The sequence below is a fragment of the Hyperoodon ampullatus genome (genome assembly GCF_949752795.1).
Source record: "Hyperoodon ampullatus genome assembly, chromosome: 3".
NCBI lineage: Eukaryota > Metazoa > Chordata > Mammalia > Artiodactyla > Ziphiidae > Hyperoodon > Hyperoodon ampullatus.
In genome coordinates this window covers 140,437,775-140,509,863 of record NC_136916.1, presented here as the reverse complement: position 1 = coordinate 140,509,863, position 72,089 = coordinate 140,437,775, and the positions used below count along the sequence as shown (strand labels likewise).

General features: G+C 39.8%; 1 protein-coding gene and 1 pseudogene across 2 annotated transcripts; both read right to left on the bottom strand.

The window, feature by feature from the left end:
- Window positions 1-41,669: 41,669 nt before the first annotated feature.
- LOC307049649 (von Hippel-Lindau disease tumor suppressor-like) lies at window positions 41,670-43,217 on the bottom strand (annotated as a pseudogene). Its single transcript has 2 exons — window positions 43,135-43,217; window positions 41,670-42,341 (listed from the first exon to the last, which is right to left on the bottom strand). The product of its transcript is annotated as a von Hippel-Lindau disease tumor suppressor-like (transcript).
- A 4,459-nt stretch (window positions 43,218-47,676) lies between these two features.
- Window positions 47,677-71,855, bottom strand: SNAPC1 (small nuclear RNA activating complex polypeptide 1; the record flags this gene model as incomplete). Its single annotated transcript, XM_079699944.1, has 10 exons — window positions 47,677-47,729; window positions 50,813-50,911; window positions 58,389-58,539; window positions 61,183-61,245; window positions 61,952-62,020; window positions 63,559-63,717; window positions 68,311-68,415; window positions 68,837-68,977; window positions 69,141-69,300; window positions 71,728-71,855. The coding sequence occupies 10 exons, from the start codon at window positions 71,853-71,855 to the stop codon at window positions 47,677-47,679; spliced, it is 1,128 nt and encodes a 375-aa protein (XP_079556070.1).
- Between the last annotated feature and the right edge of the window lie 234 nt (window positions 71,856-72,089).

The window sequence follows — 72,089 nt, the reverse complement described above, 5'->3', positions numbered from 1 at the left end:
CAAAATGAAACTGTCCCAGGCCCCCAAAAAATTCAATGTGTTCTCTCTTCATTTTCTAGAGCTCATCTCCTTTACCTCTCTTTTTAATTTTATATTTAGAATAATTAGACTTAAAGCAGCAATACACTCCATCATTTGGCACACAACTCACACCAAATGAAAACTTCCCATGTGCAAAGTGTTGTAATATATGAAACACATTAGATCTTCCCTCACTGGTTCTCAAATGTTAAATTCTATAAAACTAACCTATTTAATACAAAAGCCACTTAGGTTTTCTGTTTGGATCCTCCAGATTAAATGGTATTAGGGACCTCTACTGTTTTATAGTTTCGAAGATTCTCACTCGGGTGGGATTTTTTTTAATTTAATTTTTTTCAAATGTAAATTAAAAGTATAAACACTTATCTTTAAAGCATAGTAACCCTGTAGTAACAGAGGTGTAGGGACACAAAGAAGAAATATTCTCTGTACCTCACCCTGATGTAAAAATATATTTTGTATGTATTGTCTCACTTTCCCTCATGCACTTGATGGAGTTTTAAACAGCAATGTCTTTAAAAGGGGAAGGCCTGTTTCTTTTCAATATCAACAAAATTGTCTTGTAAAGTGTTCTGCATTTAGACTTCATATCCACGATCCTCTATAGAGCTCAGATACCACTTCAGCAGCTTTTACCCTGAAAATTGGTCATCATATTTTTCTCATCATAAATCAATATCATTTCTGAAGGCAGGCCGTATTCTACTTACTTGTAACACTGATAACTCCCCATTAAACATGTCCAAAATTTCACAATACTTAAGAAAATTAAGAGGGGGCCACAACCTTTTTTCACACATTGAGAAACAATGTAGTCAGCCAATAATTTCCTAGAAAACCACAGGGTAGCTAGGAACATCAACTTTTAACTCTCCTAATAAGAAATTCTATCTTTTTTATATTATGATGGACAGCTGGGATTAAGGCTCAAAAATAGGGGGAAAAAAGGAAAAATTAGGGACATTTTATCACTTCTATTATGAATAGTAATCCTTCCTGTGTTACAAGGGGATTCTCTGCTCCCTTTGCCCTCTTTGTAGAAGGCAGGTGTGGCAACCTTGGACCTGGCTGCAGACCTAGAAGCAGCCTCACCTCCCTGTGGACTCAGCTCCAGCCCAGCTCATCCATAATCCTACCACTAGCCCCACGTGCCCACAATTCGAGTAACGGGTCTACTGACTGGACCCACTGCAGATGTGGAAGCGGCCCCATGACCCAGCTCTAACCTCACTCAACCATGGTCTCAGAAGCAGTCCTGGACACCTGGGCACCCAGCAGGAGCCATGCTTGCCTGTGCCCCAGGGTGCTGGCCCACCAAGCCCAGGCCTGATGGTGGACCCCAAGCCAGCCTCTTAACTGAGATTCAGCCCCACTCAACTGTGGTCCCAGAGGCAGCTCCCTCAGCCTGGGGACCCAGCAGGATATAGCTACCTGCTGAAACCAATCTGTAAAAACTGGAAGAGGTGACTGCTCCTTCAAATGCACAGACACCAATGCAGCGCTACAAGGATCATGAAAAATCAAGCAAACATGATACCACTAATGGAAACTAATAAAGCTCTAGTAACTGACCCTAAAGAAATGGAGATCCATAAACTACTTGATAAAGAATTCAAAATAATCATCTTAAAGCTCAATGAACTACAACAGAACACAGATAACTAAATGAAATCAGGAAAACAATATATGAATAAGTGAGAAGTTCAACAAAGTAAAAGAAACTATAGAAGTTTAGAAGACAAACTAAAGGACATTCTGTGTTCATGGGTTGGAAGAATTAATATTGTTTAAATGTCCATCTTTCCCAAAGCAATCTACAGATTCAATGCAATCTCTATAAAAATACCAATGGCATTTTTTACAGAAATAGAAAAAACAATCCTAAAACTCATTTGGACCATGAAGAGCCAAAACAGTCTTGAGTAAGAAGAACAAAGCTGGAGATACCACACTCTCTGATTTCAAAATATATTATAAAGCTACAGTAATCAAAACAGTATGGTACTGGCATAAAAACAAACACATAGACCAATGGAACAGAATAGAGAGTCAGAAATGAACCCATGCGTATACTGTCAACTGATCTTCAACAAGGGTGCCAAGAATACACAATGGGGAAAAGATAGTCTCTTCAATAAATGGTACTGGGAAAACTGGGTATCCACAAGCAAAAGAATGAAATTGGACCCTTATTTCACACCATATACAAAAAATCAAATCAAAATGATTAAAGATTTAAACACAAAGCTTGAAACAATAAAACTCTTAGAGAAAATATAGGGAAGAAGCTTCTAGACATTGGACTGGGCAAAGATTTCTTGGATATGGCACCAAAAGCACAAGCAACAAACTAAAATACTTTTGCACAGCAAAGGAAGCAATTAACAAAATGAGAAGGCAACCTAAGGAAAAGGAGAAACTACTGTAAACCACATATCAGATTAATATCCAAATATATAAGGAACTCATGCAGCTCAATAGCAAAAAGCAAATAACCTGATTAAACATAGGCTAAGGTCCTAAATAGATACTATTCCAAAGAAGACATACAAATGGCCCAAAGGTATATGAAAAGGTGCTCAACACCACTAATCATAAGGAGAATACAAATTACCTCACACCTGCTAGGATGGCTAGTATCATTAAAAATGGACAAGTATTGGTGAGGATGTGGAGAAAAGGGAACCCTTGTACACTGTTGGTGGAATGTAAACTGGTGCAGCCACTATTGAACACAATATGGAGGTTCCTCAAAAAATTAAAATTACAATTATCATTTTATCTACCAATCCCACTTCTGGGTATATATCCAAAGGAATTGAACTCTAGATCTCAAAGAGATATCTGCATTCCCATGTTCACTGCAGCATTATTCACAATAAACAAGATATGGCAATAGATGAGATATGATGGAACAATGTCCATCAATGGATGAACGGATAAAGAAAACGTGGCATGTACATATATACAATTGATTATTATTCAGACTTAAAAAAGAAAGAAATCCTGCCATTTGCAACAACATAGATGGACCTGGAGAACATTGAGCTAAGTAAAATAAGCCAGTCACAAAAAGACAGATACTACACGATCTCGCTTACATGTGGAATCTAAAATAGTCAAACACAGAGAATGGATGGTGGTTGCCAAGGGCTGGGGGAGAGGGAAATGGGGAGATGTTGGTCGCAGGGTACAAAGTTTTAGTAATGCAAAATAAATAAGTTCTGGAGATTCACTGCGCAACATAGGGCATATGATTAATAATACTGTACTGTATACTTACAATTTTGCTAAGAGGGTAAAACTTATGTTGTGTTCTTACCACATAAGGAAAAATATCTACAGCTTTTTGTATGCAAAAAAAGAAAGAAGAGAAACAACCCAAAATGCCCTCATATCTATTAAAGAAATTGAATTTGTAATTTAAAAAAAAAAAAAAAAAAACCTCCAGGACTGGATGGCTTCACTAGGAAATTGTACTAAACATTAAAAGAAGAAAGAATATCAGTTTTGAACAAACACTTCAAGAAAATGGAAGATAAAGAAACATCTCCCAACCTATTTTATGAGGCCAGAAGTATCTTGATAAAAAGACTGGGCAAAGGGCTTCCCTGGTGGCGCAGTGGTTGAGAATCTGCCTGCCAATGCAGAGGACACGGGTTCGAGCCCTGGTCTTGGAAGATCCCACATGCCATGGAGCAACTAAGCCTGTGTGCCACAGCTACTGAGCCTGCGCGTCTGGAGCCTGTGCTCCGCAACAAGAGAGGCCACGACAGTGAGAGGCCCGCGCACCGCGATGAAGAGTGGCCCCCGCTCGCCACAACTGGAGAAAGCCCTCGCATAGAAACGAAGACCCAATACAGCCAAAAATAAATAAATAAATTTATAAAAAAAAAAAAGACTGGGCAAAAACATTAAGAAAACTTAGACCAGTATTTTTCATGAAGAACACAGACATAAAATTTCTCAAATTTTTACCCAAAGAAATCCAACAATACATTAAAAAAGGATAATACATAAGTCCAAGTGGTCTTTATCCCAGGAATGCAAGAATGGGTCAACATTCAAAATCAATGCAATTCAACATACTAACAGACTAAGGAAGAAAAATCATATGATCTTCTCAATAGATGCAGAAAAAGCAGTTGACAAACTTCCACATCCATTCTTTTTTTTTTTTAACATCTTTATTGGAGTATAATTGCTTTACAAATGGTGTGTTAGTTTCTGCTGTATAACAAAGTGAATCAGCTATACATATACATACCTCCCCATATCTCCTCCCTCTTGCGTCTCCCTCCCACCCTCCCTATCCCACCCCTCTAGGTGGACACAAAGCATGGAGCTGATCTCCCTTCCACATCCATTCTTTTTTTTTTTCAAAATAAAAATTTCCTTTATTTTAAAAAAAAAGGAACATCAAGTGATTTTGTCATGTGTGTGTGTATATCCTAAAACTATCTTCTGACATAAGAAACACCAGGTTCCATTTTAATGGGAAGAATTTTAGGCTTAGAAACATTAAACAAGTTCTGTTATCACACAGTTAGGAAATGATGAAGGCAGGATTGAGCACAATTCTCTCTGAATATCTAAGTTGTCCCTGATGTTAAAGGATCCTCCATGCAGGAAGCATGATGGAGAGAGTAGAGAGAAAGGTTAACAGGTCCCAAGTCACCTGGAAAGTGAGCACTCCCCTGTCCCTTGGACTGTCTATAATCCTGGGTCCCATCCAAGCATCCAGCACAAGGCAGAAAGGGATGAGGGTCACAGTCATTTATTTTCACATTTTTTTCCCTCATTACATTGGGCTAGGAAAAAAGAAGTCATGAGTGTATAGAATTGTGTTAGTCCATTGTCTGTCCTTCTAATCAAACTGGGATTCAGGTTCCAGCTGTAAGTTCTCAATCTGACTCAGTGTCAGAGAGAGTTGACCACTGTTGCTGGGGGCCAGGGTGTAGGGAGAGAAATGCAGGAAACAGGCATGGACTTGACTGTGGAAGGTTCATGTTCCAGGGCTCCCATCTGGGTACCTGAGGATCCTCTATGTAGATTATATGTGGGGGAGCCCACAGCAGCTCCTCAAAGCAATCAGGGATGGCACATGCAGGGGGCTGGTACTTAGGTGGTGGGACATCAGCCACTTCTGAGAAGTCCTTGTTCTCCCCTCTGTGTTCTAGGATCCTGTGAAGGGCCTCTCCATAAGGACATGACAAGGGTTCACTCCTTGGTCTCTGGTTGGCTTCATGAATGGTCCAATTTAAGTCCTGCATGTTTATTAGCATCTGGAGACATTTTCTCCTGATCTTATTTATGCCCCTTTGCTTGAGATGCCTGGCAATTATTCTTGATGCTATGTGATAATTCTTCTTTAACTCTTCACCTTCAAGGAGTTCCCATTCTTGTAGGAAACTCCTAATCTCATGGTTGCTCCAAGGTTTAACACACTGGTCTGAGGGCAGTTCTTCTCCCTGGGTTTCTTTTACCTTCTCTACTTCCTGGAGGTGTCTAGTAACTTCAGCCTGAAATGTCACTTTCTCCATTTTTATTCGGAGTTTTCTCTGCAGCCTCAGGGCCTAATCCAGGAGCTGAAGAGAGCTGGCGCTTACTCTGCTTTGCTGGAATTCAGGAGATTAGGTGGTCTCCTGAAATGTGTCTGCTCCTCTCTGCTTCAGGCAGTCTCTTCCACATCCATTCTTGATCAAAGTGCTCAGCAAACTAAGAACAGAAGGCAATTGCCTCAACCTGACAAAGGGCAACTACAAAAAAATCTACAGGTAACACCAGACTTAATGATAAAAGACTAGATGTGGCCCCTAAGACTGAGAGCAATGCCTTTCTCTTCAACAGTATCATCTTTAGTTACATTGTTGCCTAAGTATTTCACATTTTTTATGCCAGTGTACATAGTATTGTTTCTTAATTGTAAATAGCACTGTGTTTTAAGTTAATTGCTAGAATAGAGAAAAAGATTGTGGAGTGGGGTTTTTTTTTTGTATATTTTACCTTGCAACCTGTGAAACTGCTAGCCTCACTTAATAGTTCTAGTAACTTTAATGTAGATTACAATTGACAGCTCAGGGCATATAGATCTTTTAGGTATTGAGTACAGGGGTAACCCTCAAATGAAGATGAACTAGCAAAACTCTCACCAACCACATGAGGAAATGAATCACCATGAGAATAAAAACTGCAAATAAAGAGAGTTTTACTTCTTCCTTTTCAATCTGTATGTCTTGTCTTTTTCTCCCCATACTGCAATATACAATATAACAAGAAAATCCAGGAGAACTTATTCATAGAAATTGACATACTGATTCTAAAATTTATATGGAAATACAAATGACTTCAATTACCCCAAACCCAAAGCGTTAAAAAAAAAAAAAAGGAGAACAAAGTGGAAGGACTTACACTACCTGACACAACACTTATTTTTCTTTTTTGTATAACACATAATATACAGCATACTGTATATAATATACAGTAACTATCTGGTGTAAAGACAGACATATAGACCAATGAAAGAGAACAGACACTCCAGAAATAATCCCACACATATATGGTCAATTAATTTCCAATAAAAGTGTCAAAGCAATTCAATGGGGAAAGGATAATCTTTTTCAACAAGCGGTGCTAAAACAATTAGATGTCCATGTGCAAAAAACAAAATGAACCTTGATCTTTTGTTAAAAACATGAACAAAAATATAAAATGGATCATAGACCTAAATGTAATATCTAAAACTATAAAACTTCTAGAAAAAAAAACATTGGAAAAATTACTTGCGGCTTTGGTGTAGGCAAAGATTTAAGTAGAATACAGTAAGCACAAAGCATAAAATTTGTTCAAAGGAAAATTAGATTTTATCAAAATTTAAAACTTTCTCTTCAAAATACACTGTTAGGAAAATGAAAAGGCAAGCGACAGACTACAAGAAAATATTTGTAAAACATATCTGACAACTAACTTGTGTTGATTCCATCTACCTGAAATTTTAGAAAAGGCAAAATTACAGAGATGGAAAACAAATCACAGTTGCCAGGGTCTCCAGAGGGGCACAAGCAAAATCTGGGGGTGAGGAAAATGTTCTATATTACGAATGTGATGGCGGTTACAAAATTGTGTACAGTTTTCAAAACTTACAGAGTGGTGCACCTAAAACTGGTGAGTTTTATTTCATGTAAATTGTATGTCAATAAAGCTATAAGAATATAGCAATAACATATAATCGAATATCATTAAACAGAAAGTAAAAAGCACCTGTGATTCAGCCATCCAGACACCTCCATGGTTAAGACTTCTGTGCACTAAAATGTTTATTTTTTACCATAAAAATGATCGTTGTAAATTTTGCAACTTCACTTTACCAATTGTTTTGTAACCCACCTTTTTTTTTTTTTCACTCAACATATCCTGTGTCCACAAAGCAACAGGACAACCACATGACTTCCAGTGGTTTCAAAATGATCCATTGTATTCATGCAAAATAACTCATTTGGTTTCTTTCCCAGTGTTTATTATTGTGAACAGTGTTGTCAAGAATCCTGCTCTCTGATCACCATCTCCCTATTTCTAGTTCACTCCTCTTAGAACTCCCAATCTCACCATCTGGTTCTTCCACGACTGGGATTCCCTCAATCCCAGTACCTTCTCAGAATCTCTCACCCTCCTCAAGATCTGCTGCCTTCTTTCCCCAGCTCCCAACACCATGGTCGGTCACCACACATCTCACTGGACACTCCCTACACTCACTGCACCTTCCCACTGCATCAGACCCACTTAGCAAAACCACCCTCCATAAAATCCAACTCTGCCCCACAGATGAATGAGGCAGGAGGAAACCAGTGGGCGAGCTGAGTGGCCTCACACTGTACTCTGGGCCCCTCAGTGCTGTGCAGCCATCAGGCTGTATCCCTGGTCCCTTCTCTCCCAGCCCAGTGCCTCTCAAACTCTCTGTTGTGAAGGACCAGATGTTGTTATTTCCAACCCATTATAGACCAACATTCTTGTAAAATACGATAAAAGCGTTACAGCAATGCCAACTGCTATAGATGTTTCTAAATGCTGACTCTCACTTTCTGTGCTGGTGTCTTCACAGGTGCACCCGCCCCCTGCAATCCCAGATGACCCTCCCACACCTTCCGCTCTCCTCAAACCACCAGCACGCCCACCCCCTCTTCTCTCTCAGTGATGACCTTGTTTCATCCTTCTCAGGGAGGGAATGAAGACGATCAGAAGGGGCCAGGCTTCCCACTCTCTCTCTCCCTTTACTACAGACGAACTGTTTACAGATGAGCGATCCACGTTCCCATCTGAGGCCAAATTCTCCATTTATGCACTGGGCCGCACCCTTCTCATCCACTCAAGAACACTCTTCTTTCTCTCCATCCAAGATTCTTCCCTTTCCACTGGATCACTCCCATCCGTCTAAACGCTGTTGTTTCTCCCATCTTAAAACAAAATTAGCCTCCCTTTATCCCACGTCCCTGCTGCCTCTGGATTCCACTTTCCTTGGGTGCTGTTATACTTCCTCCAGTCTCTCTTCCCCTCTCCTCAACCTACGCCGATCAGGCTTGCCCCACCGCTCCATTCAACTGCTTTCTCAAGGTCAAAGACATCCACTAGGTAAAATCCAACAGTCAACTGTCAGTCTTTGAAGCAAACACGTGTGATGGTCCACATCTCGTTCCCTGGGCCCACCTGTGATCTCAGCCACAGCTGTAGTAGAAAGTCCCATGCTCACTCGCAGCCCTCCTCATCAAGCACCCACCTCACCTCTCTGCTTTTCTGCCTCAAGGCCTTCTCCCACAGCAGCCTGCAAAGCACAGAAGCAGAGGGGAGTCAACACTCCCAGGAAAACCCTCAACCGATGGGGGACTGGATAAATGTCCCAGCTTCCCATCACTTGTACAGACAAGTCTGGGGGCACTCTGGCTCCTTCTCAGATGTCTCAGTGGAGCTGACCCTATAATCTAGAGCAGCAACCTCAATCACACGCCCTTTAATGGCTTTCTTCCACAGTCTCACCTCTCATTCCTATTCCTTGGATCACGACCAAATAAATACCGGTACCAAAGACCTTGTTTACAGACCCTGCTTTTAAAGGAACTGACACTTAGGCAAACCTTATCTAACTTACCAACCACATTTGACATGGTTGATCATTCTCTCTCCCTTGAACAGATTCTCACTTGGCTTCTAGGACATGAGCTCTCCTGTTTTTCCTCCCACCTCACCACTTGCTCCCTGGAGGACTCTGGAGTCCTCCTCCCTGACCCCTGAGTCCTTCGCCACTTCTCTTCCATGCCTATGCTTACTCCTTGGGGGATGTGAGCCAGTATCATGGCTTTAAATATCACCCAAATGCTGAAGACTCTCAAATTTATATATTGAGACCAGACCCTTCCCTTGAACTCCACACTCAGGCATCCAACTACCTACTCAGTATCTTTCCTAGGATGTTTAAAAGACATCTCAGACTTGATGTTCCCAACACTAGACTCCTGATGCCCACTCCAGTGCCAACCCTCACCTGCCCAAACCTATTCCTTCCACTGCCTTCTCTCAAAGTTCATGGCAAACTCCTTCCTTCCGGTGCTCAGGCCAAAATCCTTCCAATGACCCTTGATATCTCTCTCTCATACTCCGTGCAGTTAGTGAATTCTGTCAGTTCTATCCTCAGAGGAGCACATACGTCATACTGGAGATGAATGAGTGTGTGTGTGTGTCTCTCCAAATTGCCTAGTTCTCACCGCTTCCACTACTACTCTCCTGAATCAAGCTACCATCATTTGTGGCCAACATTCTACCTAACTGGGGTCACCCTTTACCCACCTTCCATCAATTCTCAAAAAAGCAGCCAGAGTAATACTGTTAAAACGTAGGTTAGGGCTCCCCTGGTGGCGCAGTGGTTGGGAGTCCGCCTGCCGATGCAGGGGACGCGAGTTCGTGCCCCGGTCCGGGAGGATCCTGAGTGCCACGGAGCGGCTGGGCCCGTGAGCCATGGCCGCTGGGCCTGCGCGTCCGGAGCCTGTTCTCCGCAGCGGGAGAGGACACAACAGTGAGAGGCCCGCGTATCGCAAAAAAAAAAAATATATATATATATATGGGAAAAAATGTAGGTTAGATCACATTGCATGTGTCATCAAAATCCTTCGCAGCTTCAAATCCCACACACAGTAAAATGCAGTCTTCACACCAGGTCTCGGGACTACCCCACCTGACCCTGCAGCACCTCCCTCACCTCACGTCCTCCCGCTCCCCTTCTCTCACCCTGTTCCAGGTACACTGGCCTCCTGGCCATTCTCGCCTACACCAGGCACATTCCTGGCTCTTCCTTTTCAAATCCTTTGAGGACTTTAGGAATAACATTTGAGTGGGAAGATATAAAATTCATGTGTTGATTTGATGTGTCAGTTATGAGCGTTTTTTTTTTTTTTTTTTACCAGCTGTGTCCTTTTTAGACTTATTCAAACCACTCACATTTATTGCAAAAGGACTGGATCCCCTTTCATGGGATCTGCTGGATTCTGTTCCAAACACACTAAGAAGTATAAAAACCTTGCCTGGATATTATAATTGATAAATAAATAAATAACAACATAATCACCACTCTACTCTCATGGTAAACTATTTTGCAGAATAGTTTTGAATTTCTTAATAATCATCCTACTATATACATCTGTAGTTCCATCCAAAATTATAGTTTAGTTAATCTACCAATGGGCATAAGATAGGCTTGTTCCTTTAACTATACTTAGGAAACGAACTTGGATTCAGATAGCGCTGAACAGAGTCTGGCAGTGCACACATTCCCTCTACCTGCGTCACCTCTGAGCTTCAAGGACTTCGTTTGTGATCTGTAATTAATGAAGTATGAAAAGAGAAAAGGTTTCTGTGACACCAAGCTATCAATAAATTTAACCAGGTCCTTTCAGAAGGAGAATATTTATTCAGTCAAGCACTCACAGTTCATCTAACCTAACCTCCTGTTTCCTACAAAAGCAAGTGTGATGAGAGAAAAATCCAAGAAAAAGTCTTTAACTTAAGAAGATGCTAGAATTTTCACTACTATGAGACAAACAGAAGATCCCAAAGTCCTTTCTATATACAAGGGAGATGTGAGCAGGGAGGTGTTTGCTGCATATGCCATGGCTGTGCAAGTGGAAAAAAAAAAGAAAAAGCAACAGTTTTGATAAATTTTAGGTAAATTCCGAAGTAACTCTTTTGTTCTCTGTGCTTGAGTTTCCTAATATGCAAAATGTAGGCTTTCCATTGTGGATTGAAACCTGACCCTGAATAAATATCCCAACAGAGATAGCCTGTAAAGGGCCCAGTACACCGAGGGTCCAAAATGATTTCAATTCTTCTGCCTTTAAAACTGTGTTTGTTTGGGACAAGTGAAGAACAATGAAAAGTCAAACTCTACACTTTAAGTCGTCAGTAAGTCAACAGGCAATAAAACTCTGTGTTTATGGTGTCAACATGACTCAAAAAAAAAAAATTCTAGTTAACTTTCCTTCAAGTAAAAAAAGATGTCTTGCATTTTTACATAATCCTTCAGAGCAACTGTCATTTTCACAACAGCCAGTTCAGCCCCTTAACACTGCCAGAGAGCCAAAAAGAAAACATAATGTCGGCTTCGAGAGTAATGAAAAGAACATTCAGTTTCACTAATTATCACCAACACATACGAGGGTGAACAGAAGGAGAGGCACCTCTCATTCCAACCAAAGCAATCAATTTTTTGTCAAATGCATCTGATGTAGAGAACACCAAAGGGATAAACAGACAAGAATCCCTTTCTTCAAAATGTTTACAATCTAGTTACTGGGTAGATATAATAAAATCAGAAAAAAAAATGTTTTTCTTTTTAAAGCTAATCAGTTAAAATTAAAGAATTTCGGACTTCCCTGGTGGCGCAGTGGTTAAGTATCCTCCTGCCAATGCAGGGGACACGGGTTCGAGTCCTGATCCGGGAAGATCCCACATGCCACGGAGCAACTAAGCCCGTGCACCACAACTACTGAGCCTGCGCTCTAGAGCCCGCGTGCCTAGAGCCCGTGCTCCACAACAAGAGAAGCCACCGCAATGAGACGCCCGTGCACCACAACAAAGAGTAGCCCCCCCTCACCTCAGCTAGAGAAAGCCCGCGCCAAGCAACGAAGACCCAACGCAACCAAAAATAAATAAATAATTTTTTTAAAAGTAAAGAATTTCAAATTAATAAGACTCAGATATTCCAAAAGACTTTTAAATAAAAACTGCTTATCTGGGAAGACCCCACTGCTTCTAATTACATGTTATTGAATCCAAAGGCAATGACACAAGATGAAGTCATTCCTTTTTCCTAAAACCAAACAGGGTTAGCTGGGGAGCTGCCAAGCATTCACTGTGACAGGAAACAAAAGACTGGGACGTAGCTATAAGTGTGTCCCAACACAATGACTACTAAGAGTGGATGCTCTGAGATTTTTTTTAACCTGAATTACATGTGGGTCCCTCCAAAAGGATCCCAGATAGTTCTGGGAGGCCACATCACCATCTCGAGATAAGCCTAGGGGACTTTTGGTTACTTCCTACACTGGCTATCGTTTAGCCCAGGGAGATCCCAGGGGATTTCTATCCCATTTCAGTGAATTCTCAAGCCAGTTTGGTCCCTAGTCCCCAAAACTGGTTCCTAACGACAGAGAACCACTGGCCTAACCTAATCCCACTGCCTCCCTCCCGCCTGGGTGACAGCCCATTAATTATCCCTTGTCTGTCACATCTTCAATCTCTCCCCCTCCATTGGCTTCTCCCCCTCCGCCAAGCCTTTCAGTACACTTAAGTCTCCTCTCAAATCCTCTAATGGAATTCTAAGCTGCCCTCTCATCTCCTTACCTTCTCCTACAAACTCCTCAACAGAACAGCCCATATTCACTAGCCCTACCTCTTCACCTCTCTTTACACCGTAATTCCTCCGATCCAGCTGCTTCAGCTGCCTTCACCCCACGTGGCTAAACCAGCTCACAAGTCACCAGCCACCTTGTCATGGCCGTTTGAAGACTGTGCTCACTCCTTATCCCGTTGGATCTCTTGGCTTTATGACATGAGAAGTGTCCCCCTTTGCCTCTGTGACCACACTCTCCCTGGGCTTTGCTCCTAACTCTGGCTCCCCTTTCCTGCTCTCACTTGGGATGCTCTAGTTATCCACCCTCATCAACAGCTGTACCCCTCCAGCTTCGGCCGTCCTGCTTTTTCTTACTCCACTCACTCTCCCTGAGCGATCTGTTCACTGTACGGCTTCTCTTAAGCCTATTCACCGATGTCTCCCAAACCTAAAACCACCAACTCTCTCTCAACCTCTAGACTCCTATTTCCAATAGCCTGTCTTGCTTCTCTATCCAGAAGTCCCACATGCATCTTTTTTTTAATTTTTATTTTATATTGAAGTATAGTTGATTAATAATATGGTATTAGTTTCAGGTGTACAGCAAAGTGATTCAGCTATACATATACATGTATCTATTCTCTTTCAAGTTCTTTTCCCAGTTAGGTTACTACAGAACACTGCTTTGATTACCGTAATTTTGCAGCAAGTTATAATATAAAATCAGGAAGTGTGAATGCTCCAGGTTTGTTCTTCCTTTTCAAGATTGTTTTGGCTATCTGGGATCTCTTGAGATTCCACATGAATTTTAGGGTAGGTCTTTTTACTTACACAAAAAAACGTCATTGAGATTTTTTTAAATCTGTAGTATTGACGTCTTAACAATATTAAGGCTTCTAATCCATGAACCTCTCCATGAATATCTTCTTTAATATTTTTCAGCAATGTATTGTAGTTTTCATTGTATAAGTCTTTCACCTCTTTGATTAAGTGAATTCTTAGGTATTTTATTCTTTTAATTCTATTGTAATAAAATTGTCTTCTTAATTTCCCTTTTGGATTGCTCGTTGTTAGTTTACAGAAATGCGACTGATTTTTGTGTTGCCTTTGTATCCTGCTACTTTGCTGAAAATGTTTATACATCAATTTTTTTGTGGAATCTTTAGGGGGTCTCTCTACATACAAGATTATATAATCTGTGAACAGAGAGAATTTTACTTCTAAACTTTTAAAATTTCCAAAACTATGACCTCGATTTTTTTTTCTTTTTTTATTATTATTTTTTTTATTTTTAGCTGCATTGGGTCTTCGTTGCTGCATGCAGGCTTTCTCTAGTTGCGGCGAGCAGGGCTTGGGCTGCTCATTGCGGTGGCTTCTCTTGTTGCAGAGCACAGGGTCTAGGCGCACGGGCTTCAGTACTTGCGGCACGTGGGCTCAGTAGTTGTGGCTTGCAGGCTCTACAGTGCAGGCTCAGTAGTTGTGGCACGTGGGCTTAGTAGCTTCACCGCACGTGGGATCTTCCCAGACCAGGGATCCAACCCACGTTCCCTGCATTGGCAGGTGGATTCTTAACCACTGCCCCACCAGGGAAGTCCCCTAGATTTTTTTCTCTTTTTCAATTCTCATGTACTCCATTTTATTGCAGAAGTCCCACATGTATCTTAACTCTGTCCCCAAACAACTCACCGTCTTGGCCTCCAAATGTGCTTTTTCTCTTACCTTCTGTTTTAAACAGTGGGAGTTTCATTGAACCAGCTGCCTAATCTTGAAAACTCTATAATCTTTTATTTCTCCTTTACCCTCTATATCTAAGATCTCTAAGCCATGGATTCTATCTCCAAATTGTCTCGTACATCTGTATGTTCTGCACACACTGCCTGAGCTCAGCCCCTGAACACCTCCTGCTTGGCTTCCTCCAACAACTGTTAACTCATCTCTCCCCCACCCCCGCCCCCCTCACCCCCGCTTTCCTCTCTCTCCCTTGTCTACATTTCACAGAGCTCCCTCCCAGGTTAATTACAGTTTCTCTGAACAGGAGAGAAGGCAGAAGTACAGTTAGCCCTGAGGCACTGGCTTGTTTCCCTAAGTAATCCCATAGGAATCTAAGGCAACAGCCAGTGGACTGTGACTTGCTGGCCTCAAAGGTAAATTAAATCTTTCCTAGTACAGTAAATGAGGTGCTCTGGGATGAGGCTCCAATCCAGCTCACCTGTACTCACTCCCCCAGATAATTCCCACATGCGCATCCCCCATCACCCCTGCACCCCCGGTGTTCCAGACCTGTACTCTTGCAGCCCCGCCGTCTTGGAGGTATTGTGCCTCACTTCTTTCCCACCATGCAGATGCCTTCTCATATTTCCAGCCCCAGCTCAAACGTCATCTCCTGTCGATAACTCTTCCTGCCCCATCAAGTGGAGTCATGATCATCATTATCTTCCAGCACCTCCACACAACTCTGAATGTGCCCCTCTCCTAGCACTTAGTACCCATTTCCATTATGTAATAACCATGAGGTCACCTCCATATTGAGAAAACCCAGTAAGTGCTTGGCCTACAGTAGAAATTCAATAAACAAACACCTGTTCAGCGGTGAATGCTGACTCAAGTGAAACACAGCCAAACACAGGATGATTTACTGAGGTGTTCATTTGTGCTTTCTTCCGGCTGCTATTGCTGTCAGAATTTTTCCTTTCCTTCCCAAGAAGGTAGACAACTGTAGGTTTGGAGTTCGGGTCTCCCTGGCCAGAGTCACCGGAGAATGTCATGGTTTTTTGTTTTTTGGGTTTTTTTTTTTTTTTTGCGGTACGCAGGCCTCTCACTGTTGTGGCCTCTCCCGTTGCGGAGCACAGGCTCTGGACACGCAGGCTCAGCGGCCATGGCTCATGGGCCCAGCCGCTCTGTGGCATGTGGGATCTTCCCGGACCGGGGCACGAACCCGTGTCCCCTGCATCGGCAGGCGGACTCTCAACCACTGCGCCACCAGGGAAGCCCTATCATGGTTTTTTATATTGCAGAGTCGTAAATAGAAGTTGCAAGGTATCCTAGAAAGTTCCCATCCAGTGGTTTGTGGAAGGAAGGCAATGCCAAAGGGTATAGGACATGGATATTCCTCAAGACCAGGAAAGGAATGAGTCTGAGGGATTGTACTCTGTCAGTAACCAAGACCCTATTTCCACTGTGCTTTGGATGGGGGGTGAGTGGGGAAGCTACCCCAGAAAGGCTACAGTGGATGGACACTATGCACTGTCTCCCAGAGTGGTCAGTGGTGCGAAAGCTGGGAGGGTCAGCTGACTCAGCCTAACTGCTGTTCCAGTCTTCAGCTGCAGCATGTCAAACTGTGCAACTATCTTTATGGAGCCAACTGTGGACAGCAGGCTGGGCCCCACCCAAAATTTGTGGCCCTGCTAGTCTGGGATTCTTATATGCTCCCTTGGAGTGGGCAAAGTTACTTCAGTAATGACTGAGATTGAATTTTCCCTCCGATGGGCCACTGATTCAATGTAATTTAGAGAAATAAAGCAATGTGACCTAAAGTAATATTGCGATCTAAAATTAATACCTACTACACAATGCTCATTCAAATCCCCAGGAAAATCACAGGATCCCTCAGAGCATCCTTGAAACAGCTTTGGGACAGAACACTGGGCCATTCTTACTTTGAACACACATTATCTAATATGCCAAGATGCTATTACACAGAAATGAAATTGCTTGCACATATACATCTGTTTAAAACTATTAAAAAGTCTTCTTTTGGTATGTGCCATGACATATCTCTTCAAATCATATCGGTTCGCAAAGCCAAAGGCAGAAACAATCCAGGATGACCAATTCCAGTTTTGCAAGATACTAGGATCTAGGAAGGAGGCTGACATCTAGGGAAGTGCAGTTCTCGAAAATAGCCACAAGATGGCAGAGTAGCCCTGTACACCAGAAGCCTATTGTCAGCATTTCACAGTGCTGGAACCTAGGGTTTGTTAGACAATCCAGGAGACAATTAACATAGGACAGTTGGAAAGCCTGTTCCTAGGGGACTTTTCTGCTTAGGAATTTATCCTCATGTTATTAATATCCCCGTTTTATAGAGGCAGGCCCTCCACGAGCCTTTGTGAGGCCTGAGGGCGTTCAGATATTGAGCCTCCAGCACAAGGATCAGCCTCCCACGCCAGTGGAGGATCAATACCTGTGACCAAGGTATTGATCACTAGCACACTAGCACACCCGCTAGTGTGCTAGTGATCACCCGCTCACTAGCACAAAGTTACCACCGAGCAGAGGGCTCATTTGAAGCCCCCTTAATCTCAAGGCCCTGATCAAACCTCCCAAGAGGAAGAAAGGAAAGACAAGCTCAATGTAAAACATTTCAGCAAAGGCAGGCTCAGTTGCCTCGTGATGGGACCCTAGCCTTTCGATGACATGAGTCCGTGGTCTTCAAACTACTTCCCTCACTCCCATCAGTGTGGGTCAGTGCATCTTCTGCAGGGGACATGGGAAAATCCAGACGGCAACTGGAAAATTGCTCTGAACTCATGAGAGAATATAAACACCTAACTGGATATTAATTTGAGGCAACAAGAAAATTGATTCAAAGAAATTTAGAAGATCCTAAAGAAAGAAAGAAGGACAGACATAAATAAATGGAGATGTGTGTTACCTGTGACTGAGCAGCTAACAAGCTGGTTTCCCCAGCACCCTCACATAATTCTGTAAGCTGCCCTACACTCTAGAGTTAAATCCCTTATCTTACAAAAAGTAGGTCTCACTAAGCTGGGGCATATGATAAGCTGAGACAGGTAGGACACATGTCTCACTAAGCTGGAGCATATGATAAGTCAGCCACGTAGAGAATATTTTTGTTAGGTTATCTACCATCTGCAATTTATTTTTGTAGAAGTTTTGTTAGATTTTGTTATCAATGCACTGCTGGTGAGAGTGCAAATTGGTGCAATCTCCCCAAAGGGAAATTTGGCAACATCAAAATATCAAATCAGCATATCCCTTCTAAGCTCCTTCACCTCAGAGACCTTTGTCTGTTTTGTTCACGGATATATCCCAAGCAACTAGCACAGTGTCTAACACATAGTAGGCGCTGAATAAATGTTTGTTGAATGAAAAAAAAATGAGTATACTCTTTGACTCAGCAGTTCCACATCTAGAAGTAAATAATAAGACAGTATAAAAAGACAAATTCAACTATATTCATGGCAGTATTTTTCTAATCTTTCACTTCTCCATGAAAAGGTGATTGACAAAATAAATCATAAAATAATCACCATCCATGAGACAACATTCACAATGTACTACTTAGTGAAAAGGCACGTTAGTACAGTACACATTACTGTACTACATTTTCTGCTACTCAAAGTGCCAGTCTATTAACTGATTTTTAGCATCCATAAATATAAATCAACACACTGCCTCCTTCATTGAAAATCTTTTGCCATAGCAGATAATACAATAATTTCTCTTACTCTCAGTATCTTCCTATGCTTAATGCAGATAAAAATCAGGATTTATAAAAGTTATGTTTCTTTAAGGCCTTAATGAAACTAGAACAAGTTCTTTGAAAACAGAAAGATATTACCAGACACATGTCCAGTTTTGTAGGGATGCTAGGCTATGTGCCATCATATGTTAATACAGGAAACACCATACACCTTTTTCAAATAATGGGTAACTGAAATACAGCAATGTGCTTAATAACTAATTCCAAACGAGAAACAAAAAGCAGAACACCAAGTAGTACTTCTATACCAATATACCTGGATACATGGATGGTGACCTACATCAAATGTGAATTCAGGCCACGTGGTATATACAGAGCTGATATGGATGTGCCCCTCCCACCACAGACACATGGGAGCTCCAGATTAAATATAACCAATGAATGAAATCTAATTACATACATGAGCTCCAGAAGACAAATATACCCCAGATTTCAAAATCAAAGAAAAGCAAAACCAAAGCCTCAGAAATCCACTGGGGTTTTAGTCTCAGATTTAGGGGTGATGGGCCTACACGAGGATGAATAACAGGCACTAAAGCTCCATCCAGAACTCCCTGCCAAAATGAAGCCCAGACCACCATGAAGAACACTCTTGCAAGCAAAAATTAAGACTATTCAGAGCCTGCTCACTAGCCCAAGAAAGAGCAAAGACGTTGCTGAGTGTCCCAGACCTTGAGTTAAAAAAAAAAAATCACCTGTAAAAAATGGAAATTCTAAGCTCACACAAGATGAGGGGGTCTAAGTTTTTTCTCCATGCATAGTTTAAGAATGCAAATGAATAGTTAATATATAAAATGATCCAAGACCACTAAAATCCCTAGGGATCCAGCAAACACAACATTAAAATCTTTACCCTTAGCAACTCTTCCACAGCTCAGGGCTTACAGAAAACTCTAACAATAAACTACCAAAATTAAATATCACAGACCACATAAGGAAACACATCACCATAAGAGTGAGTAGCAGACCCCAAAATTGACACACCAAGAAGTAAGAACAATAGACTAGAAAAGAATCATGTTTTTAAATAATTTAGAAACCATAATGAAGAAATAAGATACTATAGGAAAAGAACAGATTTTTTTAAGTAATCAAACAATTTTTTAAATAAAAACTTATCACTGGAATGAAAAATGATCAGTAGGTTAAATAGCAGACTAGATCTAAGTTAAAAGAGAACTGCTGAAGTGGAAAACAAATCTGAAGAAATTATGAGATGGGGGAAGGGAGGAAAGAAAAGAGAAAGAATGAGTATCACTGAACGAGTGGTTAATAGATATGAAACACAGAAAGAGAAGCTGCAACATATGTCAGTCTAATAATGTTTAAGAAGGAAAGAACTGGGGCCAGGGGAAATAGGGGGAGAGGTAATGCTCAGAGAGATAATGACTAAGAACTTGCCAGAATTAGGGAGCTAAGAATTAATATTGAAAATGTTTTGAACAAGATAAATAAAAACAAATCACCAAAAAAAAAAAACTTCAGTATAAATCTAACAAAATATTACAAGATCTATATGAGGAAAACTATAAAACTCTGATAAAGGAAATCAAAGAAGAACTAAATAAATGGAGAGATACACTATGTTCATGGATAGGAAGACTCAATATTTTCAAGATGTCAGGTCTTCCCAACTTGATCTATACATGTAAAGCAATCCCACTAAATATCCCAGCAAGTTATACTGTGATATATATCAACAAACTGATTCTAAAGTTTGTACGTTGAGGCAAAAGACCCAAAATAGCCAACACAATATTGAAGGAGAAGAACAAAGTTGGAAGACTGAAGTTACCTGAATACAAGATTAACTAGTAGTTACAGTAATCAAGACAGTGTAGTATTGGAGAAAGAATAAACAGATTAATGGAACAAAATAGCCCAGAAATAGAATCCCATAAATATAGTCAACTGATCTTTGACAAAGGCTCAAAGGCAATACAATGGAGCAAAAACAGTCTCTTCAACAAATGGTATGGAACAATTGGACATCACTTGCAAAAAAAATTAATCTAGACATAGACCTTACACTCTCCACAAAAATTAATTCAAAATGGATTAAAGACCTAAATGTAAAACACAAAAGTATCAAGCTCCTAGAAGGAGAAAACCTAAATGACCTTGGGTATGGTGATGCCTTTTTAGACACAACACAAAAGGCAAGATCCATGAAGAACTGATAAACTGGACTTCATTAAAATTAATAACTTCTGCTCTGTGAAAGACAATGTCCAGAGAATAAGAAGACAAGCCATAGACTAGGAGAACATATTTGCAAAAGATACAGCTGATAAAGGACAGTTATCCAAAATATTCAAAGAACTATATAACTCAACAATAAGGAAACAAACCACTCAATTAAAAAAATGGATCAAGACCTTAACAAACACCTCACCAAAAAATATATTCAGATGTCAAATAAGCATATTAAAAGATGCTCCACATCTCATCAGGAATGTGAATTAAAACAATGAGATACCACTACACTCCTAGTATCTAATGGCCAAGCAGAAAGGCTCTGGGTTCAATGAACCAGTCATCTCTGGTGGTAAGGATGAAGTTCTGTACTGAAAACAGGGTCTTTGGGAAGAGCCCCAAAATGAAGGGAAAGACCACTGGACATCTTCACCTCCCAAACTCACAAGATGATAAAAGCTGGGCCTACATGCATGCACGCACAGAGTAAGAGACAGAAAACATTGTTCAAGGGTCACTGAAACATGAAAACATTGTTCATGTTATAAAAGTAGTTTTGACCTTGCTGACCCTCAAAAGTCTTAGGGACCTTGACCATGCTGGGTTCCCAGGTCCACACTGTGAAAACTGTGTAAAGGATGGGAACCAGGAAAGAGGAAGCTCACAGTAAAGAAACAGACTGAATTTAGCAAACATTTGAATGGTTACTCTATGCAGGCCACCATGCTTATTCAATAGAATGACAAAGTTGAGGAAATATACCTAAAAGTGGATCTTTTCCTCAAGGGGCATATAGAATAGACAGAGGTTAAAATAGAAAAATATAACCGAAGAGGTATAGGTAAAATGAATGACGGATTCTGTTTGGGAGAGTTGATAAAGACGTCAAAGACAAAACAGCATGTGATTTGGACCACAATGGGGGAGAGACACCTTTTTAAGAAATTAATTTCTGACTCTCCCTTTCTATTCATTTTATAAACAGTGATTTTATCAGATAAAAACAGAAATGCTTGTCTGAGGGAGCTAACTCAATTTCTAAAGACTAGGATAGTCTTATCTCGATTACAAGGAGCTAATGACTCTGGTTACAGCTCTTTTACTATAGAAGAGCTTTCAGGTGACAAGTAGCAACCAAAAATGAAAGTGCTCTGAGTTTCAAGAAAGGGACATGAAGTCAAAATCAATACTTTAGGGGTGGGATAGGGAGGGTCGGAGGGAGGGAGACGCAAGAGGGAAGAGATATGGGAACATATATATATGTATAACTGATTCACTTTGTTATAAAGCAGAAACTAACACACCATTGTAAAGCAATTACACTCCAATAAAGATGTAAAAAAAATCAATAATTTACATTAGGCAAACCTTTTCCAAATAGTTTCATTTTCTAAGCTCTAACTAAGGGTCAATAATTTTAAAGGAAGAATTCAAACGATAGTTTGTCATTGCACAGAACAATACTATCAGGCAGTAAGGAAATGTCTAGTTTCCAGGTATCTGTCACCCTCTCACTAAGTCCAAAAAAAATGATTTGAAATGGATAAAACCACTTGTAAGAGTATACAGTACAAGCATATAGAGCCTTAAACCTTAAATTGTCTCCTATCCCCATGTGATGCCTCACATGCTAGCAAGGAGCCTTCATAAAATCCATTTACCCCTGAGACAGAACAGCTTCTCTTTGACACAATTCTCATCCCCCTTATTGTTCTTACTGTGTCGTTCACCAACTCTCAACTCAAATTTCACAGCTTCGTCCTGACTTCCTTTACTTTTTAACTTCTCCAAAAAGAATGTGAGTGTTTTCATTTTTATAATTTTGTAACAGCTTTCATAAAATGAATTCACAAGGCATGCACTCTTCTGCTTATTCAAGCTCCCTGCAGCAGCATCTCATTCAGACATGACTTTCCCAGTAACTGTTCAAAGGCCAAACATTACCTTCCCTGCCCCCCTTCCACCACCATCCTTCCTACAGCACATCAGCTCTCTGGCAGGAGGCAGGAGATCAATTTCTTTTCTGAGAAAGGCAATTATCATTTCAGACTTTACCATCCCCATGTTATCTAAAGTTTAAAAGAGAAATGTGATACTCCAAACAAAAATACAATTGAAGCTGTAGACACAAAAGTCTCATGGGAGTATGGCAGACAGAACCTACGATGGTCTCCAAATGTCCCCATCTCCTAGTACTCATGCCCTTGTTTAATCCCTTCATTCTGAGTTTAGCCAGATTCTATAACTTGCTTCTAACCAATGGAATATGACAGAGATTTTAATACCTGTCTTGGTAGGAGACTCTGTCCCTTCCTCGCTTTGATGAAGTAAGTGGCCATACTGGGGAGGCTCACGTCTAAGGATGACATCCAGCCAAGAGCCAGCAAGAGATTGAGGCCCTCAGTCCATCAGCCCACAAGCCCAAGTCTTTTCAGGGCCTGAGTCTTGCCAACACTATGTGAGCTTGGAAGGTGATCCTTCCCCAGTCAAGCCTCAGGCCTTCGGAGGAGAACCCAGCCCTGGCTGACAGCTTAATGGCAGCCTTGCAGACTCCTGATTTCCAGAAGCCCTGCCCAGACTCCTAACCTAGAGAGCTGACAAATGTGTGTTGTTTTAATCCACTGAGTTTGTTGTAATTTGTTATTCAGCAATAGATAACAAATACAGGGAGAGCACAAAGAAAAATAACACGTAGAGCTGTAATTAAGACAGTAATGATCACCCCTAAAATCTAACAATTGATTTTATGCAAATAGACCCATTAGGGAAAACATTGCAATGCACCTCTAAAAAGTCTAAGGAAAGGATGGTAGGGGCTGAGGGGTGAAGGGTTGTCTTCCACCTCCTCCCTGTAGAGAAGAGGGGGCAGGCTGGTTAAAGGCAGCCTAGCTTCTGGGGACTCTACAAACCTGAGATTGACAAAGTCAGTGTGTCTCAGCCAAAACTCAAAGGAATAGTGAAACCAAAGGAAAACAAACAAACAAACAAACAAACAAAAAAAAAAAAACGATCGGCAGGTACAGAGATTACAGAATGAGCTGGGAAGCAAGAGAAACAGGGACTAACAAGATGGGCAGTGAGAGGGCCTCCCAGGGCAGGAGTGAAACAGAGAAAGGCTACTCTCAGACCTGGATGGCCAAGGTCAGGACCAGCAGAGACAGCAGGCAGATGAGGTCATTATATATGGACATTACTAGAAGATTAAGCCTTTTTAGAGCTCAGTAATGGGACCACCAGCAATATCCTCAGGCTTATCATCATCACTGGACAAGCTTTTATAAGACTTCAGAGCCAGCTCTGAGGACACACCCCAAAGCAACCTCCACCCAGTGCTACAGCTACCCATCAGTCATGGCCACACAAGAGGCAGGCCACAAAGCCCAGAGAGATCCCCGAGAGCCAATCAGCAGAGAGGATCCCAGAATGCTCCTGGATCTTCAGTAGAAGAGGTAGTTGTTGGAGCCCCTCTAAGAGCCCAGCACTGAAACCTCCCAGGTTGTTAAAGGCTGTATGTACGCATATGCACCACAAGCCCATGTACTCACATGCTGCACCACACTTGCACAAAACAATGAGCACTGGAAAAGAACACATCACAATTAATACTGCTACGTAAAATCTGAGTTCTGCACCTCCCGGTGATTCTCCTGGAGTCTCTTCCCTGCAGTCTTACATTTCTAAACAGATCATTTGGTCTTCATTTTATATTCTTCACAAGGAAAAATGGAATCAATGACTAGGGACCCCATTTCTGAAGGTCGGACCTTTCTTGTAACATAAGGCACATACTATGGGAAGGATGTTGTAGGGAATGAGACAGACAATTATTTAATGGCTACTGTGTGCACGATCTCAGTTAATTCTTGCAACTCCTCAGAGCGGAAAAAGACAAAGCCTCCAGGAAGTTAAACAACCTCCCTGAGGTTACCCAGCCAGTAAGTGGCAGGGCCAGAGTTCAAAACGTAGGCATCTCTGAAACTAGGCCGGTGCTTTCTTCGACCACCCTACAGAGAGTTCATCAATCTTTTGAAATTTCTATTGAGCTAACTAAATTGAAAATCTAACTTTGACTGGTAACAGATTATGATTAAAGTAGTATATAAATATACTAGTATATAAGCCAGGGAAATTTTCACATAGAGTGGATAAAATCATTAAACGTCTCTTAACCTTTGCTCCATTGTAAGTCAAACTATAAAATGTGACTTAGTGCATTCCTAAAATTAGAACTCTCAAAAATATTATACTCTGGTAATAAGAAAATCTAATGTAAAGGGATAGTATCTATGCATAAATGTAAACTGCCTAAAATCAGTTGTGCATAGTCCCTTAATGCAAGGATGATAACTGCACATAAGAATTTTGTCTGCAATATGTGCTTCAGATACCTCCCTAATTTATTAGAAAGAGCTGTCAATCATTTTACCATCATTTTAACATACATATAATCATTGTCAAATGGTATAATGGGCATGTTTTAAATCAATCCATAATGCTAAATAATTAATAAGTAATTAATAAGTAATTAATTACTAAATGATATCCTAGGGACCTAAAAGAATAAATGTCATCCACATCTACCCACACTCAGGAGGTTTACTCCTCCCAAGAGATCTGGCCCATTTCTATTACAAAACATTAGAAAGTCAGCTCAGTCAAAAAAAAAGCTTCACTGGACTTACTAAATCAAAGATGCCATGCTGAAATTAAAACTTAGGGAATTCTACTCAAATAGTATGAAATTAGTCATTCTAACTTTCAGAATGTTTCATTAGGATAACATCAAATAAATAAATTGGTCCAGAATACTGTCTCCTTACCCATCTTTATGTTTTCTTCAGGAATTTAATTCTTGGTTTAAAAACAGAAGGTGAAGTTTGGAAAACAAAACAAAAACAAGCAGCTTCTCAGACTCTTTCTTCTACACCATTTATAATTACCCAAGCTTTGTCAGCTTTTCAAACTCAGAACAAGTGCACAACCCATATTTGTCAAATCAGTGCGTTTCTCAGAACTCTGGTTACTATCCTGCAACACGAACAAGTTCTAAATGCTATCATCTTGTATTACAGAATTGTTACTTTTCTTAAGTGCAATAGCAGCATGAGGGTTATGGGAGAAAAAAATGTACACAGAAGCCACTGAACATCAGTGGTTAAAATAACATGATGTCTTGGAATTGCTTTCAAAATAGCACCTAAAAATGGGGGAGGGGGAGAGCGGGTATGTAAATGCAAAATGCTGATAATTTTTAAAGCTGGGTTACCTGAGTACATGGGGTTCATTATACTATTCTCTCTTCTTTCATATGTACATAAAATTTTCCATAATAAAAAGTTTTGTGAACATCATCATCTCAAACCAGAATTTGGAGTCCAGAATTGTGTCTTTCAATATTATTTCTTTCAAAAAGTACACTAAATAGTATTAGAGCACAATGCCTAGAATTACAGATCAGCATCCCAGTGCTGTCATTTATGGGTTTTTTTTTAATTGAAGTATAGTTGATTTACAATGTTTTGTTAATTTCTGCTATACAGCAAAGTGATTCAGTTATACATATGTATCAGAAAGGGACTGTAAAAAAAAAAACAATACCTTTTAAAAATCTCACTAAAAAAAAGAAAAATACTTAGGAATAAACCTGACCAAGGAGGCAAAGACTTATATGCTGAGAACTATAAAACATTAATAAAGGAAACTGAAGATAATTCAAAGAAATGGAAAGATATCCCATGCTCTTGGATTGGAAGAATTAATATTGTTAAAATGGCCATACTACCCAAAGCAATCTACAGAGTTAATGTGATCCCTATCAAATTACCCATGACATTTTTCACAGAACTAGAATAAATAATCCTAAAATTTACATGGAACCATATGCTTTGTTTTGTTTTTCAAATTTACAGAAGAGTTGCAAGAATAGTACAAAGAACTCCTAGATTCACCAAATGTTAAGATTTGGCATATTTTATCTCCTTCTTTCTTGTATAACACACATATACATAAATATGCACACATATACACAAACATTTTTCTCCTAAACCATTTGAGATTTAGTTGCAGACATCACGTCCCCTTACTCCTAAGGACTCCAGTTTCCCCTAAGGAAGACAGTCCCTTCCAAACTGCAGTAAAAACATCCTATTTAGGGAATCTAACATTGATACAAGGTTATTATCCAACATACAATCCATATTCAAATTTCCCCAATTATTACAACTTGTCCTTTGTAGCATTTTTTCCTGATTTGGGTCAGATCCAAAAGCATCTATTGCATTTACTTATCTCCTTAGTCTCCTTCAATCTAGAACCGTGCCTCAGGCATCTTTCATGACACTGACTTTTGTGGAACGTCTCCAAATGTGGGCTTGTCTGATATTTCTTCCTGATTAGGATCAGGTTATGTGTTTTTGGCATAAGTGTCGCTGTATCCTTCTCAGGGCTTCAGATCAGGAAGCACAGGATACCAGTTTGCCCCATTACTAGTGATGCTAACTTTGATGGTTTGGTTAAGGTAGTGAACCCCACGTTTCTGCACTGTAACATTACCCTTTTCCCCTTTGCAATTAATAAGAAATCTGTGGGGCAATTCCCCAAAAATGTAAATATTCTGGCCTTCAAGTTTTCACACAATACTTTAGCATCCATGGATGATTACTGTATGAATCAAGTGTTCCTATGATGGTTGCAAAGTAGTCATTTTCTAACTCTTTTTGTCTATATTTTTTAGTTGGCATCATTTCCAATGGTAATAAATATTAAAAACTTACAAACAAGTTTACTCAAGAATTTGAGTACTTTTACACTCAAAGTCAAGCAATTTTCTTTTAAATCCTCAACACCCTAAGTCCTGAACATCTCAAGTGTAACTGTTTAGCAGAGATCCCTAACCTTTACCTGCTTAGAGCCTACATTTGATTTTTCCCTCCCCTGCTTTCTCTTCCTTCTGTCTTCCAGGACTAAGCAGAGTGGAAATTGCTGCTGGGATAAGTAGGATGGGTAAGAAGGAAATTCCAGGTTGTCGACCAGTAAACAGAGGGAGGAATGGCCTGTGGGGTAGCAACTTGTGGATGGACCCGGCCAAAATGACACACTACCAACCAGTAAACCAGGAGCAACCAGACGGGGACTAGATATTTCCCTGATGAAGCCAAATATTCATCCACAACAGCCCCAAAGACCCATCCACCCAAGAATGCCCCGAGAGTTCCAGGGCATAATACAATTACGTATTTCCAACATTGCCCAAACATGCCTGGCAGTTCCTGAGAAATTATGCTTATAAACAGACTACAGTGACTTTAACAATAAAGACTCATAAGGGGAAGTATTAGTAGTGGAACGAACGACATAAATGGAAGAAAAAGAGAAAACTACTTCACTATGATCTGGAAACACAAAACTATCTGCAACGCTGTAACCCAAAGTGGGGTCCGGCAGCTTGCCACTCAAAAGCCAATAAAGAGGCAAGGCTGGTGGAAAGGAAAGTTTGCTTTATTTTGGATGCTGACAAACTTGGGGGGGTGGGCGGGGAGGAGGCGGACTTCTGTCCAAAGCCCGCCCCCCACCCGACAATCAGTGGGCAAGAGCTTTTATAGGTGAAGGGAGGGGGCTACATGCAGAAACAGTACAGTCAGCTGTGCCAGTCATCTTGAAACTGGTCATGTGGTGGTCTGACCAGCATCATCTTGATTGTTTTAAATACGATTAGTCTTCAGTTCCAGGGTCAGTTTGTTCCCACTTCCTTGAGGCCAATTCTTGGAACTGTGGCAGCTTATGTCATGGCTACAGCCTGGTCATCATGTAGTTAACTTCCTCCACCTGGTGGAGGTTTTAGTCTCCACGAGACAGCTCACAGGATAGGGCTCAGAATATTATCTATAGCCCTTGAGGAGGAACTAAAGGTCCTTAACTATGCTTAATGACTAAATTATTATTATTTACTCTTGTTGGACTGTTTTCCTTTGTTTCTGCATTTTCTCACTTCTCTGATTAAACTTATTCTATGGCTAAAGTTTTCCCACAGACAAAAGGCAGGCGGAGGACATGGGGGGCAAGGGTCATAGGGTCCTGCTCCATTTCAATACTTATTACTGAGAAACTCAAGAAACATAGGTCAAATACCTATGTACCACCACTTTAAATAATAACCAGGCTGCTCATATTAACAGGGTTTTAGGGGGTTTTTTCCTACTAGTCTCACCTTTTTTCTATTACAATTCCTCCCAACTGTTTCAACCTTTTAAAGATCTTATAAACCTGAGTTATACAAATAAAAACATGCATAGCCCAAGGGGAATTTAGTGTGAAGGTCTCAAAGATCCTTATCATTTCACCATAACTCTCTGAAAACCAAGGTGAGGCTCTCAGATTCTCCATTCTTCCTCTGGAATCTGCCCTCAGACACCATGCTGTCCGAACATCTTCGTTCTATTTGTTACATTCTTTTCGGTGAACATTATAAGTTGTCAGGCAAATATTTTTAAAATATCTCTATTTTATACACATTTACATACCACATTCGTAAAGGAGGTCCTTCTGGATTCCTTCCAGAAATGACTGGAGAGGATTCAGGTTTTGATCGGCTTTAGAACTAATTTTTCTCTCAAGGGGAAATTTCTTGGGGGCCAAAAATAGAGAAAGCAGTCAGCTATAGCCCTAAGGCAACAGTGCCCAGCTTTGATTTATGTTCATGAGGCCATGTACCCGCCACACAGTGACAGGACTGAAGAAGGGACTGTCACTCTGTGCTCCTACCTGCCTCTCACCTGTCATTCCCACACTTACAGATGAGAGAAGGACAGGGAGCATGGTTGCTTCACCTGGAACTTGATAGAAACATAAAATTCTCGAACTACAACCCAGGCTTACTGAATCACAGACTCTGGGAGGGCCAGCAATCTGTTTTAACAAGCCCTCCAGGTGATTCTGATACAGATTAAAATCTTAGATGTATTACTTAAAAAAATAATGTCAAAGTATTTTTGAAAGCTCTTGGAGTAATTCTAATAAGCAACCAAGCTGAGATCACCTTTATGCTAACTGTAAGGGAATTGTGGGACTGTAAGCTGTAGATATCGTCAAGATTTAGAGAGAATTTTTCAAGACACTGGCTGAGAATACTTCCCTTCTTTTCATTTCCCTAGTAGGGACACATAGTAAGTCTCTCACTCTACTTCTGAATGAGAACAAAGACAAACTAATTATCCTTTACCTCTGGAAACCTTTCATAGTTTCAGCTCCATGCCAGCTGAGAATGAACATAATTAAGATTGCACCTAAAAATCGGCTCAAGAGCTAAACTGGTTGAATATTACCATTTTTTCCATAAACAAAACAAATGGGCTGAAGTTTGATTCTTCAGTAGAGTTGAATATAGCTTGTAAGGAAGTCGAAGAAATATTTCTCTAAATAAACTGGGCAGAGCACAGCTAATTTTTTTTCTAGGATACCAAATGTATCATCTTTACCCTAAATATAAGAAAATGAATAATGGTACACTGTCCCACAGCATTTGTGGGATGCAAAAAAATGCCTATAGATACTTCAGGGCCCTTTGCCTTTGTTTTTAAGGAATACAAGAATAAGGCCAAATCTAAGTATCGTCCTCTTTTTTGAGTATTACTTTGTTAATAAAAGGCTAAATCCATAATTTCTTTTCCTAGACAAAAAAAAAAAAAAAGTGAGCTAAACTACACTTTTTATAAATGAGCAAAGAAAAAGAGAGGTTTGGCTCAAATTAGCCAATTTTATTATAAACACCTGATCTCGATTTTTTCATTTAAAAAGGGGGAGAGCATGTGGGTATCCCCACACATATAAACTGATGGCAAAGAAAGAGGGCAACTACCCTGTACTAAGAGCTACGATGTGCTCATCACCGTGCAGGAGATGTGACAGATTTGTCCCGACTTTAAAGATACAGAAACTGAGGTCATTTGGAACCTTCCATGGTCCCATGGAAGTGAATTTCAGAGGTTTCAAATACAGGTCTGTTTGGCTACAGAAACCCATGTTCTCTGCACTATAGCAAAGCTGTGTTCTTGGCTGGGATAATAGTTTGTTTAAAAGAAAAATAATAATAAATTATTGCAGAAATGCTGACCCCCATCTTCCCATCTTTGTCCCTTCTCACCTTTCAACGATGCCTACCAAAGGGCCTCTCCAGCCAGTACACCATTCATTCATTCATTCATTCAAGCCCCTAACATGTGCCAGGTCTGTACTAGGGGCTCAGACACAACACCTCCTGCATGCTAGGTACGCAGCAGGTGTGACCAGTGGTTTTACTCGGACCTCCCTTTGAGGTTCCACCAACACGCACCCAGCTTCCAACACAGCTAACTTAACCAGCTTTCACAGATATGATTCCATTTCCAAAAGCACTGAGCAATAAAGCAGTGGTGCCAAGATGCCGAAAGCAGGCCAACCCAGAGCCTTCCAACACTTCCGTTCAGCAGTTTTAACCTGACACGTCCGCGCGCTCACCTCGTTCACTGTCCATGGTGACCAGACACGTTCTCCGGCCGCTGGGAACACGGCCCGGCTGGGGCCACTGGGCAGCCGACCGCTCAGGCCACCCTTATGCCCAGAAGGCGAGCACGCAAACCCAGCCCAGAACTCGGGGCGAACCTTGAATTCAGCGCCAAGAGCTCGCGGCGCCTGGGTGGCAAGGCTCCCCAAAGGTCGGCTCTAGCCCGGGGACACCCCCCCCAAAGAGCTGCGTTGGCAAGGCCCGCTGCCCCGCGGCATCGAGCGTCCCCTCCACCTGGGCGTCCACCGCGCGCCCTTCTGCCACATCCCTCCGGGACGGGCTGCCAGGGCCGCCTGCGCCTCTCCAGTAATACCCGGCCGCAGAGGGTGACGGGCGGAGGGGCGAGAGGGCACCCGGCCGCGGCTCCCGCGACCCCTGCACAAAGGCGGGCGTCGGAAACAGGAGGACTTCCCACCCCCGGGCCCCGCGGCCTCCCACCCGCGGCCTCCGCCGCCCGAGCGCACTTACTGTCGGTCGCCATGGTCCGGCCCGGGGCTCCGGGGCGGCCGCCAGCGCCTGAGGTACCGGCGCCGAGCCGGGCCGGCGCGCTCCTCGCCAGGCCCCGCGCGCTCGGGGGCCGCGCCGCGCACAGCCCCTCCCGTCGCGCGCCCCCGCCGCGCCGCCCCGCGCCCCGAGAGCTCAGGCCCGCGGGCAGAGTCGGCCGAGGCCCGGAGCCCGGCGGCTGAAGCGCGGGTCCTCCTCCCCGACCCTCCCCCTAACACAATGAACGCAGCCACTTGGAAGAACGCTCCTGGCCGCGCTCCTTTCCCACCACGTTCCCCGCTACGTTCTCGTTTACTTCTCACCTTTTCCAATGTCCACCTCATCCTTGCCTCGACCTTCCTGCCTGCGGCTTGGCACCTCCAACCACTGGAAGGAGCAAAGCAGGAAAAGAGAGTTGAGAGTGGGAGGCGCCGCTCAGCCAGGTGCAGGACGCACTAATCTCCTGGCCTGAGAGCTCCTGGGAAACCCGCCCAGCACCACCCTGGTAGGTTCCAAGGGTCCCGTGCTTCTCGTGTTACCATCTGTTTGGTCTCCAGTGTGAAACCAGTGTCTGGCACATAGTAGGCTCTCAGTAAATATCTGTTGGGTAGGTGGGTGAATGGCTATATGACGGAGGCCTGCGTGAATAAATGAAGGATTGAATAAATGGCCAACTAACTGGATGCCACCTGGATGAGCAACTGATTAACACATGACCACTGGCCCAACTCAGCCCTACCAGCTGACTGTGAGTAGATCCTCGAGTACCCTGAATCAGACTGAATGAGGGAGCCAATGAATGAGTTTTATGCCTCCCAGGACCTTCATGATTCAGGAGGGCTCCAAGCTGAAGCCATCTGTGAGAGATGTATGAATGTTCCTGAAGTCCAGAAACCAATTTCTGATGGGCTCTTGGTATATCAGGGGGAGTGGTACCTGAGACCCCCCCATGTCCCTGATGTAAACAATCAAATGACTCAAACATGTGTCCTGAAGCACATGGTGCCTATTTACTTCTTACGGATACATCTGTTTGATGCATTTGGGGAAGCACCTTCCACCCAATCAGTAGGGATCCCAGTAGGGCTCACCCCAGCCCTGGGCTAGACACTGAGAAGACACTGAAGTAAGGCAGGGGCAGAAGCAGCTCCCATTTGGCTGGGCAGACACAGAAGGCAACCAGGGAACAAGCCAGGACTCCTTTCTGATCCATCCACAGAGCGCAGATGAGGGAGACATGGATATTCTGATTGGGCCCCATATCCAGAGCCAGTACATCTGAAGTGGGACTGAGGGCATCATTTCTTTTGTTGTTTGTTTTTGATCGTTTTGTGTTTAACACAGGTGATTCTGAAGCACACTTATAATTAACCTCAGAGATCTGGCTCATTTGGCTTTCACACCAACCCTCTGTGGTAGGCCCCAACGCAGAAAGACTTGAAATGGGTTAGATGGAGGACGGGGGGTGGGGGGGAAAGGATTAAATATGACCCCGGAGTTTTGACCTTGTTGGAGGCTCACAAACCAGGAGGTTAAGCTGATTTGAGGGGGAAGATGGTGATTTGGGTTTGAAGTCATTTGAAGGGTCCGTAGAACATTGGTGAGGTTCTTTATTCATTAATTGAGCCTACCTGTGTAAGTCAGAAAGAGGAAAAACCATAACTCAACGTATAAGTTCACTAATTGTTTTCTGGATGACCAGTTCGAAAGCAAGTTTATTAGCCTGGAGCCAGGTGTCAGATGAGGAGCGTTAAGGAATAAGTAGACCTCAAAGAGGTAGAGGCCCTGGTATAGATAATTCTCTCCAAAAGTCTGGCAGTACAGGGCATGAGGAATGGAGAGCTTCAGAGGAGAACAAGCTTGAGGTGAGATTGGTTTTTTGTTTTGTTTTTTAAGATAGAGGATTGTTCAGAAGGAAAGACACTTCTGCCCCTCTATTCAAATATGTAAAAGAAAAAAATTCGCTTTTCTACAACTAAGTTAACTTTCTGGCCCAAGTCCGAATTCCACCTATTGTTAGGAACCTTGATGTGAACCAGTTCGTGATACACTCCATCAATTCAGAGGCCATTCAGAGATTTCCCTCCCCACTTTTTCTTGCAGTTGGGGAAACGTTTGGAGGAAAGGGTTATAAAGCATCAGGAATGTGAAGAGGTATCTGGCCCTCGGGCACGTCTCCTCCCTCTGAGGGACCACTTGTCTGCATTTCAGAGCTCATCAGACCTCCTCAGTCAGGAACGGCCCCCAGTTGTCTGTCCACGAGTGCGGCATCCATTGCTCTGTCCTCTTGCCCACACCCAAAGCCTCTCCGGGTCTGACTCTTTCTCCTTGACCTTCTCATTGCTTTTGAGGGGAAGGAGGATGACGTGCCCATGCCATTCTGGGGAAACAGGGAAACCTGGGAAGGAGTCTCAGGCCTTTTCTAACAAGCCACACACACAATCACTTTTTTGTTATCATTCTTTTACTGTAGTGATGAAGAGGAACTCTGCATGGTTTGCCAACAAACAAGATGTGTTTAATATGGTGCTAGACAAAGATCTCCCTAAGTCTCAATTGCCCCAATCTATCTGTAAGTTCTACCGGTTATTAGCAACAGGACTTTTCTCTAAGAAAGTAAAAGGAATGAGTACGGGATGTTTTCAACTACATATGATGCATAAGGGTGGCTTAAACAGTAAGAACGTTGTATTGTCTCCTATAATGAGGAATGCAAAGGTGGGTGGTCCCATGGTTAATTTGGCATCTCAACAGTGTCAGTGGAAAGTCAGACTCCTTCCCTCTTCCTCCTCGGCCATCCTGAGTCTGTTGGCAGCAGTCCCCCCTCATGATCACAGTAAGATGAAACCTCATGTCCTCACAGGACAACTTTCCAAAAGGAGAGGGAGGGCATTCCGTCTCATCTCTCTCTGCAGTCAGGGAAGACAATCTTTGTAAATAGCTCCCTCCATCAACTCTAGCTGCAGTGGAGGCTGGGAAAGCAAATGTCTGTTATTTTGAGCTTCTCTGATATGAGGTAGGTTCTGTCAACAAGGAAGAAGAGAGTAGGGAGGGGCTGTTAAGAATCTCTCCTCAGTTCTCTCCTTGATGACCCTTCCTCTCTCCATGGCCGAGGAAATCTGTCTCCCAATAAGAGGCTGGAAAAATGACTGTTAAAATATCCTGTTTTCTTGCACATCTGTGTCTTGTATGTGGACCTTAGCTTTTGAAATTCAAAAGCCAAGGTTTTGGCCCATTTGAGTTCTCTACACAAACTAAGGCCACAGATGCCAAGGTCTACGAGCCACAACTACTGAGCCCACGTGCCACAACTACTGAAGCCTGCACACCTAGAGCCCGTGCTCCACAACAAGAGAGGCCACCGCAATGAGAAGCCCGCACACTGCAACGAAGAGTGTCCCCTGCTCACTGCAACTAGAGAAAGCCTGTGTGCAGCCACAAAAACAGCCAAAAATAAATAATAAATAAATTTTTTTAAAAAGAGACATGGTAAATAAAGTTACATATTAGGAGTGAAAACTACCTAAGTCCATATCAAGCTAGGATTCCAACACACTTCCAAGGGGAGAAGAAGGAGCCACCGCAGAGAAAGGATCTGAAATACAGAGAAAGGCGGGAATAGGTTTTGCATGAAAGATTGGCTGGCGTCACCAGTGTACAGAGTTCCACCTTGGAGAGAAAGACGCATTTTTAGTCTCAGAAACTTAAGTTGAGGAAAACAGGCTGATGAAGGTCCTCTTTGTGGTTGGAAGAGGGAGGTTGAGGGAGTGCAGGCATGCTCTGTGGCCCCAGAGTTCTCTGTAACGTAGGACGCATGCTGAGTTGCCAGGAAGGAAGGGAGCAGAGAGAAGGTTGAGGGCTTAGGACAGTGGGAACGGTTTAAACTGCCTCTGTTAGGAAGGGAATCCAAGGGATGAATAGAAGAAAAGGACTTCCGGTCCACAGCGAGGACCCACCTGGAATTGGCCTCGGGAACCCAGGAAGCAAGGCAGCCATGTGGAAGCTTTCTCCAGCATCACTGGGGAAAGCAGGGGATGGAAGGGGATGGGACTTGAAGGAAGGCTAAAAGACGGAGGAATTCGAGGTCACCGTGTCCCCATAGCTACTAGCCACAGGGCTCAGCGGGTTGGAAGGATAAGTGAAGCCACAGCAGGAGTGAGGAGGGACTGGGAGAATGCAGAGGCCCAGGGCCTGGAGCCCCTGAAGACCTAAGTAGGAGGACAGGCTCGAATGGCCTGGGAGAACGTTTGCTCTTGGGGCTTTGTATCCATAAGGGGAGTCGGGACAGGGAAAAGACTGGACCAACCATGTGTTCATAAAATGCTTTAGCTAAGGTGATTACTGAAGTGTGATTGCTGCAGGCCTTTTCTGACTTTGCCATAATTGTGACTCAAATGTCACCATCCATGTTGCTTGAGTTCATTTCCAGAATAAGAAAGGACAAATACCTCTTATACATGTGGTGTACACGCGGCGTGGAAATCACCATATAGGCCCTCTGAACCTTGACCTGTGACCACATCCTGTTGACTTTATCAGCGCTCTGGCTATAAACAAGCCTAAGAGCAGCGAGCGGGGAGGGGCTGCAGCCACTTTCTGTGGGTCTGCGTCACGGCAGAGACTATTTTTGGTTGAAAAAGCTATTGCTTTGTCTCTTTGTTAGAGTAGGTGAAAATAGAAAAATTACTTTAACTGTGATTTCTGCATGTAGCCTGCGAGCTTCTGAGCAATTTATCTGACAAGAGAAGAGAGGAGTTTTTGTTTGTTTTATGTAAAACTGGCCTTTGATTTTCATTTGGACTCTCTATCTGTCCTAAGCAGCTGAACTCCAATACTTCAGAACATTCAGATATAATATGGATGATGGTAATAGACAGAGACAGCTTTTTCAAAATAGGCATTAGATAATAAGTAGATCATGCTCTGATTTAACCCTTGCAAGTCACACAGGGAATGGGCAGAAATAAGACAGGGCTAATCAGGTGCAAGTCCGGTCCAGAAAGTGCAGGGAAGGCCTGGGTCCTGGCCCTGCAGTTTGGTGATTAAATTCCCAGCAGTCACTGGAGAGAATCAATGGCTTAAAATTAGAAAATCACAGTGCTTATGGTTGCCTGTCTCCCACTGCAGTTGCCTCTTAGCTGGTCCATACATGATGCCAGGTAAATGTTTAAGAAATCTAAGGTGGAATTTAGAAGAGGTAAGGGAGAACAGCCAGTCTCAGGAAAAAGTAAGAGAGAGTCGGGGAACCAGGCAGAAAAATAGGTCAAAATGATGGCTTTGCTGTTCAAAACTCTTTATGAATGCAACATTAATTTCTTTTTCTTAATAGTGATGAAGGGCAACTTATTAGTTTAAAGTACATTTTAGCACTTTTTTAAAAGTAAAAAGTACATAGTTATAGAAATAATACTAAAAAGCTCAAGCATCATATATGAACCCTGGGATCATGTATGCCTGGAGGAGGGGGAGTGCAGGGGCCAGAGAATGCATCCTAATAGTTTTCGAGTTTTGCCAAAGGCGGGAGTAGGCCAGCGTTCACCAAGTATGGGCCTCAGCACAACTGGTCTAGAATCACCCCAAGAACTTGCTAAAAATGCATATTCTCAGACTCCAACCAGCACTTACTGGATCAGAAGCTGTAGCAGTGGGACCCTGGAACATGCATATTAAATGAGCTCCCCAGGTGTTTCCAACACAACCTAAAATTGGAGAACATTTGACCCCAAGTAAGAGTTTCTTCACAGGGTAATAAAACTGCCTGGAGACCTGGAACTTCAGACCCGGGAGTTTCCGCTTTGGTCTTCTCTGACAATGGAGAGTAGAGGTATTGATAAGCTACTAAATGCTGAGAGATCAGCCACTAAGAAACAAAGGCAGTGCTAACAAACTTGTTCAATAAATGGCTCTTATTTAGATCTAAAGACCTCTGTTTAAAAATGAAAGTCCGGGGGCTTCCCTGGTGGCGCAGTGGTTGAGAGTCCGCCTGCCGATGCAGGGGACACGGGTTCGTGCCCCGGTCCGGGAGGATCCCACGTGCCACAGAGCGGCTGGGCCCGTGAGCCATGGCCGCTGAGCCTGCGCATACGGAGCCTGTGCTCCGCAACGGGAGAGGCCACAACAATGAGAGGACCATGTATCGCAAAAAAAAAAAAAAAAAAAAAAAGTGTAGGTTCTGGAGCCAGACCACATGGGTTCCAACAATGGCTTTATCACTCAGCAGCTCTGTGATTTTGGGCAAATTACTTAACATCTTTGTGCCTTTGTTTCCTCTTCTCTAAAGTGATGATAAATTCATAACTCCTGGAACTCCCACTTCTGGCAGTATGACAGATCAGCTACTTTCAAAGGCTATTCTAACTCTTCCCGAATAAATTACTATAAAAATAATTATTCATGCATTCCTGTGCTCACTAAAAAGTAAGGAAAATTTCCAAGGGGAAGATGAAAACAATGGGCTAAAATTAGAGCAGTGGCAGTAAGTCGTAAGCAAGTGGGATGGAGACCAGTGAAGCAGAGTTGAACTACTAACTCTTGCAATCAAGAACCCAAACTTCCATGGTGGCACAGTGGTTGAGAGTCCGCCTGCTGATGCAGGGGACACGCGTTCGTGTCCCGGTCCGGGAGGATCCCACATGCTGCGGAGCGGCTGGGCCCGTGAACCATGGCCGCTGAGCCTGTGCGTCAGGAGCCTGTGCTCCGCAACGGGAGAGGCCACAACAGTGAGAGGCCCATATACAGCAAAAAAAAAAAAAAAGACAAACCCAAACTTGAGACTCCAAGGATTTTAGAGGTACCAGAATATTACTATTCCTGGCTCACAGTATGTTCCTGACATTTTTTAAAACTATAAAACTTAAATCATTTATTGATCATTCACTTTGCTAAAAAACACAAACGTGAGAATAAAGATAAACATACCCAAGACTCACCAGCCCTTGCAGAATAGGAAGAAGCCTGGACAGACAGCATGCAAATGTTTTTCCTTATACCTAATGTCTGCACTTCCTTACACATTCTAGAGTCCCATGTTTTGTCACCTCTTGCAGCAGAAAGGAAACTGAAGCTACAAGAATCATGTATAAGAGGGTCACAACAACTTTAAAGCTTTTGATGCTAGTGGCTGGTACATTCTAGTTTGCAACTCTGATAAACGATATTAAATAAGAACTGTCAAATACCTACTCCCAGCTAACCTTTACTGTCATTCTTTGAAACAGCATCTCTGGTACTATTTATGTTCCTTCATTGTAGCTGTTGTTTCTCCCAAAGCACAAACCCTAAAAGCCAGCAAAAAACAGCAAACGTAAGTCCCCTTTAAAGGGAAGCATCCCAAATTAGGCCCACCAGCTTCCACGTGTTAAATTCAAGAAAATATGATCTCCAAATGAAAATTACCAAATACAGCAAGGATAGAACCAACCATGAGAGAGAGTTAGCAGAAACAACAAATAATAGACTGATTTGTTGAATTTCAGATATTGAAATTATCAAGTACAGAATGTAAAATAATTATGTTTGAAATATCTCATGAAATAAATGATGAACTTAAAAAAACTGATCAAAGAATGAGAAAATATCAAAAATATCTAGGCAGATATAAATAAAACTCAGAAATGAAAAAACAAAGTGAAAATTTTAAACTCAGTGGATGGAGCCATGGCCTGGCTAGGACTTAGCTCCCCTTGGCACCAAGAATTCCAGCCTAAAGAGGCCTGCCTGGAAGGCCACGCCCCACTGGTTTTATTTCATGTAGTCACCCAGACTGTACAAATCGCTAGAGATACTCTCTTCATTTGATCAAAACTTGATGTCAGAAAGTGTGTAAATCCACCAAAGGACAAAGAGATATCTGACTATACAGCCCTGAGGAGAGAGGCTACATTTTTCATTTTCTTTGCTGAAGCATTAAGTCCCAATTATGTGGAGCGCAGTTTTGTGAATGAATTATACTTGTAAATATAAGGGATTTTCAGAAAGAAAGCTAATAGAGTTATTTACTGGTACAGTATGTATATGGGTAATTTTGTTGGTAATTCAATTTTTTTTCCCTTTACTTAGCACCATGTAATGTATCCAAAAAAGCTTTTTTTTTTAACTCAAAATAGATAAGATCACAGTCTCTTAAAAGCAATACATTTAATACATTCATAAGATTTCAAATGAGTACATACATGCTATAGGTTTTCAATCTTCCTTGGACAACACAAAAAACACAGTACTCAAATTGCAAGTTTTGACAGGAACATGAAATCTCATTTTGACACAAAGACAGGTTTAAAAAATAATAAAACTAACACTGAACTAATCGAGCACCAGCAGGCTTCCTTAAATCTTCCATCCTATCCCACTTTTGAAATCATATGGCTGCCTTCTATACCAGCATTTCTTCTTCCCTACCCAACAATTTGACAAAAAAATTAGTTAAAAAATTATAGATGTGTCACTGAATGAGTACCACAACAGGCTAAAGAAAAAAAAAAGGCCCACTTATTTGTTGAATATTGAAAGAGGAGAATAAGATTAGGTGGGAAAACTGTAAGGCATTTGATTCATTCACTTCACTCTGATATCAGAGCACAGGAACTGTGCTCAAAGGAACTAATAAAGATGCCAAGAAATATCCCAACATTATTTATAAAAGGAAGGCTGCACTCATGTCTATGAAGAGCTTATAATACCATGGAAAAATATTTAAGTTATAAAGTTAAATGAGAAAGTAGAATACAAAACTGTACACTCAGTATGATCTCAACTATGTAAAACCAAGCCAAAAAAAGGCTAAAAGTTCAAAATGTTAAGTTAGTGGTTGTATTTAAGTAGTGTACTTAATTGGATCTTTTCTCTTCCTTTATTTTTCTGTCTCTTCCAACACTTTCTCTACTGGAGAGTTTTGTTTTTTGCTTTTTTTAACGATTAGCTACCAAAAAAGGATGCCTGATAGAAGTACTGAATTTGAGTTAATGAATTTAAGTCCAGCCTATAAGAAAGGATCTGTACATGTATAAAATTAGAAAACATTCCAGGCTACCCTCTGAATCCACGGGGTGTTAGCAGTAACTTCCGAGAGGCTGGAGGGCTTTGTCCTCTCCTCCAGCCAGGTGCAAAGTGTCACCAGATCCTGCCTGATGAAAAACTGCTGAATCGAACAAAAATGTCATGGATTTACAAAAAGGAACAGAAGTACCCACATTTGGCAAAAACCTATTTATAGTACAGGAGTAGCTCTTTAATACTATGATTAAACAAGGGGACGGCTATTTTCTCCTATCTTCTGTGCAGATAGCAAGTTTCAAAAAAGCTATCATCAATAAGAACTGTGGAAAGCTAATCCTGTCTTAGAAACAGAAATAAAACAGCCCTGTGACAACAGTGGACAGAGAAAAGCCACAATTTAGAAAATTATAAAAACTGCTTTCTATAAAATTGATGCCCTTGAAAACATTCGTTTACTGTATATACTTTAAGGCCCCCACTACCACCTGCCCTCAAAAAAAAGGGTGAAAACCTCTAACACTTTCTACCAAAGTAGCCACTGGTTTGTTCATTCAACAAACACTGAGAGAAGGCTCATAACGTGCGAGGCACTGGAGTGTCAAAGGGCAGACGGATATGCCCCTGCCCCAAGGACATCTTGGTCTCTCAGAGCGGGACGCGGGCACATCACCAACCACGATACAGGAATGAAAAGCAGATGCCACTGCTTTCCTACAATTCAAGAATAAGCTACAATTCTCATTGAATTACTTACACAAAAGTCCTTACACAGAAACTTTCCTGACTCACTAGGAGGCAAAAATGCAACTACTTTCCCTTGATAAATACTTCTAGAAGGGACAGGCATTAAATTACATTTTGTGATATTTGCCCTTAAACATCACAGTGCCCAGTAGTGAGGTCAGTTAACTTTCTTTTAAGCAATGGAGCATTTTTACTCCAAGAATGAGACACTTTGAAGCCGAGGAAAAGTGACCAGCCCTAGATCTAGATCAAGACTTGTCAGGACTGTCAAAAGCCAGGACCCAGGAGTGTAAATTTCAATTAAAATCTTCAGTCTCCTCTGCCATCCACTGATTTTCAATATGCTCCTGGGGCAACCGCTCCAGGTCCTTCCACACATTTGGGTGGTCCTCCAAATCTTGTAGAGGGATCTCACAATGTCCAGTCTCCTGTAATCCTCAGGCTTGACTAGGCTTCGCACAACCTGGAGGCACCGCTCTTTCAGGGTGTACACTGGTAGTGTGATGTTTGTAAAAATAGGCTGTCCATCAACATTGAGAGGCGGCACAAACAGCTCGGTTTGGTTAACTAGAAGCCCATCAGATGTCCCAGCATCTCGAAAGAGCCAAAGATGACCCCGGTAGCTATGGATGCAGCGGCCCGTGCTGGGGGGCAGCGTCGGGTAGGGCTGAAGCTCGCCGTCGAAGCTGAGCCACCCGGGCAGCACCACGCGCGTGCTGCGGTTGTAGAAGATGACCTGGGACGGCTCGCGCGTGTTCACTGAGCAAAGCACCGGCCGCGGCCGCCCTGCCTCCATCTCCTGCCGGGAGCCGGGCTCCTCCGGGTGGGACTCGTCCGGGCCAGACTCCTCCTCGTCCCCCTCCTCCGCGCCGGCCTCGGCCTCTTCCGCGTTCCCCACCTTCCGGGGCACTATCTCCTGGAGCCTAAAACTCGGTAATTCAATATTTTGTCGGGTGTCAATGGTAACACTAAAGAAAATAAGCTATGTCTTTTTTTTTTTTTTTTTTTTTTGCAGTACGCAGGCCTCTTACTGCTGTGGCCTCTCCCGTTACGGAGCACAGGCTCCGGACGTGCAGGCTCAGCGGCCATGGCTCACGGGCCCAGCCGCCCCGCGGTATGTGGGATCTTCCCGGACCAGGGCACGAACCCGTGTCCCCTGCATCGGCTGGCAGACTCTCAACCACTGCGCCACTAGGGAAGCCCAAGCTATGTCTTTTGATTGGTTGATTAATCTTTATACACAGAATGACTTTCTAGACATATGGCCTCTAAATAAAGGACAAGGTATTTCATTTTTAAATGTAATACCATTAGTTTCTGCTGAGAAAATTTTATAGGCAACTAGTTGAAGTTTACAGAGAGAATACCTTCAGTTAACCAAATATAATAATATAGACAATGTATCAATTATGCTGCAAGAGACTAGGAAACTATGAGATTATCAACTATTTAAAACATTTAACAAAGGCAGAATTAACAAATTTGAGACTAGAGCAAAATTCATTTCAGTTAAATCATTTACACTATATGAAGTTCAACAAATTATGTGGGTTAACTTAAAATAGTTAACTGAAGCTAACATAGCCCAATTCATTAAGTACTATGGTGATAAGGTATCTGAAATCAACCTGTAGATAATTATATGAAAGCTTTTTTGTCATTTATCTTAAATAAGACTTTTTAAAGCCTCATATTGAAGTGCTTGTAAGAAAAGCACTTTTTTATGTGAAGGGAGAAGCTGGGAAACATAAGAGTAGGCACATGACGACTACAGAGCAGTGGACATCCACAGCTATCAGAGCTGCTGTGCCCACTACAAGACAAAGCGCCATTTTACCAGCCATGTCTCCGATGAGGCGGTCGCCTTCCTGTCCTCTGTAATCTTAAAATAAGCCTCCAGCATTTAAGATAACGTGAATGTGCCTTTGTTCCTTGCAGCTAAATAGGAGCCTGTCCAGATTGTTCTTAAAAAATCCAGACCCGCCGTATACAGCATATTAAACCAAATAATTCAAGCATAAGAAACACCACATAGGGGCTTCCTTGGTGGCGCAGTGGTTGAGAGTCCGCCTGCCAATGTAGGGGACACGGGTTCCAGCCCTGGTCCAGGAAGATCCCACATGCCGCGGAGCAACAAAGCCTGTGAACCACAACTACTGAGCCCACATGCTGCAACTACTGAAGCCTGTGTGCCTAGAGTCCGTGCTCTGCAACAAGAGAAGCCACCGCAGTGAGAAGCCCACACACCGCAACAAAGAGTAGCCCCTGCTCACTGCAACTAGAGAAAAGCCCACACGCAGCAAGGAAGACCCAACACAGCCAATAAATAAATAAATAAATTTATTTAAAAAAAGAAGCACCACATAAAAGGGGGTTATATAGCCTGAGACTTTAGCATTTACTTTAACTCAGGAAATTTTTTTTAATGTGCAATGAAAATTACTACATAGTTGTTCAAAACATAAATGAAAATGTGAGAAGTTAAGCACCCACAGAGTCTTCTCAATGCCATTTTAAAAAGCAAGCATTCTTCAAACTGTAATTTAATTCAAGAATCAAGTGTAGGTTGGGAAGGCATTAATAACTCTGCTTATTTTCCAAAGTTCTTTATCTCAAAGCAAGAGTAATTTTCAGCCCATAGAGTTCATTTTTAAAGATACCTCAATTAAATATATTTTCTCTATATACACATGTGTGAATCTTCTTGTCATAACTGAAATAGGTTATTAGAAGAGGCTATATAGTGTACCTAATTCAACTTGATAAAAACAGACGCTCCTTGTCAATTAAACCATGAGAGCTTTGTCTCCCATCAATCTGAGGATCTGTGTAAACACAAGCTTTCAATTATTACTCCTTAAGAAAATCACCTCAAAAATCACATTAACCACTAATAATCACTTTCATTTCCTTGACATCCAAGTACTCTTTAAAAGCTTACACTTTCCAGCTGTAATTATTTTGAAGTTTAGCATTCATATCTTTGCATTTTTAAAGCAATATGCAGTTCTTAATATTTTTGAAAAGTCAGTAAATGGTTCTGTATTATCTTGAATTTACAGCTGACAAAAGGATTTAGACAAAAAGAGACGAATTTCTCAAGGATACACAATGAATCACCGACAGAACTAGGATCGAAATTTTTTACTTTCTAGCTTCTAGGTCAGAAAGTTACAAGTATTCAAACCATTTGGATAAAGTTTTTTAATGCATTTCCCTATCATATCACTGTTCTGGAAATCCCTGTAGAAGACAAAAACCTTTGCCTAAAAGTTGGTTCAGTATCTCCTCTGGCAGTACAAAATAATTTGCAGATGGTACAACTGTATCTGTTTCAGGGAACAAGCACTTTAACAGGCTGTTAAGGAGACTGGGAATGTTTCCTCACATTAAATACGTCCACTCACAGTTAGGAAACCTTTGAGGCATTAAGAGAAAGGGGTTATAAACCCAGATGGGATCTTACATGAGCTTACAACCACGTAAACTCATAACAGTACCAGAAGACAAAGACAACACATTATGATTTCTTATAGAGAAGTGCACATTTCCAGGGTAGTTTTCTTCTGAAGAAATAAACTATAATAAATTATTTTATTTTCCAAGTGAAAAATATTCCCCTAATAAGCATCCATACAAGCTCCATTTTCTTTATGGCTACACTTCTTTTATTCATTGTTTGTTTTTTTTGATCTAACACTAAAACTACTATAATGACAGTTTTCTACTTGGAACAATACTTTCATATATTAAGATTTCTGAAAGTAAAGTGGTATGGTTTTAAAATGTAGCTTGTGTTTATGAACACTGCCACAACCCCTCTTCTCCCACAAAACATTAATTTCATAAACATTTAATATTAAAATCATGTATTTACACCTTGGTGCCATTTTATTATAATCAAGTTGACAATACAAATAGCTTACTTTAATAGGTAACCAGTATTTGGACACCATATTTTAATTCTGAAAACCCACTGTTAAACACAAATATTTTCTATTTGAACTCTGCCCAGTAAGCTTCAATTTCACATCTAAAGCAAATCAATTAAGTGCTTCACACCCTATCTTTAAAATATATTCATGAAAAATTTGCTATCAGCTAAAGCACTACATTGTCATATGTAACCATATAGCAAGTCACATCAGCTTAATCCAATTTTGTTACTTTTTGTCAATCTTTCTATATTTTCTGCTCTTAAGATTCTGGCTGTATTCAACTGTCAACAATTACAAAGATTGATAACCAGTGTAATGGAGGGTCCCTTGCAAATACTGTTAGTAGGAATGTAAATTGGCAGGCTTTTTGGAGTTCAATTTGGCAGTAATTAACAAAATTTTATATATACACAGCGTTTAACAAACAAATTTATGTGTCGATTAGGTTTATCCAACGGAAATACCAACCTGAGTGAGACAAGATATACACACAAAGATCAATGCAGCATTGTTTGAAATAGTGAAAAATGAAACGAAACTGTGCAGAAGTTAACAGAGCAGGCCTGAGACTGCTGTCCTAAAAAGGCTTTCTTTGCAAGGTTGGTCCTAGGCAAGAGTCTGGGAACTTGGCAGGTAAACAATTCTCCACACTGATATAAAGCTTTCCCTAAAGACCCACACCTGGGTAAATGAAGGCATCATGGAACTGATGTACTAAATAACCCAGACTGCCCTGCACCTGAGGTTCAACTGGTTTCAAATAAACTTTCCTTACTGTTTAAGCCACTTTGAAGTGGGGTTTTACTTCTTGCAGTCGGTCTGCATTTCCATCTCTGTTGGCTTACAAAAAACGACTCTGAAATTATAGGCCAGAGCCCTGTATCTGTACCCCAGATGCATTATTAACTCTGTGAATCTGGACAAGGCACTTACCATCCGGAGGTACAGTTTCTTCACTGTACAAGAGAAATGATACCTTTTAAAAGTACTGTTGTGAAAAAATAACAGGGCAACTCACTGTTAGATGTACAATGTCTGTAAACTTTAATGTTTATACAAATCCTAGCAAATAACCTGGTATACAAGTAGCCAATAATGGATCCCAACGTTAGAATATTTAAACCCCAATGTCAGAGTATTTAAACCCCAGAAGCTCTGCCCAATATCCACATCATGAAAACTGCCCTATCTGTTACCAGAAACATCTGAAGTCAAGGAAAACAAGGGAAACAGTCAAGGGAAACAATTTTGTTTCACGGCTAATATGACAGCACAGATTCTAATAAGTGAAAGTTTTGTCCGGGCTAGTGTTAGTATTTTGATTTTAAAAGATTACACACGTTTTCACTCACGGGGCATTTGTAGAATTCCTGAATATACCACACTGGAAAACAACATGAAGTTTAATCCATTTTAAGACAGGCTGAGACAGCCACATGATGTGAGATGGTCTGCTATCAGCAGCAATTCGAACACCATGGCTAAAGCAATCTCCATTTAAATCTCTCAAATGAGAAATTAACAGAGAGGCACAGTCATGAAGCTATAGAATTCTTTTCTTTAAGTACCAACTTTCTGTACCAGACACATTCTGAAATTTATATTACCACTCTTAAAGGTTTTATTAGAAATAATCAGTATTTAAATATTGTACCTAAACAACGTATTGAGTAATCATATTATATGTATAAATGGACAAATACATACATATATCTATACCTACACAAGCATACATGTATACATACAGACATGTTAGGCCAAAGAGAGCTTTAAAACAAGCACAAAAGAATACTTGATTACAGAAGTAGAAACTGAGCTTCCTAAGTTATCAATCACATAAGTTACTGACCATATAAGTTTCAAATATTAAAAAAATAAAGCAAACAAGGCAAAAACATTATTGCATTTAACAACGTAATATATAAAATAGCTAATATACATCATAAACAAACATTACCAAACTAGACATAAAATAATTAGCCATTTACATATAATAAACATTAATATTTCAAGAAAAAAGATTTTAAATAGAATAGTTAACTCTTCCAGAACTGTACTAAGATAGTATAAAAGCACAAAAAAGTTGTAGGAAATAGCAATAATCTGCAAATAACAGAATTATTTCTATTACATGCTAAATCCAAATTTTATCATTTATGCATATTTCACAAAAGATGTTAAAATTAAATTTTAGAGTAATACTATAATTTTTTGTACTTTTATTCTAGAACTATATTAAAGTATTGACATTTCAAAGAAATACCTACAGCTTCCCAGAAGAATTATTTTTAATATTGGCAGTCTTCCTGTTCAATACACAAAATATAAATCTTTTCTTCTGTCAGAAAGCTCAAAATTAAGTACTCTATACCAGGCTCTTTGTTCTGTGTTTTCTTCTCCTCTTGGGTGCAGTGAACTCTGAAGACAAAAAATTAAGAAGCCTGTCAGGTCTAAAAAATATAATACTTAATTGATAACACACAATTAAACTATATAGGTTGGCATAATAGTAAGAACGCCTTCACAGCAAAGATACAAGAAATCTTAAACCTGACATATACATGACTTTTATCCTTCAAAATGATACTGCAGTTGGAAACTTACTACTGGAGATCCTAATCATCCTAAATGCTACTTGATAATAAGCTACTCTGAGGTTGTTTCATAGGGGTATGCCCTCCCTGTAGTTAGCATGGGCCCAGTATGCCAGAGCTGAAAGGTATCTGGGCCAGTGCCAAGAGAAAGTGACTAAGATTTCAATTGCTTTCCGATTAAACCTGAAAATGTAACCCAAAACAGCAGTACCATACATCTTTTCGGCTACCATGGCAGATGCCATGACCAACACTCAAGTAAGTGTCCATCTAGAAACAGCTGTGAACCTAAAAGTTACTGATCATTAAAAACAAAGCAAATAACAGAAGACACAAAAACATGAAAATTATGGAAGACGTAAAAGAAAGGAATATTCCCCTCCAATGAAAACTGAAAGGAGAGTGACAGGAAAAGGAATGAGAAAAGACAAAGAAAAAATTAAGAGGAAAAAGAAAACAGATTTCTGGAAAGAAGCAGCAGCAGGCCAAGAGAATGATGTCCAGAGTAAAGCAAGTCAGAGGCCTGGAGGAGACTTCTTTTAAGAAGATGACACTGATAAAATGCCTAATGTGCTCGAGTGTTTCAAGGGGAGATTTATACACTGAGGAAGAGTTTGGGGGGTAAATTAGTGATAAATACATAAAGAAACAAATTAATAAGGCAAAAAAATTATTAACTCTTTAAGGCAAACAATAAGTGTTCCGATTAAGGGAGAATCATAGTATATATCACATGGCCCTGCTGCTAATAATGTTTTGTAACATGCTGAATACTGATATAACTAAAATAATAACCATATTGAGAGGGTGGGTGATAGGAAGTATCATGTGTTTGGATTGGGAGGTAAAGAATACATAAAATTATTATATTGTAACATCTTTGTACGGTTACAGATATAACTAGACCTGTCATGGTGATCTTTTTGTAATGTATAGAAATATCGTATCACTAAGTTGTGCACCTGGAACTAACATAGTGATGTAGGTGAACTATACTTCAAATAAGAAAAAAAAGAATATATTAAGGAGAACTAAATTCTTGCCTCCCTCAATAGATAATTCATAGAACTGAAACATAAATAAGTGACAATATAAACATGTTATTTAGAAACATGGAGATCAATACCAAAGTAATTATGAAAGAGTTGTCTCTAGGGAATAAAAAATGGGAGTCAGAAGTCTGTGGTAATGAGTATTATAAAACTGTTAATTGTTAAATTATGTGCTTATGTAATTATGAGCTTATGTAATTATGATTTAATAAAAACCAAATTTTTAAAACTCACAAGCTGATAGATTTTAGAATGGGACTGGCCAGGCAGCCATAAAGGTATGCATGTGTTTGATTGTTTACTCACAATAAAAGCTACCAGACAAAACTAGAAAGCAACTACAGTCTGTAACTCACAAGATTATAAAGGACCGTTTTATGCTGACATAAGCAAATCACAGAAGCAACTCAGATTTCTGAAGGAACAAATACTCTCTTTTAATTGTCTTTGTCTTCTGTATGTTTCCATAGCACCCTGTTTCTCTTTACTATAAGGTACTGTGTTGTTTTTCTGCACACTAAACTGTAAGGTCCTCTGGGGCACAGACTGATCGGATTCATTAAACAGTAGTTACTTAGGTCCACTATGAGCCACTCACTGTGCTCAGATCTACACTCACTATGATCAAAATAAAATGGGGGCCTCCCTGGTGGCGCAGTGGTTGTGAGTCCGCCTGTGGATGCAGGAGACACGGGTTTGTGCCCCGGTTCGGGAAGATCCCACATGCCGCGGAGCGGCTGGGCCCTTGAGCCACGGCCGCTGAGCCTGCGCGTCCGGAGCTTGTGCTCCGCAACGGGAGAGGCCTCAGCAGTGAGAGGTCCGCATACCGCAAAAAAAAAATAATAATAATAAAAAAATTTAAAAAAAAATAAATAAATAAAATGGTTCTTAAACTCTTCTACTATATATCTTTATATTCCCATACCTAAGCACTTGAAACAAAATAGGCACTCAATAAATGCTTGCTGAATGAATATAGCGCCAAAATGAAAAAAAAGTCATTAGGCAGATTCTTAATATACATTATGTTCATTATCATTGATGGATTACCAATTATCAAGCCTAGCCTGCTATGTAACTTATTCTGTACATTACTGTAATTATTACTAGAGATAATAATTATTTAAACTATTGTTTAACAAATACTACAAACAAATTAAGATCACAGCAATGCAAAAAGATATAGCTATTTTTGTTTTTTTTTTTTTGCGGTACGCAGGCCTCTCACTGTTGTGGCCTCTCCCGTTGCGGAGCACAGGCTCCGGACGCGCAGGCTCAGCGGCCATGGTTCACGGGCCCAGCCGCTCCGCGGCATGTGGGATCTTCCCAGACCGGGGCACGAACCCGTGTCCCCTGCATCGGCAGGCGGACTCTCAACCACTGCGCTACCAGGGAAGCCCAAAGATATAGCTATTTTAATTCACGTTGTGCAATTTACCACTTAGTTACAATCATCTCATAGGTGAAAATTTTACATTTACTAGAATTTGAAATTAAGTATTTTTTAACAATAAAACCTTTAAAAAGTTACATACAGTAATTCACATTTTGTAACCTTTGCCCTTTGTTAGAAATACACTTCAGACACCATCACGATTATGGATATTCATTTACTAGTAACGATATTTCCCCTATCCTTCACCTCTCACCTGGACTGACCCCTGCCTCTCCATATCCATTCATTTACTGTATTATCACTTACTTTTAAGTGTCATGATTAACGGTCTGATTAACGCTAAAATTCTCCAATGTATCAAAGTTAAAGCATCACAGGAACACACAGCCAAGCAGCATGCTTTTCAGGGGTTCTAAACGTTGATGCTCTGCAAGTAGTTTGATAAAATTTCATCTGTACCTGTTTCACTAAAACTTTCACTCTCCTCTTCCTCTTCTGTAATTACAGGCATACTCAGACTTAAAGATTTATCTTCCTTATGTACATTTTGCATGTCACCTGGAAATAGTTGAAAAAATGATTTTATATGAAAACAAAGAATGCTAATCTTTGAGAAAAAATTTTATACAAATAATGACATTATTATAATAACAAAAATTAGATATTTAAACTAAAAGCTAAAATTGTAATGGTAAACAGAAATATGCACATAAAACTACCTAGCTTTTTTAAAAGTGTTAATAAATTTATAATATATTTATACCTATGTTTTGAAAACAGTCTCTAATCCTTCCATCAAAGTAATTAGAGGAAAAGGGAAGAAACAAAATTAGCCAAACATAGATATATTATTCAACCTTTATCACACACAGCATAGGTTATATTTGCAGACATCAGGGAATAATCATGTGTATTACTTCAATTTTATTAATTAATCACCAATGTAATTCTAAAGTTAATAGCCTTGGTTTTTTTTTTAAAAGACTGATATGGATTTAATGACAAATATTCCATATTGGTTGCTGAACACCGGAATGCTGTCCAAGGAACCATCATTAAATAAAACAACCTGAAAATAAGGCAATTCTCACATACACAAGCGTGCGTGCGCACACACGCACACACAAAACCTGTTACTTTTAGGATCATTAAATTATTCACTATTTTAACAAACAGCTGTAAAATCACATTACAGTGAAGGAAAATGTGCACAAACTTCAGAAACACAGTTCAGATTGTCTATGAACACAGGTTCTTAATTTGTACTTCTTCACATACGTACAGCCTCCTGATCTTGAAGAGGCCATGTAATAGCCTTGTTTTTGAATGCAGACACACTTTCCTGTATCACCACATATGCTCTACAAGATATATTTCTCTTAGTCATAATTTGCCAGTAACTTTCCATTTTCCAAAACATTGGAGGTTTTCTATATCAACTTTCTGTTGCTTGAAGAAATATCCTAATCAAATTATCAAACACCATTGTCCTATCAGGTCTCACCGAGCACATAACTTCCTTGTCCCAGTAGCAACCGCCCCCCACAGTCACTCTTTGTTCCTTATGCTTCTCCACAACACTTACACCACCTCATATCTTAATATATAATAATAGTAAATGTAAGCTTCACAAGGATAGACTCTGGTTTGTTTAGGTTGATGTATCCCCAGTACTTAGAAAAGTGCCTGCCATATACTAGAGCCTCAATAAACTATAAATCATCAAATATGGATTCAACTATCTTATAACACAGTATTTCACAGAGTATATATGTTAATAAGTACCTGCCAGCACAGGAGACAAGAAATTAAATGAAGATGAGTTTAAGCTTTCTGCTCTAAACACATGTATTCTGGGATCTTAATGGGATGCAGATTTTATGGAATGAATAGATTGCTCTAGACGCAGTTGAGTAAACTGTAGCAATAAGCTTCCATTTTAAACGCAATTCAAACTTAATAAAATAATACCAATTTCCCATTAAGTTATTAAAATAGAATTTTACCTTTACTTGGAAGTCCTAAGTATTAGATACAATAATTTTTTTACATGATTTTTAAGATGATAGATAATCTTTTAGGTAATCTATTTCCATATCTAATCACATTTCTGGCAGTGGAGGGGGGTGGATTTTGAACCTATAAAATTTTTCAGTTGTTCACAAGATTATAATCAGTACAATCTACCTCAAATTACTAATATTGTTCTTTATAATCTTGTATCACGGCCATCCATATCAACTATTAATGATTTTTTAAAATCCACATTTACAACCTAACAGAATCTATCCAACAATGTCAAGGGAAGGATTTCTGAGTTAAAAACTGTCGCTGTGAAAAAAAACCCTTCATCTAGTCACATGATGATTAACTACATTTTGAGATCTATTTCTACATTAAATGAGTAAGTTTAAAAAAGAAAATCAATGTTCTCTAAAAGCTCTGAAAAACAAAATACAATGCTTCACCCACTTATCATGCAGCCAGGAACCAAGAAGTGAACACAGAACTTCAGGATGTTTATCTCAAAGTCCACATATTAAATAAAAGCTCATGAACTTCAGTCACAGATATGTTCCTTTATCCAGAACCTAATTACATTTATTTATGTATGAATAATGGCAAACCCGTTTCTTAAAACCAGTACAGTTAAGAAGCAGCAAAAAGGGAAAAAAATTGCTACAAGCCTGCACACTGAGAACAGAATGAAGACACCTACCACAACAAATGTGACAGAAAAACATAAGAACTGACGAAGTCCTGCAGCACAAAGCCGTAAGTATAAAGGTCAACTGCCCCCCACACGTAAGCTATTTGATAGGATCATTATATTACAAAACCCAGTAAAATAACATGCTAATGATGATAACCTTGAATCATAAAGAGAAAACCAAATTATGTTCAGGATACATTGTTCTAGAAAATAGGAGAGCATAAAATACATGTAAAAAATAATAAATGCACATTGTAGAAAACAAGAAACATACAGAGAAGAATGTACTATGTTTTAGAAAGATATCAACCACAATAATTAACCATTTAAAAAGTAAATTTTGACATTTAAATAATTAACCTCAATTATCCACACAACTAATTCCTCAGAGGCTGTCAGGTCGATAGTTTTACTCTGCTCGAAGCTAATCATGTGGAATGCAATGATAAGTAATAGACAATTGCTCAATCTCAATACATACAATTATAGGATATGCAGCTAGAATACAATTACTTAAGTGCGTGTCTAACTGGAGCTCCAGATCCACATTTCCAATTACCTGAGAGACAGCAAATTTGGCAGTTAAAGATTCAGACTTGTATTCAAACAGACTGCCATTCAAGTCTCAGCTCTATTTATTAGTTAGGTGACCTTGGACGTGTGAAAAAAGTTTGGCAGATAATAAGCGTTACATAAATAATAGTTATCATCTTCGCCGTCATGTATCACCATTACTATTACTGATGTTCTTCCAGAAGCATGTGTGTTATGTTCTAGGAATGGTGAATGGGTATAGCTGAAGCTTAAATAATACAAACTTGGGTAAATCCTATCAATATACTTGAGCACCTATTTACGTGCTAGACAGCTGTTACAGAAATTGAGCCTAAAAATGTAGATTGGGGCAAATTCTTCCCCCAAATGAAATCTTCATTCTGTGATCCTTATTCTGTTAAAGTCACAACATCCCCCAGTTGCTTAGGCATTAAGCATCCTTGTCTCATCCCTCTCCACCAGCCTAAATATTTGGTTACCTATAGATATCCATGGGCTTTCCTAACTGTTAATCTGCTTGTCTAATTCCTACAGCCACCTGGCCAGATCCTCATTACTCCTTAATAGCCTTTTATTTAGTGTTCCTATTTTCAGTTTGTTCCCACCTACCTTCCAAACTACTCCCAGATTGATTTTCTTCAAAGAAAACTGGTCGTACCACTTGCTTGCTCAGAAGTCTCACATGACTCCCCTCTGCCTACTGAATGAAGTCCAAACTTCTTAGTTCCACATTTAAGGCCTGGTCACAATATAATCCTCAACATATCTTTCCACGTTAACAGTAACTCTTCAGCACATCCTTTACGCTCCAGGCAAAATGGGCCCCTCACACGCTGTACTTCCAACTACCTTGCCTCTTTTCATGCCAATCCCTCTACTTGCCTTAGTCTAAGGAATTCTTGTTACATTTGTTTGTTTTTTAATCTTTGGATTTTTCCTGATTACAAAACATACGGTTATCACATAAAAGTCAAACACAGAAATTTATGGACTTAGAAATTTCCCATCCCTGAGAATTAATCATTGTTATATGCTTCTAGATTTCTTCAATGATATATATTGTACTTCAGTCTACATTTTTTAATTGAAGTATAGTTGATTTACAATGTTATGGTGTACAGCAAAGTGATTCAGTTTATTTATTTATATATATATAGATACACACACACACACACACTCTCACACATATATACATATACATATATATACACACATATTGTTCTTTTTCAGATTCTTTTCCGTTACAGTTTACTACAAGATACTGAATATAGCTCCCTGTGCTATACAGCAGGACCTTGTGGTTTATCTATTTTATATTATAGTAGTTTTGTGTCTACATATATATTTATTAACAAATGAATCACACTCTTCTTTAAAAAAACATTTTCACTAAGCAATGTATCAACATATTTTGGACATATTTTCATGTGAGTATATATAGAACTTTCTCCAGCTTTTTAATAACTGTAAAATATTCCTTTATATGGATTTTTCAACGTTAAACATTTTTTCAATGTTAAACATTTGAGTTGTTAACAGCCTTTGTCAATAATCCTGCAATGAATGTCCTGTGTGCTTTTGTCACTTGTAAAGGATAAATTCCTAGAAACTGAATTGCTAAGTTAGAAGGCATGTCCATTTAAAATTGATTAAAATCAACTGACAGATGATTTCAAATTGCTCTCTAAAAAGGATGTGCTAATTCATTCTCCCACTTAAATTCAGATTTTACCTCCTCACACTTTCACTGTCAATGGGTATTCAGTTACCTTTCATCTTTGCCAATATAACAAATTACATGAAAATCATGTTTTAATTTACATTTCTTTCATTATTAATGAAATTAAATATCTCTTCATATGCATGGTAACCCCATTTTGTTCATGAATTGCCTGTTCATGTCCTCAGCCCATTTTTCTAAAGGGTGGTGGTCTTTTTCTTGCTAATTTATAACAGCTCTCCTAAAATTAAAAAGTTTAGCATTATCTTATGTGCTGCAAATGGTTTTACAAGATCTTTTGCATTTTATGGAATATAAGACACCTCTTTTTGAAAAAACTATGAAATCAAAAATACTTTTCTACTTTGAGGAAATGAACTTTTAATTAAAGAGAAACTTTTTAGTAAGCACTTGAATCTTTATTAAGGTGCAGAATAACAAATTACTTCTGCTTCAGAGGAGCAACAAAGCTGGTTAGCTGGAATAGTTGAGTTACAATTAAGGATCTAATTCAGATCATATTTTAGTGTACTTTCTTTCTCATGGGTTAAACCCTCCCTAATACACCTAGGTAAATTCAATAACAAACCTCAGCCATCCTTAAAAGTTAACTTCAGAGTTTATGAAAATGTTTTCGGTAACTACATTAAGTAAAAAATTATGGCTAGTGAAATTTCATAAGTTATGTGTGTCCAACATTTCAGATGAAAAGGAACTTTCATTTAAGTTCTTTCCTAGCTTGCACTCGGCTCCTCCTTTTCAACCGCATAAAAAAAACTGTTTTCCGGATGTTTAAGAAAGCAGCTTGACCAACTTACCTCTCCGCTGCACTTGTAAGAAATAAGGTGGATAATTAATAAAAAAATGCTTGTGCAGGTTTCTAAACCTAAGTATCTTTGATACCTTAGAAAAAACATTCTAATCTACCAGAAGTTACTTCTTTAAGTATGATCAAACTAATCAATCTTTTCCTCATGTCCTCTGTTTTGGTTTGGTTTTGGTTGAATTAATATATAACTACCATTTTTAATGCAGTACAGAGCTAGGAGTTTGGATAAATGCATAGTTGTGCAAGCACCACTGTAATCAAAATATTGAATATAGAACAATTCCATCACACCAAAAATTTCCCTTGTGCCCTTTTGCAGCCAACGCCTCCCTCCACCCCCAGTTCCTAGCAACCGATGATCTTTTTTACGTCTCTGTAGATTCACCTTTTCCAGAATGTCTTATAAATGGAATCATATCATATATAGCCTTTTTTGTGTCTCATTTCTGTTACTTAGCACAGTGCACTGAGATTCATCCATGTTTTTACATGCATCAGTAGTGCCTTTATTCCTGAGTAGTACTGCACTGTATGGTTATACCACTGTTTGTTATACAATGACCAGTTGAAGATATTTAGGCTGATTGCAATTTTTCGCAATTATGAATAAAACTGCTATAAGCTTTTGCGTAGCAATTTTTCTGTGAATATAAGTCTTCACCTCTCTTGGGTAAATACCAAGGAGTAGGACTGCTGTGTTATTTGGTAAGTATATGTTTAACTTTATTAGAAACTGCCAGTTTTCCAGAGTGACTATACCTTTCTGTATCCCCACCAGAAATGTATGAAGGTTCTACTTGGACCTAAAACATTTACTATCTGGCCCTTTACAGAAAGTTTGCTGACTCCCTACATCTGGAGGATATTTTTTCAAATCAAGAATGGATGCTGGATTTTATCAAATGTGTTCTTGGGTAACTATTAAAATGAATTCACGTTTTCCCCTTTAACCTATTTATATGGCAAATTATATTGATAGATTCCTAACTGCACCATCCCTGCATCTCAGAATGAATGTACGCAGTCAAGTTGTTTTGTATCTGAGATTCTTTTGATACATAAAACTTAGAATTTTTTCATTAATACTTATAAGTGAGATTAGTCTAACAGTTCTCTTCACAATATCTGCTAGCTCTGTAAAGAAAACTAAAAACATTCTCCTTCTGAAGTATTTCTTGATTATCCTTAACTAATGTGGTTTCTCCTCCTCTGAATTCTCAATGCACTTCAAGCGTTAAGTTACGGAACTGATCATATCTGGACTGTATTAAAGGTATTTAACTTCAATTCTCCCTCCGCTGCCTCAATATAGGAAAAAAATATGTTACAAGGCTATAACATATCTTCATATACTGCTGCAGTGGCTTTGTGTTTCTTATATTAGGCACTAAATATTTACTATGTTTCTAATACTCCTTTTTTTCCCTCTGAGCCTGCTAATCAGATTCCAACTTTATGTATGGTGAACATATACTATTTGTGAAATGCTTAAAAATTAAACTTTTTGAGTATATAGTCATTTTGTTTTGTTTTGTTTTGCTTTGTTTTGTTTTGTTTTGTTTTACGGTACACGGGCCTCTCACTTTGTGGCCTCTCCCGTTGCGGAGCACAGGCTCCAGATGCGCAGGCCCAGCGGCCATGGCTCATGGGCCCAGCCGCTCCACGGCGCGTGGGATACTCCCACATCGGGGCACGAACCTGTGTCCCCTGCATCGGCAGATGGACTCTCAACCACTGCACCACCAGGGAAGCCCTATAGTCATTTTTTTTTAAACTAAATACCAAAAGTAATTTTATAGATAAACTATTTCAAGAAAAAAGCAGGTACAGCTTAGCTAGTGAAGTGAAAGGAAAATATGGTTTATAGAATGTATTACTTATCGTACCTTATTCTACATATAAGTTTGATTCACACACAAAAATTACTAATAAAGTATGCTCTGGATAATTCTGGATTGATTCTATAACCATCTAACTGTAACACTTTGGACAAGTTATTTAATCTGTATGGGCCTAAATTTCATCATCTATGAAATGATGAATTTGATGACTCCTAGAGTCCCTTTCAGTACTAAGATTCCAAGAATATAAGATAATTTATTTTTAATATTAAATCTCACAAGGTTTTTAAACAAGTAATCCTTTTTAATAAAGAAAACATGGTGAGAGGAGGTTGTAAATAAGACCTGTTTTCCCTTTTTAAGTCTCAAAAAGTTACCTCTGTTTCTGGAAGACATCTTCCTTCCTGCTGGTTTCAGCGTCTCTTGGTTTCTTCTTTTCCTAGTTGCTTTGGTTTGTCCTTGACTAGATGCAGAATCAGAGTCAGAAGAATCAAGTTTGGCCTGACGATGCCTTCTTGACTTGGATGCCTAAATAGTTGCAAATCCAATTAATTACAATGAATTGCAAAATGAACCCAACTGACAGGTGATTTAGGGAACAACAAAACAGACAATCAAAGATGAGGAAAGATTCACAGAAATACTTGTCATAAAGTACTTTACCATGATACTCGCTTGGTTAATACCTGTTACATGTATATACTCTTTTAGCTTTACAACAGGAAGAGTTCCCTGCAGCTGTCATCCTCATCTGCTCAAACGGGGTTAAAATGTCCTTGTTGGGTTAAACTATTACAGTTGCAATGGCTGGGAAATGGAGGTGTAAAGGACAAGTACTGCCATTTTTACCGCCTGATACCTATTCTCCTTTTCTTCTAACAAAGTTTTATTTTCCTTAGTTAGCACCATGTATTTCAAGTGGAACTACTTTATGCCTGGCTCTACATATGGCCATATGGCCCTGATCTAGTCAAATTGAGTTTCACATTCCCAGGGCCACCATGATTTGTTCAGGGGTGGGTGTGTGATCTGCATCATAGCTGATATAACTCAATTTTAGAATTTTGTTTAACTATTAGAAAGGAAAATTCTCCCTTTCCACTGAACCTAAAGCTGGGAACATGAAAGGCTGGAGCTGTCACGAATTGCACTTGAAGGCAATGAAAGCAACATAAGAGGTGAGAAATGGAGGGACAGTCCAAGGACTTTTTAGTTACATCAGTCAATAAATTCCCTTATTTGCTTAAGCAGAGCCCTGACTACAGGAGTTTTCAGTGAATGTCATATATGTGGTGTAGGTATTAACAACAGTTTAAAAGCTACCATGCACTGTATGTTAATTATACCTCAATAATTAAAAAAACTACAACTATGCAATAACACACTCTTATAACAATTTATGGGGATTATAATTTAATTGTTTAATAATTTTTTAAAGTATTGCATAATGTCTTAAGAAATACATTAAACAACAATTAGCCTATATAATATGGAAATAGTCCTGGTTTAAAAGAATTTGGAATAATTAATTTATTGTACTTGATGCTTTCATTCAACAATATTTTGTACTCAATTTACTGTAGTACAGCAAATATATAACACTTAACTAATCTATAGTCACTTTTAATTTTTTCATTTATTCCTTTTTATTTCTACAACCAGAGAATGATAGTAGTTTCCCACAGAATAAAGTCATTTTTAGATTCATACAAAAAAAAAAAAAAACAGAAAAAAATATGAGTTTATTGGTGCTCCTTTCTGAAACTCCACTAAAATGAGAGGAAAGGAATAAAAATGAATAAACTCACAAAATGGAGATAATAGGAAACAATGCAGCTGTAAACAAAACAACAAAATTCTGGAAATGTAAAACTGATGGCTAACTTAGAATGAAGAAAGCTGAAATCTAATTGCCTGTATTGAGGAAGTTACTACAAGGAAAGCTGGTCCAAGTGGATCAGGAATTGGGGTCATCAGAAGTGGGACTAAAAAAATGGGTAGATATATGAAAAATCTACATAGGGAATAGTATCCCATTTAGCAGCCTCAAAGTTGAACAACTGACCTCTTCCTATAGAAAACAGGAGGTTTGTTCCCTGGAGAGGCTAAACCAGAGAAGCTGAAGGCTTGAGGAAACCAGTATAGCTAAGGAAGGGGATAAAGCCTCTTACTAGAAATAGGCGGGTTGAGTGAAGCCTCCAGAAGGAACGGTGAGCCTGTTGGCAGATTCTCTGTAGGCACCCAAAACATTGGCAGCTGGGCTTATTTACCACTTTCCTCCCCCAGGCAAGGGAATGGAAGCCTGCTCTCTGGTAAAAATGACTAGATCCAAGAAAAGCATGAAGGCTAAAAGGCTGTATCTCCACATGACCACTCTTAATGATCTGAGGATCTTCAAACGTTTGAAAAAAGCCAACAAAATGAATGACAGAGAACGGAATCAACAAAAATAAAAACTCTGGGGAAAAAGGAGGCAACTTCAAAAAACGAATTAACATCCTCAAGCAGATAAGCATATTGCATCCAGAAAAACAAAAAGATAAGGAATACATTTTTTAAGTAAGAAAAGATTCAGAGAACAAGAAAAAAAAGCTTAGTAATCAAATAATGTCAGCAGAAATCATAAAAATTCAATATAATGGTTCAGAAGATAAAGTTTAAGAAATCTCTCTGAAAACAGATAAAAACAGAAAAATAAGAAAATAAAAATGCAGCAAAGAATTCGATCAAAGAAACGATACAAAAATCCCTCAGAACTGAAGGCTATCAGATCAAAAGGATGTCCACCATGCGAGCCAAGGACAATGATGGAAAAAAGACCTACACCAAGGTGCATTATCATGGAACTCCAGAGCTCCAGGGATAAAGAGAAAATCCTAAAGCCTTCCATGATCAGGAATACTAGAAGCTGGAAGACAATAAAGAACAGTGGCATCAAAATTCTAGGTAAATACCAGAAGAAATAAAAGAGAAAAGGGTGAAGATGGTTGCCTCCTGAGATCAGAAGTACAGGGGCAGGAAGTGGTAGAGCAGGAGACTGCTGGATTATATAAACTTTACAGTATTATTAGTTAAAACTATGCACAAGTGTTACTTAGATGAAAAAATTAAAATGTGACTAAAAAAGCATCACACAAATTTCTAAATTACCTTATTAAAGAAATAACTTACCTGAACAAAAACTGAAAAGGCCCTTGATTTTATTTCCGCTAATGTTTCTGCCCTTTCACTTCTCTGGAAGTAAAAATAAACAGGAAAAGGAAAAAGTTAAAACACACAAACACTGAGTGAAATTATGAATTCCCAAGTATTTTTTTTATCAGAAATAAGATTTGAGAAGGTAGGGTAAAAGGAACTAACATTTATTGGACATATATTAAGTAAAGGCATATAAACATGCACTACTTTCTAACAGGTGCCATGATAACATCCCCATGGCTGTGGACTGTCTTCATTCAGGACTTAAGGAGGATATGAATGAAATTCCTGGTGACCAGGCCATTCCCTCCTCATCTTCCTATGCCCAAAGATGGCTCCTTGCCTCATCCACTAAGATGGATGAAAACTCTGGAGACAGAAAGCAGTAAATAGTAGCTTATGCTTCACACTGAATGAAAGGCTGAAAAGACATAGTATTACAAAAGCCTTACTCTGCCCGTCAGGACTGAGGACACCTTCCACCACCATCCTTCCCTCTCCCTGCTGAAAACTGTGAACATCCCACTCCCAATCTATAACTGATGTGGTCTTTCACAAGGTTTCCAGCAGAGAACAGGCTAGCCCTTCATAGAAGCCATGTTACAGAATTTTCTGAGATATGTATTAGAATATTGACCATGGGACATTATGGTTAATATACAGAATCACAGCCACACATAAAATGAAAAGAAGCTAACCAAACTACTGCCCCATAAGCAATCACATAGTGAATTTTTCTGACCTCTGATTGTTGTGAATTTCCTTCACTCTTTTCTTCTCCATCTTTAGCTTTCGATTTTAAGGATAGATTCTGAAAGATCAAAAAAGTATATTTACACATTTCCAATTCAAACCAACTAAAAATTAACGGAAAATCAATTTCAGAACAATGAAAATCATTTACTTTAATTACTAAAAAACTAAAAGAATATTTCTCAGTATCAAAACATGGTTCACCACCTGACATTAAGATCATGGTTAGGTTAAAGAAGAGTTACAAAATTCATCAAGATAATACCTAAATCCTCCTAACTAATGACAGATGACATGCACTTTATGTGGTAGTGAGAAAACTGGTTTATTCTCCTTTCCTTCAGGTTTTCAAAGGTCTTAGTAATGCTCATTAAAGAGCGTTGTTAAAAGACAGCGCTACAATAGATGTTTATGTTAAGCGCCTAGGTCATTTGTGCAACCCATTTGTAGCACTTAAAGTATTCAAACATTCTAAAATGTGCTCTCATTAAAATAAATGTCCGGAGAGGAAGCAAATTATTTCCTTCTTCCCAAGGCTGTTATCTCCTCATCACTTTCCTTGTTTATCTTTTCTAAAATTGAGTTTTGAGCCATCTCCCTTTATATAATCCAAAAAGTAGCAATGAATCTCTCTGAAAAATGCTATATAAGATAATAGTGCCTATCTAGCATTTGTGGAAACACTAACACATTATCAAACACATAGTAAGTAATCAGAAATTACTTATTTTTTCCTAGAAGTATTTAGTAAAATTAGATGGAGTAGTGGTTTCAAAAGTAAATTTAGCAAGGCTGGTCTTCAGGTTTCTGGAGTAAAAAAGTTTCTCTAGCTGAAAAGGCTAATATGGAATATGGGCAGTTCTAGCATCAGTATTTGGATCAGAAAACTAAATGGAAGACTTGTGTTGATGCGATTTGTAAATGGATAAAGGAAGGCAGGTAGAGCACATGAGAAACAGAAAGCACATGCTCTGTCACAATGGGAGAAGCCATCACTCAAGTCTAGCTGTCCACTGCCATGCAGCAAAGCAGGACCAGTGTTACCAAACGTCTCACTTTTAACAGAAGTTGGATGTCTGGAATTTTAAGTTAAGTCCACAAATATTCAAATGTTGGTAATTAATTCAAATTTTTTTAATATTAGGAACAATGCTATGCAAAGAAAAAAAAAAAGTATGTGCAGGATTTGGCCCAAAGACTGCCAATGTGTAACCTCTGGAGAATGCTAAATTATAAAGATTGTAATAAATCCATGGCACACCAAGACTATTTATTCCTCTATAATTATGTATACTACATAGTGTACGTGTGTGTGTGTATAATGGATATTATTTAGCTATATATTATATAATTACAATTATTAATTATAATTATTTAATAATATGTTATATAATTACATATAAAATCCATTTGTAAGATTAAATAAGATCACATGGCTAATAACTGGCAAAGCTGATACTAAAAAAGTAAAGCACTCCAGATCTTAGCTTCACAGGGGGTAGCCACTAAGCAAGGCTGCCTCTCAACGTCCTCACCCATGTCTAGCCAGTCACGTATGATGCAAATGCAAAGGTGACATATCAAACAGTTACAAACCTTTCTGTCTTTGTGCCATTGCTGATGCTCCAAAACTATGTTCTTGATATTGTCAAAAAAATCGTCCTTTATCAAGCTGAGGGCTTTGTCTGGATTGGATCTATCAGCTGAAATCATATGTTTCATTCTCTGATAATGGTCATGAACATTCAGCATTTCCTAAAAGTGAAACGATCAGTCCTTTAATTCAATTTTCAAGGAGAAACTTAAAGGCAAAACCAGAACAAAATAAAATCACTTTCCAAAGTGACAGAGTTGAGAAGGAATAACATACTACAGTACATTGAAAATGATATAATTATGCAAACTAGTACAACATTATTAAGAGTCTGCTTTCCAGAAGTATGGAATCATTGAGTTCAACTCAACAAACATTAGGCAATACACACTGTATACAGAAACGATGGGGAGAGACTAGTTAACATAAGATTGCATTCCTGGATGTAACAAAAATTATTTATAGTATAGCATACCTTTAAGTATTACTCCTGATAACTAAGATCACATTTTTATTTCATATTGTCACATGAAGGATATTTACACAGTTCTTTATGCTCAGCTGGAAATTCCTATCTAATGACTCTCTCCCAATCCTCCACAGAGATAGGCTGACGTTCACAAATCTCAAAGCTCTGTGCCTGTCCCTATAAGCTTCCTCATTACCTCAGTGATAAGAGTCAAGATTAAATGAAATAGTGATGTATGACACCATTTGAGGCAGCATTTATTAGACCTTCCTCCCCCAGAAAACTCCAGACAAATGGGCAGGTATACAGGGTAAAGAGAAAGGTAGCATAAATACGGCAGGCGGACTTAAGAATCACATAAAACCAGCACTGGGACTTGGCTCAGAGACCAGCAGAGAACTATCCATCACAGATGGTCAACAACCTCTGAGTCATCCCCAAGACAGGTTACTCAATGCATTTCTAGGAGATTTTGACGGACTCGATAGATATCTGTTCAAGGAATTCAAAACTGCTCAGGAGTGGTGAGTGCTCATATATGCAAGATCTTCAACGGGGAAGAGTGTCCAGACATGGGAAGCCCCTAACTTTTTACACAGTACAATGTGCTATATTCCCATTATTTTACATGCACTACAATACAGGGCAAAGACCACTAGCTGGACCTGGTTTTGAGCCTGAATTCCGTCACTTGCTAGATTGTGACCTTGAGCAAATCCTTCAGTCTAAGAATCACGTTCCACATTTGTACAAAATGAAGTAACGACACCTAATGCACGACACCTAACGCACTATGAAAGTATTAAGTGAGCTTATACAAGTGGAAGTATTCTGTATGATGTAAACCACTATACAAAATCAAAGGATTAAGAAATAAAAGACAGTGTATAGGCTTTGGAGCTTTACACACCTGGACATTCAAATCCAGTGTCTGTGTCTTACTTTATGCAAATTACTCAACTTCTTGATCCTCAGTTTCCTTGTTTTTATTTTTTTTAATTTATTTATTCTTTTGGCCATGCCACGCAGCATGTGGGATCCTAGTTCCCCGACCAGGGATCGAACTCACGCCCCCTGCAGTGGAAGTGGGGAGTCTTAACCACTGGACTGCCAGGGAAGTCCCCCAGTTTCCTTGTTTTTAAAACTGGGAAAATACTATCTCCTCTGCAGGGTTATTATGATGATTGGTGAGATAACATACAAAAAACATTCAGCATAGTTCCTGGCACATGGTGAATACTCAACAGGTAATGCCATTATTATAATTGTAAATATAAATGAAGAAACAGATTCAAAAGTGAAATGATTTGCTAAAGGTCATATTCAAGTAGCAGAGTTGGAATTAGAAGGCAGATGCCTTAAAAAATTTGTAATTATGTATGGTGATGGATGTTAACTAGATTTACTGTGGTCATCATTTGGCAATATATACAAATATCAAATCATTATGTTATACACCTGAAACTAATATAATGTTATATCAATTATACCTCAATTTTTTTTAAAAATCAGATAATTTGATTCAATATCCTATTCTCTTATTTTATTATACCTCCTTAACCACAAAAGAGAACTAATGAGTGGCAGAATCATGACCAGAATTCAAGTATGCTGACATGAAGACTTAATAGCATTTGTAGGCAGTAGAAGGAAAATAGAAAAGTATTAAATTTAGGGATTATCAATGAAAATGGGTCATGGGCTATGCTAGGACAGGACAAATAAAGCCAACACAGGTATTGAAGGAAAAGGCTACCAAAGATAAAGATGCCAGATAAAGTCAGGATGACTTCACACAGACTATTCCATTCCTAGAAGCTTCTAGGAATAGGCATTTCATAGCCTGGCCCTTCTGACCCTCCTCTCAAATCACCCTAAAAGAATGTGGCTTTGTGCATCACCCCAGCTGTTCTCCAAAATCTCCCATACCTGCTTGCTGACATATACAATTTATCTAACAGAGGAATCTTTAATTCAACACATTGTAGTAAAAGAGCTTAAAATGAAAACAAAAAAAAAGTTTAGCAATGTATGTTGAAAAAAATTAACATTCTACCACTAAATTAGTCAACAATCAAAAATTACAACCAACTGGGTTCAAATCATCTTTTTTTCATTGGGAGAATACTGATAAGAACAACATCTTACTGTTATAGAACATTCTCTGCCTCTCTCTTTATAATTCACATCAGTACTTCTTGGCAAATCCTTTCTGGTATCCCAACATCTTTCACTCTCTGCAACGGCTATTCCAAATCTCAATTCTTGATTCTGGCAGGAGGCCTCTTAAAGTTCAGGCTATCGGGTCTGTTTGCCTTCTGCTTCTCTTCTTCACAACCAATTATAGGAATCCATTTTTTCACCTCCCTCCCTAAGGTTTCAAAGGAAGAAGTGCCTTCTCCTGCTCAAGGCTAATCTCTCCACCAGGCTCTTGGTCACAGACCCACCACCTCACAGCAGGGACTGTGCTACTTCTCTTCTACACAAACCCTCCTTCTAACTGGCTCCTTACCCCAAACCTAAATATATACTCTAAGTCTCTCCAATCTCTAAAACTTCTAAATGATTCCCCTCTGCCAAAAAGACAAAATACAAATTCTCTCTATTATACAAAGTTCTTTTCTCACATTTATTTTTCTACATAATCTTCTCCCACCTCTTTCTTGCTCAGCTGCTAGAGGGCAAAGATCCTAATTCTTGTTATACTTCACGAGATGTCTGCAAATGATATATTTCCTACCCCAGTCCCAGCTCAGAGAAGGCCTTTGCTATCCAACAAATAGGCACTGCAGCCATACAGAACCTTAGCTCCATCACTTCCTAACTTAATTTCTCTGTGCCTCAGTTTCCTCAACTTTACATCAGGGATAAAAACACCTACTTTAAAAAAAATTAACAAAAAATTTTAAATTGTTTAAGACACCTAATTTGCAGGGATGTTGTTAAAAAGTAAAATAATATACACAAAACATCTTGTAGAGCTCCTGCACTATACCATGTCTTTAGATATTTAGCAAACAATTTCCCTCTAACTGAGTAATTCTTAACATTTTGGGGGGCATGAATACCTTTGCGAATCTGAGGATAGAGTACCTCACCCTAACCAAGCGTCCATACGTATAATAATTTTCAATACAATTTAGGGGGGAAAGGGATCCATGAACCTTTCAAGGCCATCCATGGACCCCAGATTAGCAATTCTTGCTCAAAAATAAAGTCAGTATACAGAGCAGACCCAGAGCACTTTCAAAAATCAATTTGCTATCTGAATTAGAAAATCATAGATGCAACCTAACTGCTAAAGTTATTAGAACATGGCAGCACCCAGAACACAGAGAAACATTTGAGCAAATCAAAGATCTGATCCCTCTTTCATTCTTGATATAGGAAAAGACTGAACAGGGTTCGGGGGAAAAGCAGTAACATTTACTAAGAAGAGTCTACTATGTGCTGTAGCCCACACTCAGCACTCTTCAGGTACAAGTTTGTCTCGATTCTTACAACTGGATGAAATAAGGGTTGCAATCCTAATATTAAAGAGGGTGAAACTAAGGCTCAAAGAAATGAAAAACACATGACTAAGGCCCCCACCTGCTCATGCTCGCTCTGCGCACTCTCTGTGTACGTATGAATCCATTCTTTTGAAAAGAGAATGGATCACTGATTAGAAGGCTGCAGCCATTTAGTGAGGTTTTGTTTTAACCTCAGGGCAACATTTCCACTCAGGTAAAACTCTGTATCACTACTTATCAATGCAAAAGAAGATTTTTCTCAACACTGCACAACTCAGATAAAATACCAAAATATATTAGATGGAAAAGCTGTTTTAAGACCGTACCCCTTATCCATTATTCTTGACTTCAAATTTTCGTTTCATCGAAATAGCTTCACTGTTTTCAGTGGTGGGTTTTTACACAAGCATTGTAAAAAGGAACTTAGGAAATGAACATATATTGTTAAAAAAATAATGTCACTATATTCTTGTTTTATGACCTATCTAAAGTCAAATACAAATAGTGGTTTCAGTATTTGAATCTAAATATCCTTAGTCCAAGACAAGTCTTCTACATCTTTCTGTTTCTCACTGTGTTTCAAGATTTATTCCAGAAATTTTGATATATTTAGGATGTAATATTCCTGACACTTTAGAGAATGTAATAGCATTCTATGATTGGTTAAAAGCATTAGAAAAAATTTCAGTATCCAGTAGATGAAGGTATAACCTCAATACGTAGTTAATAAAACAATTTTTTTAAAAAATTCAGGAACATAAGAACAAATTTACCTCTAATACATCAGAAGTGATAAGTTTCATTACATGATCACTTGGGTCCTTAAAGTCTTCAGTAACTTCAGGTCGTTGAATTCTTTTCTTCATTCTGTACAACAGCTAAATAATAATGAATGTCTTTAAAAGATGTCTTTTATAAGATATATTTTAAGTACTGAAATAAGTAAGCCAGCAGCAAAAACTGTCTATCAGTAAACATGGATGAAAAAAAAAAGCAGCTCTAAGTATATATTTATTAAATAATCCATGTTTCAAAGACTGTTAGACTTTTGAAATAACGCAACTTGTGGGATTTTAGTTCACCGACCAGGGAATGAACCCGAGCCCTCGGCAGTGAGAGCGCCGGGTCCTAACCAATAGACTGCCAGGAATCCCCAACACTGTTTCCTATTTTAAGAAGCCTTTCTTCGAGTATTGGAAACTACATAATAGTCTTTCCACTTTCTGGAGACTTAGGTACTTTATGGACAATAAAGCATAATTTCTCATTTTGAGAAACAATCTATTTTAGATAACATACCAATGTAGGCATTGCTGTAAAGTGAAATGCTCTGTCTAGTCGTAGCTTCCTAAAAATATAAGCTGCATCAAAATGTTGTGCATTTATCAAATCTTGCTGAAAATTTAAAATTTCATCCCAATCTTTCACGGCAACTCTAATCTGCAAACAAGAGGAATAAAAAAGTCATTAGTAAATGTAAATCTTTTTTCACAAATGTATTATAATTTTGAAGCAATGGCATTTCTATTTAAATCAGTTGGTTGTGAAAATATTGTACCTGTTTCATATTTCTTTTGGAAGAAAACAACTCACCGAATATTACCTTTTGTTTTGGTTGACACAGTTGGGTGTTATATAATCCATACAGCAGATACAAAGCACAAACTCTGATTTGGAAGGTGTATGGAGGTAAAAAATATCGCCAAGCCAAAGCCAAAGCTTCCTTTGTAAACGTGTTCTTTTCTAAATTTCTCATTCTACCACTAGAAAACAAAGAGAAAATATATTATGGCTGTGAAAAAAAATAACAGAAGAGGTATATACTTGTTTAAATAGCAGCTGCTAGAAAGTGGATGGGCATTCCACATCTGATCCTTTCATGATTTAAGCAAGAAGACCTAATTTTCTGCTGTGCTTCTTACATTGAGACACTAGGTAAACATGATGCATCTTCCTAAAGCATCAAATTTATTGCTGAATTGGGAGCAAAAGGAGTGGGGTTATAAATTATCACTGGTTAATAATTTAAAATATTTAATATATAAAATAACCATGGTAGGGGGCTTCTCTGGTAGCGTAGTGGTTAAGAATCCGTCTACCAATGCAGGGGACACGGGTTCGATCCCTGGTCTGGGAAGATCCCACATGCCGTGGAGCGACTAAGCCCGTGCGCCACAACTACTGAGCCCGCACTCTAGAGCCCATGAGCCACAACTACTGAGCCCACGTGCCACAGCTACTGAAGCCCGCACGCCTAGAGCCCGTGCTCCGCAACAAGAGACGCCAACACAATGAAAAGCCCGCCCACCACAACGAAGATTAGCCCCCGCTCACCGCAACTAAAGCCCGCACATAGTAATGAAGACCCAATGCAGCCAAAAATAAATAAATAAATAAATATATTAAAAAAGAAAAAAAAGAGAGAAAGAATTGGGGTAACCCCAGAAAATTTTTTCTAAACTACCACTTTTCCCAAGAGGGATACAGTGAAAGATCATGGGTTTCAGAAACAGTAAGACACACTGGTTTCAATATCTACTCTACCACCTAGTTGCGTGATCATGGAGAAATTACTTAACCTTCTTAAACCTCAATTTCCTCATCTATAAAACAAGGATAATTACTGATCTCAGAGTTGTTCTATGGATTAAATACAGCTATAAATGCATTACATTTACTACCAATAAAAAAAATTAGTTCCTCTCCTTTCATTAACTGTACAACAAACGGTTCTCCATTCTCCATCCACTACAATATACAAACTACACAGGTAGTTATTTTACATCAACTAAGAGAAAAGAGAGAACGTTTACATTTTATTCAGCAAAACACAGAGTTTTAATCACAAGGACTCATTCATTCAGTCAATTATTTAGCCTTTTCAATATTGTAAGTATTACGCTAATGGAATACCAGATTCATCCAGTTACTGTCCTCACAGAGCTCAATCTAGTGGAAGGTAAATTTAAAAGTAATAATAATAACAGTGAATATTTATTGAGCACTTAGAGTACACTTACCATATAATCACAGTTAGTGGACTCTGATCAAATTCAGGCAGTTGGACTCCATAATCTATGCTCTTAACCATTAAACTATACTGCCTTCTGAACTACACACTTATAATAAAATGTGGTTAAGTCAAGAGACAGGGCTTCCCTGGTGGCGCAGTGGTTGAGAGTCCGCTTGCCGATGCAGGGAACGCGGGTTCGTGCCCCGGTCCGGGAAGATCCCAGATCCCACATGCCGCGGAGCGGCTAGGCCCGTAAGCCATGGCCGCTGAGCCTGCGCGTCCGGAGCCTGAGCGTCCGGAGCCTGTGCTCCGCAACGGGAGAGGCCACAACAGTGAGAGGCCCGCGTACCGCAAAAAAAAAAAAAAAAAAAAAAAAAAAAAAGTCAAGAGATAAAATAAGCACAAAGTACTACAGGAGAAAGAGAGCATGAACACCTTATTTAGTCTTGAAGGGCAAAGGAAGCCTTCCCTGAAGAACTGTCATGTGAGCTTAAACCTGAGTGAAGAATAAGGTAGCCAGGCAAAGGGAGCTGGGGGTAAAGCTCTAGGCTGAGGAAACGCCTGTAGATGGCCGCGAGCAGACGCTGCAGCAAGAAAGCGAGTGCATGGAGTGGACTGGTCGATGAAGGTGCAGCGATGGGCAGAGGCCAGTCACGAAACGTCTTGCCAGCCATGTTAGGGAATTTGAGCTGCACCCCAAAGGCAATGGAAACCACTGAAGAGTGGGAAGCAAGGATGTGACGTGAGCAAATTTGCACTTTAGAACTTCGGCGGTTGTGTGAAAAATGGATTCAATCATGCAGGGTTTTGTCTTTGCTTGTGTGTTTGTTTTGTTTTTAAACATGGAGTTCTAAGAAAACGAGACTAGAGGAGGGCAAAAGATGGTGACCTAGGTCCGGGTGAAGCACTGGAAGTAGAAGAGTTTAGCAGGGCGGCCAAGTAGAGATATACGTATTCGGGAGGAGGCCGCAAATAGAAGGAACCCATGCCAACGAAATCGCCCAGGGGAAGCGCGCGGCCAAGTACAGGTGAGAGCTCAGGGGAGATGGAGGCAGTGTTCAGAGACTGCCACTTTTCTCAGCCCTTCCCAGATGCGGCGAAGCGAAGGGGAAGGAAGAAACCTGTCACGCCGCCTCTGAGCGGGGAGGCAGGCGGGTAGTGGACAAGAAACACCCACCAGAAGATGGTCCCGAACTTCATACTCCTCCAGAGGTCGGTGAAGTCCTCGAAGCGCACACTGTCCATCTCCTGGAAGCGGCTGAGCAGCGCCTCACAGTCTGCCTTCAAACCTGCAGGAGCCCCCATAGCTGCAAAGCTGGGACGCCATGCGCGGTCCAGCAGCCGAGGGTAGCCGAGGAAACCAGGCTCTGAGCCCCGCCCCCTACGACAGGACACGCACACACCCTCCGTGATATCCGGCCCCGTGACGTTACATCCGGCTCCGGCAGCTCCACCTCCAGCCGGGTCCGCCCAAGACAGCGCGATGTTTACTGCGCATGCGTTGTCGCATTTGCTTTTAGCAGCTCAGCTGTCTTAGAG